The sequence below is a fragment of the Arachis hypogaea genome, chromosome 11 (assembly GCF_003086295.3).
Source record: "Arachis hypogaea cultivar Tifrunner chromosome 11, arahy.Tifrunner.gnm2.J5K5, whole genome shotgun sequence".
NCBI classification, from domain to species: Eukaryota; Viridiplantae; Streptophyta; class Magnoliopsida; order Fabales; family Fabaceae; genus Arachis; species Arachis hypogaea.
The window spans coordinates 78,439,788-78,511,876 of NC_092046.1; the positions used below are offsets into that span (position 1 = coordinate 78,439,788).

At 38.1% G+C, this 72,089-nt stretch overlaps 2 non-coding genes across 2 annotated transcripts; one reads left to right on the forward strand and one right to left on the reverse strand.

Moving 5' to 3' along the window:
- The first annotated feature begins 11,504 nt into the window (after window positions 1-11,504).
- LOC112726013 (small nucleolar RNA R71) lies at window positions 11,505-11,612 on the forward strand. The gene has a single exon (XR_003165086.1). It is a non-coding gene; the product is annotated as a small nucleolar RNA R71 (small nucleolar RNA).
- A 31,240-nt stretch (window positions 11,613-42,852) lies between these two features.
- Window positions 42,853-42,960, reverse strand: LOC112724613 (small nucleolar RNA R71). Its single transcript, XR_003163768.1, has one exon. It is a non-coding gene; the product is annotated as a small nucleolar RNA R71 (small nucleolar RNA).
- Window positions 42,961-72,089: the final 29,129 nt, after the last annotated feature.

The following is a 72,089-nucleotide window of genomic DNA, read 5'->3' on the forward strand; positions in this document are numbered from 1 at the left end:
TTCAAGATGTTAAGAACGGCATTTCGGAGATGCAGTCCTTGCAATCTAACCATGCTAGAGAGTTGAAGATGCGTGAATCACTCGAAGCTACTTGCATCACTCTCAGAAGAGGTTCTTAATAATAATAATAATAAAAAATAATTTTTCAGAATCGAGAATTTTGTTCGCCTCTGCGCGTTTTGTATTGCTAAAATTGAGTTCGTAAGTTTCGTTGCAGAGAATGAAAATATGGCAAAACGGTACATGGAGTCTTTAAAGAATCTGGCTAATTAGGTGCTTGAAGTTATGCCCTGGACTCAATTTTCTTGTTTGAGTAGAGAAGGTGGTACTATAAGGATGAAATAAACATGCTTTGGATCTACGATTGAAAGTTGGTTTTAAATTCTGGTACGTAATTGTAGTGTCATGATTGAAGCTACAATAAATTCATCAACATTGTGACTTTTATGATTATTTATAACCACTATCCAATTGCAATTTCAGCTAAATTAACCAATTTTATTCAAAGTTAGCTGCAAATTTTTATAACTGTGGGTTTGGTACGAGGCCTGAGAGTTGAAATAAGGGGAAAGAAATTTTCATGGACTTAATTTATGTAAATTTTTTCTCTTACACTTAATACTATTTGTTCCTTTGTAAATAATGTTTAATCCTTTCGTCCCTCCGCCTTCGTCCCTGCTGGTAATGTATTAAATATCAGTTCTATTAGTTAAAAAATAATGTTAAATAATATTGTTGAAGTAAAACAGACCTAGAAGAAAGTCACATTGAATAAGATGTTAAGTCAAATGCAAGGTGTTTGGTTTTGGTTTTGGTTGATTTCCCTGTATATGAAATTAAAGCAACATTTTGTGCTATGTATGTTGGTTTTGGTTGACTGCACTGTTATGAAATTAGTGTAGCGAGTGGTATGTGACTTGAGGGAATAGAGGTCATTTAAATGTGTATTGCATTTGGAGGCAGGTTGAGAAAAAAAAGGACATGGCGTTCCTAAGAGCAGTTTTTATTCTTCCTGTAGGCACTCTTTTCATTCTCTCAGACCTTATTGTTAACGCAATGCAGGTAATTAATTAAGATCCAATATGTAAATCGCGTTTGATGGGTTGGAAATGATCTAACACAAAACTCACTGACAAGTGTACCGGGTCGTATCAAGTAATAATTACTCACATGAGTGAGGTCGATCCCACAGGGATTGATGGATTGAGCAATTTTAGTTAGGTGATGAATTTAGTTAAGCAAATAGTTGATGATTTGAGTGAAACTTGGATAGCAGAAGCTAAATTGCATGAAAATAAAAGGGAGAGGGGAAATTGACAGAAAAATAAAGAGCAGAAGAGTAAATTGCATGAAACTTAAAGTGCAAGAAAGTAAAAGAGCTAAATCTTAAAGTGCAAGTAATGTAAATGACTGAAGCTTAGAGTGCTAGAAATGTAAATTGCTTGAATAGTAAAGGGATGTGGGAGCTGGGATTCAGAATTCAACAAGAGAATGTAAAGAGAAATAAATTAGAGAAGTAGAAGATGAACTAATGTTGCAGAAAATCTAAACAGAAAGGTAAAATTGCTTGAAGAACAAAACAAAAAGTAAACTTAGCTCAATTGAGAAATCTAAAAGAGAAATTGAAGATCTCAGGGGATCAATGAGACTAGAAAGTAGATCTAGATCTCAATTCCTTCCTTGATCAAACAGAAAACAATTGCAAAGGAAAATGAAATTTAAAACAGTAGAGAAAATTAAAACCCAATCCTTAGATCAATTGAGAGGAGGAGTGGAAGATGATTCTCAGAATTTGAATCAATGAAGCTCTTCAATCTCAATTTAAGATCCAAAACAGAAAAGCAAAAATTGCAGAAGAAGAGAAATAAAAACAGTAAATGAAATTAGAATTATGCAGAAGAAGAACAAAGATGAATTTCAGATCAAGAATTGAAACAGAACTTCTTCAATCTCAATCCAAAATTTCAGAAATAGAAAGTAAGAAATGCAGAAGTAAAAACAAAGAGAAAGAGAACTCAGATCTCAATACCAATTCCCAAATTCAAAAATGAAAGCTAAAGTAAAAACTAAAATTGAGCTAAAAGGTAAAACTAAAAAAATGAAGGAAGGTCCTCTCTAAATCAAACTAAGTCCTATTTATACACTTTCTATTTTTTATCTTTGGAATTTGGAGTGGGCTTTTCAAATTGGTGAAGAATTGGATCCAAAATGGCTATTGAAGTTGGAAATGGACCAAGGCACCTCCAGGGGAGCACTTAGTGATGTAACTTAACATAGCGCTCCCTTTGCTTTGTGTTTTGGGCTTGTTTTGTTGTGTCCAAGCCTTGCTCATAGCGCTCAGTGAACTAATTTCACGCAGTGCTTACATGCTTGAGTGGGACTCCAATTCGAGTCATGGTGGCTCCCAATTGTGCCCATTTCTTGTGCAAGGTAGCGCTCAGTTAACTCACTAAACACAGCGCCCCTTTTGATTTGGAGGGAGCCCCCACCTTCGAGCCTTGCTTACTTCATTTTGAAGCCAATTTCCCTTGTGCCAAGCAATGCAAAGTAGCGCTCAGTGAAGAGACTTCATGCAGCGTTCTTTGTTTTGAATGGAAGCTTCCCCTTCGAGCCTTGGTGAATGCATTTTGTGTGCTGCGCCATGATTTTCCTTGCTTGTAGCACTTTCTTGTATGCCTCATATGCACGGTTCGAACCTTGGTTGGCTCTATTTTGGAGTTGTGCCTTGCATTTTATTCTAAATGGAACCTGATAAAGTTAACTTAGTTAACTGAGCGCTATTAATTTTCTTGGGTTCCTTGGGCACTCAGTTAAGAGAGTTCACTTAGCGCCATGCCTTTGCTCCCTTAGCCTTTGCTCTAGCGCTCAAATAGAGAGAGCTACGCTTAATTAATGAGCGCTATGCCTTGGCCTCTTGATACGCAACGCTTTTTCCTTCCTTGGGCCACGCTTAAATAGGCACGCTTTCCTTGTTTCTTTCTTTTCTTCACCTACAAGTAATTAAAACAACCAATCAAAGTATCTCCAAATTTACAAGGTTTATAATTCATTCAAAAACCAACTAATTCTAGCTTAAACCTCATGATTTATTGTCAAATAAAGGATGGTTGATTGATTCAATAAAACTATGCAAATCCACTCCAAATCACTTACTTACAATGCAAGAAAGTGCATAAAACCTAATGAAACAAGTGAAAAATGCTTGAAAAGCTAGCATAAGATGATTTGTCATCAGCGTTGTTATATATCCAAATATGTGTTGACTTTATTTAACTATTATCTCAGCTGACTTCTTTAACTATAGCTTCATCTGTAAAATATGTATCTAAGCTTCTTCTTTGATGGATTTATGTCATGTTGATTCATATTCTGTTTTGGTGCATGTCCTTTATCAGATTCAAGAATCTGACAAAGCAAGAAAGAAGTTCTCAAATGCTAAATCTCTTTCTTCCTCCCAATGTTTTGGAGATCAGAACAAAGCTGTAGATGTGGCTGCTCAAGCTACTTTGTCAAAGTTTTCAGTATGTATCTTTTCCATTAATGAATTACTCGTAATTTTCTGAATATACACATTCAGGTAGATAATAATAAGACATGCACATTGAAGACACAATTGTGTTCTAGGGAGCACAGTTTTCTTTTCAATTTCTTTCTGGCTATTGCAAATATAGTTCTCCATTCTGTGTTTGTAGGCATGAAAATCATTAGTCAGATAAAAATAAGGCAGGACAAAAAATAATTTCTCAACAACCTCTTGCTAAAACTTTCCATTGTTTATGTTGAAATCCACCGTCCCAGTGTAAATTGAATAAGTTGGAATCCATTTGTTTGTGTTTTATGTTCAATTAGTTAAGCCATTTGCTATCAATACTGAGAAGCAAGCCATAAAGTTAATACATGGAAATGATGGATTTTGACATATAGTACCAGAAACCCTTAATCATGTCATAAAAAGGACAACAATGGCTAACTAAGAGGCCTGAATAGCTTTTATGCTTTATCAAAGCACATTACTGTTTAATATAGTTAAGATGAGGTTTTACTTGTCCCATGGATTATCAAATTCCTAACCTGATATTTTTTAGGAGATATTTACTTTTGCTTTTTGGATTTTGGTACACTAATAATATAAAAGGGTGTAACACTATTATCCAATCATATATTAACATTAGCAAATTCAATATCTTATATTATCCCTTCAAAACAGGGGCCTTTAAAAGTTGATGTTTGACAGAGTTCATCGTCTTCTATTTTCAGGGTTCATCTGCCATCTCCATGCTGTTCATACCCTCGTTTGTATTTTTCTTCTACTTCTTATTATTATCCTTTATAAAATGTTTGCATTGCATTCATATATATATATATATATATATATATATATATACATATATATATATATATATATATATATATATATATATATATATATATAATTTCATGATTTCCTGAGAGTTCTGAGGCTGGCGAAGCTGAGCAACAATGGTGCTGTGCTCTTATGCAAGAACACGGATTTTTCTTTCTCTTCCCTCAAATGGAGGAACATTCTAGGAGGACATGGTTCAAGCAGTGGTGTTTTTCTTTGTGTTAGTTTCTTAATCTACATCTGCTATTGTGCTTTTAGATATTCTCTCTTGTCAAAGTTGGGTTGTCCCAGAATTGATGAAAAATGAGTAATTGCTTACAATTAGCCTTTTTAGATTGTCTTACAATTCCTGTGCTTTTGATTGCAGGCATATGTGGAAAAGGTTCACAAGGCCTAGTGAATGCAGTTTAGAAAATTTAGCCACCTAATTTGTGGATTCTATTTTAGGAATTGTTATTTATTGTCTTAGATGTGTATTATGTTTCCTTACACCCAGATTTTTGTTTTAGGATGAGGACATTTTCCTTTGGGATAAGGACCTTGGAGTTTAAGAGTTCCACCCAAATAAGAATGTTGAAAACCATCTCTGATTTCTGAAAATTAGAAAAAATATAGTTTAGTTCTCTTAGATTGTTTAATTAAAAACAAAATTGGTGAAGATTACTTCTATTTTATTTTTTTTTAAATGGGCACTACTATAATGTTACAAAATCTTAATGATTCTCAAATGATTTTTCAGTTATATATCTATCATTAAAAGTGAAGGGCTGGAGATTTCACAACCAACACTTGATCCTCAACTTTCTAAAAGGTCTTGCTGTGGAGATTTCACAACCAGCTCTGGAGATTTTTCAGTTACTTACTGTGCTTAGAATTGGGCTTTGGTGCACGAAATTGTGATCATCAACAATGGCGCCAAAGACTTAGAGCTCTCAAACGTGAATCACACTTTGTCACAATTCCGTACAACTAACCAGCAAGTGCACTGGGTCGTCCAAGTAATACCTTACGTGAGTAAGGGTCGATCCCACGGAGACTGTCGGCTTGAAGCAAGCTATGGTCATCTTGGAGGATTCAAATGGTTATGGAGGATTGATAATTAAAAGATAAATAAAACATAAAGTAAAGATAGAGATACTTATGTAATTCATTGGTAGGAATTTCAGATAAGCGTATGAAGATGCTTTGTTCCTCTTGAACCTCTGCTTTCCTATTGCCTTCTTCCAATCATTTATACTCCTTTCCATGGCAAGCTTTATGTTGGGCATCACTGTTGTCAATGGCTACTTCCTGTCTTCTCAGTGAAAATGTTCTACGCACGCTGTCACCGCACAACTAATCATCTGTCGGTTCTCGATCATGTTGGAATAGGATCCATTGATCCTTTTGCGTCTGTCACACGCCCAACACTCGCGAGTTTGAAGCTCGTCACAGTCATCCCTTCCCAGATCCTACTCAGAATACCACAGACAAGGTTTAGACGTTCTGGATCTCAGGAATGGCCGCCAATAATTCTAGCCTATACCACGAAGGTTCTAATCTTAGATTAGAAACCCAAGAGATACACATTCAAGCTTGTTTGCATGTAGAACGGAAGTGGTTGTCAGGCACGCGTTCATAGGTGAGAATGGTAATGAGTGTCACATAATCATCACATTCATCATGTTCTTGGGTGCGAATGAATATCTTAGAGAAGAAATAGACTTGAGTTGAATAGAAAAACAATAGTACTTGTATTAATTCATGAAGAACAGCAGAGCTCCACACCTTAATCTATGGTGTGTATAAACTCCACCGTTGAAAATACATAAGAACAAGGTCTAGGCATGGCCGAGAGGCCAGCCACCAAAACATGATCAAAGGATCAAAAGATAATCCAAAGATGAAAATACAATAGCAAAAGGTCCTATTTATAGATAACTAGTAGCCTAGGGTTACAAAAATGAGTAATTAATGCATAAATCTTCTTCCGGGCCCACTTGGTGTGTTCTTGGGCTGAGCATTGAAGCTCCCATGTGTAGAGACTTTTCATGGAGTTAAACGCCAGCTTTTGTGCCAGTTTGGGCGTTTAACTCTAGCTTTTGTGCCAGTTCTGGCGTTAAACGCCAGAATTCTTGAGCTGACTTGGAATGCCTGTTTGGGCCATCAAATCTCGGGCAAAGTATAAACTATTATATATTTCTGAAAAGTCCAGGATGTCTACTTTCCAACGCAATTGAGAGGGCACCAATTGGGGTTTTGTAGCTCCAGAAAATCCACTTCGAGTGCAGGGAGGTCAGAATCCAACAGCATCTGCAGTCCTTTTTCAGCCTCTAAATCAGAGTTTTGCTCAGGTCCCTCAATTTCAGCCAGAAAATACCTGAAATCACAGAAAAACACACAAACCTATAGTAAAGTCCAGAAGAGTGATTTTTATTTAAAAACTAATAAAAACATAATAAAAACTAACTAAAATATACTAAAAACATACTAAAAACAATGCCAAAAAGCGTATAAATTATCCGCTCATCACAACACCAAACTTAAATTGTTGCTTGTCCCCAAGCAACTAAAAATCAAATAGGATAAAAAGAAGAGAATATAGAATGAATTCCAAAAACATATATGAAGATCAGTATTAATTAGATGAGCGGGGCTATTAGCTTTTTGCTTCTGAACAGTTTTGGCATCTCACTTTATCCTTTGAAGTTCAGAATGATTGGCTTCTATAGGAAACTCAGAATCCAGATAGTGTTATTGATTCTCCTAGTTAAGTATGTTGATTTTTGAACACAGCTACTTTATGAGTCTTGGCCGTGACCCTAAGCATTTTATTTTCCAGTATTACCACCGGATACATAAATGCCACAGACATATAACTGGGTGAACCTTTTCAGATTGTGACTCAGCTTTGCTAGAGTCCCCAATTAGAGGTGTCCAGAGCTCTTAAGCACACTCTTTTTGCTTTGGACCACGACTTTAACCGCTCAGTCTCAAGTTTTCACTTGACACCTTCACGCCACAAGCACATGGTTAGGGACAGCTTGGTTTAGCCGCTTAGGCCAGGATTTTATTCCTGTGGACCCTCCTATCCACTGATGCTCAAAGCCTTGGATCCTTTTTATCACCCTTGCCTTTTGGTTTAAAGGGGTATTGGCTTTTTCTTCTTGCTTTTCTTTTTCTTTCTCTTTCTTTTATTATTATTTTTTTTGCTTCTTTTTTTCTTCTTTTTTTTTTCTGCAAGCTTTTCACTGCTTTTTCTTGCTTCAAGAATTAATTTTATGATTTTTCAGATTATCAAATAACATTTCTCCTTTTTCTATCATTCTTTCAAGGGCCAACAATTTTAACATTCATAAACAATCAAATTCAAAAATATGCACTGTTCAAGCATTCATTCAGAAAACAAGAGTATTGCCACCACATCAAAATAATTAAATTGTTTTAAAATCCGAAATTCATGTACTTCTTTTTCTTTTTCAATTAAAACACTCTTTATTTAAGAAAGGTGATGGATTCATAGGACATTCATAACTTTAAGGCATAGACTCTAAGACACTAATGATCATGTAATAAAGACACAAACATAGATAAACATAAGCATAAAAATTCAAAAAACAGGAAAATAAAGAACAAGGAAATTAAAGAAGGGGTCCACCTTAGTGATGGCGGCTTGTTCTTCCTCTTGAAGATCTTATGGAGTGCTTGAGCTCCTCAATGTCTCTTCCTTGCCTTTGTTGCTCCTCTCTCATGGTTCTTTGGTCTTCTCTAACTTCATGGAGGAGGATGGAATGCTCTTGGTGCTCCACCCTTAGTTGTCCCATGTTGGAACTTAATTCTCCCAAGGATGTGTTGATTTGCTCCCAATAGTTTTGTGGAGGAAATTGCATCCCTTGAGGCATCTCAGGGATTTCATGATGAGGAAATTCCTCATGCTCTTGGTGAGGTTCTCTTATTTGCTCTATCCTTTTCTTAGTGATGGGCTTGTCCTCATCAATGAGAATGTCTCCCTCTATGTCAATTCCAACCGAATTGCAGAGGTGACAAATGAGATGAGGGAAGGCTAACCTTGCCGAAGTAGAGGACTTGTCCGCCACCTTGTAGAGTTCTTGGGATATAACCTCATGAACTTCTACTTCCTCTCTAATCATGATGCTATGAATCATGATAGCCCGATCTATAGTAACTTCAGACCGGTTGCTAGTGGGAATGATCGAGCGTTGGATGAACTCCAACATCCCCTAGCCACTGACTTGAGGTCATGCCTTCTTAGTTGAACCGGCTTTCCTCTTGAATCTCTCTTCCATTGGGCGCCCTCTTCACAGATGTCCATGAGGACTTGGTCCAACCTTTGATCAAAGTTGATGCCAACCTTACATTTTCCGGATTAAAATCTAAGTATTTCCCCCGAACCATTGTAAGCCAATTCTTAGGGCCCGAGTTCACACTTTGATCATGGTTCTTGGTGATCCATGCATTGGCATAGAACTCTTGAACCATTAAGATCCCGACTTGTTGAATGGGGTTGGTGAGAACTTCCCAACCTCTTCTTCGGATCTCATGTCGGATCTCCGGATATTCGCCCTTTTTGAGCTTAAAAGGGACCTCGAGGATCACCTTCTTCTCGGCCACAACTTTATAGAAGTGGTCTTGATGCACCCTTGAGAGGAATCTCTCCATCTCCCATGACTCGGAGGTGGAAGCTTTTGCCTTCCCTTTCCTCTTTCTAGAGGTTTCTCTGGCCTTTGGTGCCATAAATGGTTATGGAAAAACAAAAAGCAATGCTTTTACCACACCAAACTTAGAAGATTTGCTCGTCCTCGAGCAAAAGAAGAAAGAAGAGAGTAGAATAAGAAGAAATGGAGGAGATGGAGGTGGGTTGGTGTTTCGGCCAAGGGGGAAAAGTAGTGTTTATGTTGTGTGAAAATGAAAGAGTGAAGATGGGTTTATATAGGGGTGGAGAGAGGGTTTGGGTTCAGCCATATAGGGTGGGTTTGGGAGGGAAAGCGTTTTGAATTTGAATGGTGAGGTAGGTGGGGTTTTATGATGGATGGATGTGGATTGATGAAGAGATTATAGAGAAGAGGGTAGGATTTGATAGGCGAGGGGTTTTTGGGGAAGAGGTATATAGGTGATTGGTGAATGGGTGAAGAATAGAGAGAGAGGTGGGGTAGGTGGGGATCCTGTGGGGTCCACAGATCCTGAGGTGTCAAGGATATATCATCCCTGCACCAAATGGCGTGCAAAAATGCCCCTTTCTGCCAATCCTGGCGTTAAATGCTAGGCTGCTGCCCATTTCTGGCGTTTAGCACCAGCTTCTTGCCCTTTTCTGGCGTTAAATGCCAGTCTGGTGCCCATTTCTGGCGTTTAAATGCCAATAAGTTTCTCCTCTAGGGTGTTTTGTTTTTAATACTGTTTTTCCTTCTGTTTTTGCTTTTTCAATTGTTTTTGTGACTTCACATGATCATCAACCTACAGAAAACATAAAATAACAAAAGAAAATAGAAATTTAACATAGATAATTAAAGATTGGGTTGCCTCCCAACAAGCGCTTCTTTAATGTCAATAGCTTGACAGTGGGCTCTCATGGAGCCTTACAAATGTTCAGAGCAATGTTGGAACCTCCCAACATCAAACTTAGAGTTTGAATATGGGGGTTCAACACCAAACTTAAAGTTTGGTTGTGGCCTCCCAACACCAAACTTAGAGTTTGACTGTGGGGGCTCTGTTTGTCTCTGTATTGAGAGAAGCTCTTCATGCTTCCTCTCCATGGTTACAGAGGGATATTCTTGAGCTTTAAACACAAGGGAGTCTTCATTCACTTGAATGATCAATTATCCTCTGTCAACATCAATCACAGCTTTTGCTGTGGCTAGGAAGGGTCTGCTATCTCTAGTGAGATTCTAGCAGCTTGTACCTCAATGATCCCTAGCTTCTCCATTACAGAGAGAGGCATAAGGTTTATACTTGACCCTAGGTCACACAGAGCCTTCTCAAAGGTCATGGTGCCTATGGTACAAAGGATTGAGAATTTTCCAGGGTCTTGTCTCTTCAGAGGTAATTTCTGCCTAGTCAAGTCATCCAGTTCTTTGATGAGCAACGGAGGTTCATCCTCCCAAGTCTCATTACCAAACAACTTGGCATTTAGCTTCATGATTGCTCCAAGGTACTTAGCAACTTGCTCTTCAGTAACATCTTCATCCTCTTCAGAGGAAGAATACTCATCAGAGCTCATGAATGGCAGAAGTAAATTCAATGGAATCTCTATGGTCTCTGTGTGAGCCTCAGATTCCCATGGTTCCTCATCAGGGAACTCCATGGAGGCCAGTGGACGTCCATTGAGGTCTTCCTCAGTGGAGATCACTGCCTCTTCCTCCTCTCCAGGTTCGGCCGTGTGGGTTGTGGTTATGGCCTTGTACTCTCTTTTTGGATTCTCTTCTGTATTGCTTGGGAGAGTACTAGGAGGGAGTTCAGTAATTTTCTTACTCAGCTGACCCACTTGTGCCTCCAAATTTCTAATGGAGGACTTTGTTTCAATCATGAAACTTTGAGTGGTTTTGATTAGATCAGAGACAATGGTTGCTAAGTCAGAGTGGCTCTGCTTAGAATTCTCTGTCTGTTGCTGAGAAGATGATGGAAAAGGCTTGCTATTGCTAAACCTGTTTCTTCCACCATTATTGTTGTTGAAACCTTGTTGAGGTCTCTGTTGATCCTTCCATGAGAGATTTGGATGATTTCTCCATGAAGGATTGTAGGTGTTTCCATAGGGTTCTCCCATGTAATTCACCTCTTCCATTGCTGGGTTCTCAAGATCATAAGCTTCTTCTTCAGAGGAAGCTTCCTTAGTACTGCCTGTTGCTGCTTGCATTCCAGACAGACTCTGAGAAATCATATTGACTTGTTGGGTCAATATTTTATTCTGAGCCAATATGGCATTCAGAGTATCAATCTCAAGAACTCCTTTCTTCTGAGTTGTCCCATTATTCAAAGGATTCCTTTCAGAAGTGTACATGAATTGGTTATTTGCAACCATTTCAATGAGTTCCTGAGCTTCTGCAGGCGTCTTCTTCAGATGAAGAGATCCTCCAGCAAAGCTGTCCAATGACATCTTGGACAGTTCAGATAGACCATCATAGAAGATTCCTATGATACTCCATTCTAAAAGCATGTCAGAAGGGCATCTTCTGATCAATTTCTTGTATCTTTCCCAAGCTTCATAGAGGGATTCACCTTCCTTCTGTCTGAAGGTTTGGACTTCCACTCTAAGCTTACTCAATTTTTGAGGTGGAAAGAACTTTGCCAAGAAGGCATTGACTAGCTTTTCCCAAGAGTTCAGGCTTTCTTTAGGTTGTGAGTCCAACCATGTCCTAGCTCTGTCTCTTACAACAAAAGGAAAGAGCATAAGTCTGTAGACTTCAGGGTCAACCCCATTGGTCTTGACAGTGTCACAGATTTGTAAGAATTCAGCTAAGAACTTATGAGGATCTTCCAATGGAAGTCCATGAAACTTGCAATTCTGTTGCATTAGAGAAACTAATTGAGGCTTAAGTTCAAAGTTCTTTGCTCCAATGGCAGGGATTGAAATGCTTCTCCCATAGAAGCCGGGAGTAGGTGCAGTAAAGTCACCAAGCACCTTCCTTGCATTGTTGGCATTGTTGTTTTCAGCTGCCATTGTTTCTTCTTCTTTGAAAAGCTCTGTTAGGCCTCTAGAGAGAATTATGCTTTAGCTTCTCTTAGCTTTCTCTTCAAGGTCCTTTCAGGTTCAGGATCAGCTTGAATAAGTATGCCTTTATCTTTGCTGCTGCTCATATGAAAGAGAAGAGAACAAGAAAGTAGGAAATCCTCTATGTCACAGTATAGAGATTCCTTGAGGTGCCAGAGGAAAAGAAGAATAGAAGGAGGAGGTAGATAGAAGAGAATTCAAACTTATCAAGAGGGATAGAGTTCGAATTACACCTTGAAGAGGAGTGTTAGTCCCTTAAATAGAAGGATGTGAGAAGAAGGAAAGAATTTTCGAAAATAAATTAAAAAGATTTTGAAATAATAAAAAGAAATTTGAAAATTTGATTGAGATTTTTGAAAATTAAGATTGGGAAAGAAATTAAGTGATTTTTGAAAAAGATTTTGAAATTAGAAATCAAAAAGATATGATTGAGAGTAAATTTTGAAAAAGATGTGGTTGAAAAGATATGATTGATAAGATATGATTGAAAATCAATTTAAAAAAAAGAAAGTTTTTAAAATTAAAGTTGATTACTTGACTAACAAGAAATTAAAAGATATGATTTTAAAATTTAAAATTTGATCCTTTCTTAATAGGCAAGTAACAACTTGAAAATTTTGAAGTAAATCATTAATTATAGCAAGGATTTTCAAAAATAATAATAATAAAAAAAATGGAAAGAAATTGATTTTGAAGAGATATGATTGAAAAGATATGATTTGAAAAAGATTTGATTTTGAAAAATTATGAAAATTTGAAAAAGATTTGAATTAAACACAAAATCTTCCCTCTAGTGTCCTTCTGGCGTTAAACGCCCAGAATGGTATCCATTCTGGCATTTAACGCCCAAAATGCTACCCTTTTGGGCGTTAAACGCCAGCCAGGATGTCAGTTTTACTTCTTTACTGGGCGTTTTGAATGCCCAGCTTTTTCTGTTTGATTCCTCTGCTGAAGTTCTGAATCTTCAATTCTCTGTATTATTGACTTGAAAAGACATAGTTTTGAAAATTTTTTTTGAATTTTTCAATGATGAGAAACAATCAAAATACAACTAATCTTAGGAAACTCAAATCAAACAAACAATGCATGCAGGACATCAAACTTAAAAATTTTCATATAAGAGACACTAACAAATTGAGAATGCATATGAGAAACAACAAAACACACAAAACAAGAGAATTTAAAGATCAGAGCAATGAAATCATCAAGAACAACTTGAAGATCAATGAAGAACAATATGTATATATTCGAAAAATGCAAGAAGAAGAAATCATGCAATTGACACCAAACTTAAAAATTGACACTAGACTCAAACAAGAAACATAAAATATTTTTTATTTTTATGATTTTATAAATTTTTTTGTGGTTTTTTGAAAATTGAGTGGAAAAGAAAATAAAGGGATTCAAAATTTTTAATAAGAATTCCAGGAATCATTGCAATGTTAGTCTAAGACTCCGGTCCAGGAATTAGACATGGCTTACTAGCCAGCCAAGCTTTCAGTGAAAGCTCCAGTCCAAAACACTAGACATGGCCAATGGCCAGCCAAGCTTTAGCACATCATTGCTCACAACAGCAAAATTGATAGAAATCAACAAGCTCTTGTGATGATAAGTTGAAACCTCGGTCCAAAAGATTAGACATGGCTTCACAGCCAGCCAGACTTCAACAAATCATCATGAAACTCTAGAATTCATTTTTAAAAACTCTGAAGAACAAAATAGAGAAATTTTTTTTTGTATTTTTTTTAAAAAAAAAAATTTTCGAAAATAAAAAGTAAAATTACCTAATCTAAGCAACAAGATGTACCGTCAGTTGTCCAAACTCGAACAATTCCCGGCAACGGCGCCAAAAACTTGGTGCACAAAATTGTGATCATCAACAATGGCGCCAAAGACTTGGAGCTCTCAAACGTGAATCACACTTTGTCACAATTCCTCACAACTAACCAGCAAGTACACTGGGTCGTCCAAGTAATACCTTACGTGAGTAAAGGTCGATCCCACGGAGACTGTCGGCTTGAAGTAGGCTATGGTCATCTTGTAAATCTCAGTCAGGCGGATTCAAATGGTTATGGAGGATTGATAATTAAAAGATAAATAAAACATAAAGTAAAGATAGAGATACTTATGTAATTCATTGGTAGGAATTTCAGATAAGCATATGAAGACGCTTTGTTCCTCTTGAACCTCTGCTTTCCTATTGCCTTCTTCTAATCATTCATACTCTTTTCTATGGCAAGCTTTATGTTGGGCATCACCGTTGTCAATGGCTACTTCCCGTCCTCTCAGTGAAAATGTTCTACGCACGCTGTCACCGCATGGCTAATCATCTGTCGATTCTCGATCATGTTGGAATAGGATCCATTGATCCTTTTGTGTCTGTCACACGCCCAACACTTGCGAGTTTGAAGCTCGTCACAATCATCCCTTCCCAGATCCTACTCAGAATACCACAGACAAGGTTTAGACATTTTGGATCTCAGGAATGGCCGCCAATAATTCTAGCCTATACCACGAAGGTTCTAATCTTAGATTAGAAACCCAAGAGATACACATTCAAGCTTGTTTGCATGTATAACGGAAGTGGTTGTCAGGCACGCATTCATAGGTGAGAATAGTGATGAGTGTCACATAATCATCACATTCATCATGTTCTTGGGTGCGAATGAATATCTTGGAGAAGAAATAGACTTGAGTTGAATAGAAAAACAATAGTACTTGTATTAATTCATGAAGAACAGTAGAGCTCCACACCTTAATCTATGGTGTGTAGAAACTCCACCGTTGAAAATACATAAGAACAAGGTCTAGGCATGGCCGAGAGGCCAGCCTCTAAATCGTGATCAAAGGATCAAAAGATAATCCAAAGATGAAAATACAATAGCAAAAGGTCCTATTTATAGAAAACTAGTAGCCTAGGGTTACAGAAATGAGTAATTAATGCATAAATCTTCTTCCGGACCCACTTGGTGTGTGCTTGGGCTGAGCATTGAAGCTCCCATGTGTAGAGACTTTTCTTGGAGTTAAACGCCAGCTTTTGTGCCAGTTTGGGCGTTTAACTCCAGCTTTTGTGCCAGTTCTGGCGTTAAACGCTAGAATTCTTTAGCTGACTTGGAACGCCTGTTTGGGCCATCAAATCTCAGGCAAACTATGGACTATTATATATTGCTGGAAAGCCCAGGATGTCTACTTTCCAACGCAATTAAGAGCGTGCCAATTGAGCTTCTTTATCTCTAGAAAATTTACTTTGAGTGCAGGGAGGTCAGAATCCAACAGCATCTGCAGTCCTTTTTCAGCCTCTGAATCAGATTTTTGCTCAGGTCCCTCAATTTCAGCCAGAAAATACCTGAAATCATAGAAAAACACACAAACTTATAGTAAAGTCCAGAAGAGTGATTTTTATTTAAAAACTAATAAAAACATAATAAAAACTAACTAAAATATACTAAAAACATACTAAAAACAATGCCAAAAAGCATATAAATTATCCGCTCATCAGGCTTCGACTTCCTTGGTATCCAAATTGAAAGGTCTTTCTGAGAGAAAAAAGCTAGAGGACTTGACAATTGGTCCAGTTCTCACTGTAAATACATGTCTTTTTTTTTCTTAAATTTAAAATTAAAATAAGTGTTGGCAGCTTCATACATTTGTGTATTAAGTTCCCTAAGATATGATTTGTGGAGAGAGAACTACTCTTCAGTGTAGTAAGTGAAAAGATATGAACGAATTCTAGAGTTAATTGAAATAAGTTATACATAACTATTCTAGTTTCATATCCATGCTTTTGATTGATGATTAAAAAGGGGTTTATCTGGTGGGGGTGGGAGCTACGAACAATTTGCTGCTTTCAGGTTAAACACACATTTCCAAGTTTGTGCCCTAGTTGATATAGGTGTGCATTATTTATTTGTTTGACATGATTGGTAATGGTAAACTGCAGACTGTGGAGTCATATATCCAATAGTATATTAGTTGTTTGATAAATAATTACTCAGAGGTTTTTTTTAATTTTCTTACTTTATTTCACTTCTTTTTTTATTTTTTTTATTTTTTTATGTGTAGTTTACAACGGAATCAATGTTGTAAATAGAGAAAATTAAATAGAAAAAAAGCATAGCTTAACGGCAAGCTTTTGAAGATGCATATACTTACAATCATGTTCTTACATACTTTTGGTTGTTGTGCTTGCAAGAAGGACATACAAAATTGGAGGTTGTGATTTGAGCAGCACTGCTCCTCCTTGTACCAGGTAAAGTTTCGATAATAAGTAATTCAATTGGCTTTCTCTTTACTTTCCTAGACTTGAAGGAAGATTATCTATTTTCTTCAGGTGGATTGAAATGATGGCTCTTATTTTCTCAAGAGCTGCATGGCATTGCGTTTGGTATATGATCCAGGTGGATTGAAATGATGGCTCCTGGATTAGTAATATGTAATTCAAGGATGGTAGCTTGCTTAGAATCTTCGTTAGCTTGGGTAAAAACTAGTGGTCTCTTTTGTAACTTCTTATTGATTCTAAAATTTTTTCTCTTATGTAATAATATGTAAAGGAAGTAGATAATGTAATAGTTGTTGTAATGATTTTGATTTTTGGTATTTTGTTAGAGCATGTCATGTGATCAATCACACTATATTTGGTGACAAGTTTAGAAAGATTGGATTAGTTGATTTAAAATTAATGGTCATTGTATAAATTTTACAATTATCTATGAATTTTATAAGATTTTATTACAAAGATTAGAAAAAGAACAATAGAACCTGAACAAAGTTATAGCTACGCTTTAAAAGCGTAGTGATATTGTACAACAGTCATTAACAGCTATACTTTAAAAGCGTAGCCATATCTCTTGCTACTGGCACGCTTTTAAAGCGTAGCCATATCTCTTGCTACTGGCACGCTTTAAAAGCGTAGCCATATCTTTTGCTTCTGGCACGCTTTAAAGCGTAGCGATATCTCTCGCTGTTGGCATGCTTTAAAAGTGTAGCCGTATCTCCAGCCATTGGTACGCTTTAAAATCGTACCGATATCTTTCACATACAGCCACGCTTAAAAGCGTGGCAATAGATAAAAGCATGGTGATAGAAAAAGCGTGGCCATAGGTCAACAAAAGCGTGGCGATAGAGCAACCGGCACGCTAGCAGTTGTGACCCTTTCAAAAGCATGCCGGTAGCTCAAAAAGCGTGGCGAAAAGCTATCGCTACGCTTTTTTCAACTTTTTTCCACGCTTTAAAAGCGTAGCAAAATCCTGGTTTTCTTGTAGTGTTAGTTTCACTCACCCACCTCCAGAGGAACCCGACACTTCGGACTCTACTTCCAGTGATGGCAATGCAAGCGATCAAGCTATGAACACGGAGCACCCCTATCCCCCCATCATTTGGCCATTGGAAGTGGCGATCCCGGACACACCTTGCGGATCACTAACGGCACGGAGAACCGTGCCAAGCATTAAGTGTGGGGAGGTCGGTAACTGACTCCCGAAGGTAACAACCCTCTCTCAACACCAATATTTTAATTCTCTTTTGATAGATAGGATAACTTGCATGAGTAGTTAATTGCTTGCATTTAGGTACTACTTGGTTGAAGTGATAAATTCTTTTTCAAGACACTATTTTATAGCATTTCACTAATTTGAATTAAAATTTTTTGTTGAACTTGCCTGAAGAAATTTATTTTGGAACATGGTTTTAGAGCTCGAACACACAAAACCAGTGAGAATTTGAACCTATTTGATTGGTTGCATCTGTTAACCTTTGTTTTATTTTGGTGTGTGTTGTTCTCTCTAAAATTGTGATCTTTGTCTTGCTTGATTCTATATTTCCATTGTTTGATGTATGCATACACTTATGTGATTAAGGCCTTGTTTCACTTAGCTCACATACCCATATGGCCTTATCCTATCATTCCCGTTGCAACCCAATGTTGAGCCGTTTTACCCCATTTATTCGTTATTTTAGCACATTACTAACTCTAAGCGGAAAACAAAAAAAAGTCCCTAATTTGAATCCTTGATTAGCCTAGACTAGTGAGGTGTACATGAATTAAGTGTGGAGAAATTAAATTGGAGAATACATGTTTAGGAAATTGGGTATTTTATATTCCTATGTGAAAATGTGAATATAGTTAGGCACTTGTTCATGCATCTATCACTTTAATTATATGCACTACCTCCTTTATGCATATTGGTGCACGGAATTGCAATCACACCTTTACAACTCCGCACAACTAACCAGCAAGTGCACAGGGTCGTCCAAGTAATATCTTACGTGAGTAAGGGTCGATCCCACGGAGATTGCCGGCTTAAAGCAAGCTATGGTTATCTTGTAAGTCTTAGTCAGGAGATTAACGATAAAAATGATTTTGTTAATGAAAAGTAAATAACATGAAATGAATGATACTTGTGATTCAGTAATGAGGAACAGGTTGAGGTTCCGGAGATGCTCTGTCGTTTGAATCTCTGCTTTCCTACTGTCTTCTTCTCCAAACATGCATGGCTTCCTTCCATGGCAAGCTGTATGTTGGTGGATCACCATTGTCAATGGCTACCATCCATCCTCTCAGTGAAAATGGTCCAGGTACGGTTTCTGTACGGCTAATCAACTGTCGGATCTCTTGTCTCGGATGAAAAATACCAGGCACAGCTACCGCACGGCTAATAATCTGTCGGTTCTTACTTGTGTCGGAATAGGATCTCTTTATCCTTTTGCACACTGTCACTACGCCCAACATTTATGAGTTTGAAGCTCGTCATAGTCATCCCATCCCAGATCCTACTCGGAATATCACAGACAAGGTTTAGACTTTTCGGATATCAGAAATGCTGCCAATTGGTTCTAGCCTCTACCACGAAGGTTATAATCTCACAGATTCGAATGCTCTATTGTCAGGAGAGGCAAGTCAAATCCGTGGATCAGAGACCCAAGAGATACGCACTCAAGCTGTCGCCCAATGACTATGTTGAGCTTAGATAGAACGGGAGTGGTTGTCAAGCACGCGTTCATAAAGTTAAGAATGATGATGAGTGTCACAGATCATCATATTCTTTATATTGAAGTACGAGTGAGTATCTTAGAATAGAATCAAGCCGGATCGAAAAGAAAACAATAGTAATTGCAATAATCCATTGAAACACAGCAGAGCTCCTCACCCCCACCTATGGGGTTTAGAAACTCATGCTGTAGAAGATACAATATGAGATGTAAAAAATGTCATAAGTTACCAAATGAATCTCTAAAAGTAGTTTTTATACTTAACTAGTAACTTAGGTTTACAGAAAATGAGTAACTACTTGCAGAGAGTGCAGAAATCCACTTCCGAGGCCCACTTGGTGTGTGCTTGGGGTGAGCATTGAGCTTTACACGTGCATAGGTCTTTTCTGGAGCTAAATGCCAGCTTGGATGCCAGTTTGGGCGTTTAACTCCAGTTCTAGTGCCAGTTCTGGCGTTTTACGCCAAAAAAGGGTCTTTGGCTGGCGTTGAACGCCAGTTTGGACCATCAAATCTTGGGGAAAGTATGAACTATTATATATTGCTGGAAAGCCCAAGAAGTCTAATTTCTAACACAATTAAGAGCGGGCCAACTGGGCTTCTGTAGCTCCAGAAAATCCACTTCGAGTGCAGGAGGGTCAGAATCCAACAACATCTGCAGTCCTTTCTCAGCCTCTGAATCAGATTTTTGCTCAGGTCCATTAATTTCAGCCAGAAAATACCTGAAATTACAAAAAAAAAATACACAAACTCATTGTAAAGTCTAGAAATGTGATTTTTGCATAAAAACTAATAAAAATATAATAAAAAGTAACTAAAACATACTAAAAACTATGTAAAAACAATGCCAAAAAGCGTATAAATTATCCGCTCATCACAACACCAAACTTAAATTGTTGCTTGTCCCCAAGAAACCAAAAACAAAATAGGATAAAAAGAAGAGAAAATACAATAAATTTCAAAATATCAATAAAGCTTAGTTCTAAATAGATGAGCGGGACTAGTAGCTTTTTGCTTCTGAACAGTTTTGGCATCTCACTTTATCCTTTGAAGTTCAGAATGATTGGTATCCATAGGAACTCAGAATTCAGATAGTGTTATTGATTCTCCTAGTTTAGTATGTTGATTCTTGAAGACAGCTACTTTATGAGTCTTGGCCGTGACCCTAAGCATTTTGTTTTCCAGTATTACCACCGGATACATAAATGCCACAGACACATAACTGGGTGAACCTTTTTAGATTGTGACTCAGCTTTGCTAGAGTTCCCAGTTAGAGGTGCCCAGAGTTCTTAAGCACACTCTTTTTTATTTGGATCACGACTTTAACCACTCAGTCTCAAGATTTTCACTTGGACCTTCATGACACAAGCACATGGTTAGGGACAGCTTGATTTAGCAGCTTAGGCCAGGATTTTATTCTTTTGGGCCCTCCTATCCATTAATGCTCAAAGCCTTGGATCTTTTTTACCCTTGCCTTTTAGTTTAAAGGGTTATTGGCTTTTTGCTCTTGCCTTTTGGTTTAAAGAGCTATTGGCTTTTTCTGCTTGCTCTTTCTTTTTCTTTCTCTTTTTTTTTTGTTCTCTCTGTGTTCTCTTCTTTTTTTTTTTTCGCAAGCTTTGTGTTTTTCACTGCTTTTTCTTGATTCAAGAATCAATTTTATGATTTTTTAGATTATCAATAACATTTCTCTTTTTCATTATTCTTTCAAGAGCCAATAATTTTAACATTCATAAACTTCACTATCAAAAATATGCACTGTTCAAGCATTCATTCAGAAAACAAAAAGTATTGCCACCACATCAAAATAATTAAACTATTTTCAAGATAGAATTCGAAATTTATGTACTTTTTTTTCTTTTTCAGAAAACATTTTTCATTTAAGAAAGGTGAAGGATTCATAGAACATTCATAGCTTTAAGACATAGACACTAAACACTAATGATCATGTAATGAAGACACACACATAGTTAAAACATAAAGCATAAAAACCGAAAATAGAAAAATAAGAACAAGGAAATTAAAGAACGGGTCCACCTTAGTGACGGCGGCTAGTTCTTCCTCTTGAAGATCCAATGGAGTTCTTGAGCTCCTCTATGTCTCTTCCTTGCCTTTGTTGCTCCTCTCTCATGGCCTTTTGGTCCTCTCTAATTCCATGGAGGATGATGGAGTGCTCTTGGTGCTCCAATCTTAGTTTCTCCATGTTGGGACTCAATTCTCCTAAAGAGGTGTTGAGTTGCTCCCAATAGTTGTGTGGAGGGAAATGCATCCCTTGAGGCATCTCAGGGATTTCTTGATGAGGGACTTCCTCATGCTCTTGTTGAGGTCCATGAGTGGGCTCTCTTGTTTGCTCCATCCTCTTTCTAGTGACGGGCTTTCGAGATGAATCTCTCTATCTCCCATGACTCGAGTTGGAAGCAACTGCCTTCCCTTTCCTCTTCCTAGAGGTTTCTCCAGCCTTAGGTGCCATTAGTGATTATGGAAAGTAAAAAGCTGAGTTTTTCCACACCAAACTTAAAAGCTTTGCTCGTCCTCGAGCAAAATAAGATAGAAGGGAGTAGAAGAAGAATGATGCAATTAATTTTGAAAACTTATTACTGTATACAAGAAAAATTAAAAAGAGTTGAAAAGAATTTGAAAAGATATGTAAGTTTTGAAAACATTTTGGAAGGAATTGAAAAGAATTGAAAAAGAATTAAAAAGAATTGGAAAGATTATTAATTTTTGGAAATAGAAATTGAAAGATGAACATTTAAAATATGTTTGATGCAAAAAATTATGAATTAAAACATGAAAAATTAAAAAAAATCGAATTGGAAACAAAATTACCTCCCTTGTGTCATCCTGGCATTAAACGCCCAAAATGCTATCCATTCTGGCGTTTAACGCCCATTTGTCTGCCTCTTTGGGCGTTTAACGCCCAGCCAGATACTCTGGCTGGCGTTAATCGTCAGGAATCCTTCTTTACTGGGCATTTTTCTGAACGCTCAGAATGCTGCCATTTCTAGCGTTTAACGCCCAGAATGCTGCCTGCATGGGCGTTAAATGCCCATTCCGTTATCCTTACTGGCCTTTAAACGCCAGTAAGCTTGTCCTCCAGGGTGTGCTATTTTTAATGCTGTTTTTGATTCCGCTTTAATTCTGCAGCTATTTTTATGACTCCACATGATCATCAACCTAAAGAAATATAAAATAACAATGGAAAATGAAATAAAAAATTAATTAGCATAGATAAATAAGATTGGGTTGCCTCCCAATAAGCACTTCTTTACTGTCAATAGCTTGACATTACTGAGCTTTAATCTAGTCTCAGTCTTGAACATTCTTGCTCAACATTGCCTTCAAGATAATGCTTGACTCTCTGTCCATTAACAATGAACTTTTTGTCAGAGTCAATATCCTGAAGCTACACATATCCATATGGTGACACACTTGTAATCACATATGGTCCCTTCCACTGGGATTTCAATTTCCCAAGGAACAATCTGAGCTTAGAGTTAAACAGCAGAACCTTCTGTCCTGGCTCAAAGACTCTAGATGACAGCTTTCTATCATGCCACCTTTTTGCTTTCTCCTTGTAAATTTTATCATTTTCGAAAGCATTGAGTCTGAACTCCTCCAGCTCATTCAACTGGAGTAATATTTTCTCTCCAGCTACCTTAGCATCAAGGTTTAGGAATCTGGTTGCCCAGTAGGCCTTGTGTTCCAGTTCCACTGGCAGATGACAGGCTTTTCCATACACAAGCTGGTATGGAGGGGTCCCTATGGGAGTTTTGAATGCGGTTCTGTATGCCCACAGAGCATCATCCAGACTTCTTGCCCATTCCCTTCTACGGGTACTTACAGTCCGTTCCAGGATTTATTTTAGTTCTCTATTTGAGACTTCAGCCTGCCCATTTGTCTGTGGATGATATGGAGTTGCCACTTTATGGTTAATTCCATATCGGATCAGAGCAGAGTCAAGTGTTTATTACAGAAATGAGTGCCTCCATCACTGATCAATACCCTAGGAATACCGAACCTGCTGAAGATATGCTTCTGGAGGAACTTCATCACTATCTTAGTATCTTTAGTAGGTGTTGCAATTCCCTCTACCCATTTAGATACATAGTCTACTGCCACCAGAATATAAGTGTTTGAATATGATAGTGGGAAAGGCCCCATGAAGTCAATACCCCATACATCAAACAACTCAATCTCTAAGATCCCTTGCTGAGGCATGGCATAACTGTGAGGTAGATTACCAGCTCTCTGGCAACTGTCACAGTTACGTACAAATTCTCGGGAGTCTCTATAGAGAGTAGGCCAGTAGACGCCACATTGGAGAACCTTTGTGGCTGTTTGCTCACCTCCGAAATGTCCTCTATATTGTGATCTATGGCAATGCCATAGGATCTTCTGTGCCTCTTCTCTAGGCACACATCTATGGATTATTCCGTCTGCACATCTCTTAAAGAGATATGGTTCATCCCACAAGTAGTACTTTGCATCAGAAACCAATTTTTTTGTTTGCTGCCTACTGTACTCTTTGGGTATGAATCTCACATCTTTATAGTTTGCAATGTCTGCAAACCACGGTACTTTTTGAATGGCAAAGAGTTGCTCATCCGGAAAGGTTTTAGAGATCTTAGTAGGAGGGAGAGATGCTCCTGCTACTGGTTCTATTCGGGATAGGTGATCAGCTACTTGGTTCTCTGTCCCTTTTCTGTCTCTTATTTCTATATCAAACTCTTGCAGAATCAACACCCATCTTATGAGTCTGGGTTTTGAATCCTGCTTTGTGAGGAGATATTTTAGAGCAGCATGGTCAGTGTACACAATCACTTTTGATCCTACTAGATAAGATCTGAACTTGTCAATGGCATAAACCACTGCAAGCAACTCCTTTTCTGTGGTTGTGTAATTCTTCTGCACGTCATTTAAAACACGGCTAGCATAATAAATGACATGCAGAAGCTTGTCATGCTTTTGTCCCAATACTGCACCAATGGCATGGTCACTAGCATCACACATTAGTTCGAATGGTAATGTCCAGTCTGGTGTAGAAATGACTGGTACTGTGACCAGCTTAGCTTTCAAAGTATCAAAGGCCTGCAAACACTCTGTGTCAAAGATAAATGGTGTATCAGCAGCTAGCAGATTGCTCAGAGGTTTTGCAATTTTTGAAAAATCATTTATAAACCTCCTATAGAATCCTGCATGCCCCAGAAAGCTTCTGATTGCCTTAACATTGGCAGGTGGTGGTAATTTTTCAATTACCTCTACCTTAGCTTGATCCACCTCTATTCCCTTGTTCGAAATTCTATGTCCAAGGACAATTCCTTCAGTCACCATAAAGTGACATTTCTCCCAGTTTAAAACCAGGTTAGTCTCTTGGCACCTTTTTAGAACAAGTGCTAGATGGTCAAGACAGGAGCTGAATGAGTCTCCAAATACTGAAAAGTCATCCATGAAGACTTCCAAAAATTTCTCTACCATATCAGAGAAGATAGAGAGCATGCACCTCTGAAAGGTTGCAGGTGCATTGCACAGACCAAATGGCATCCTTTTGTAGGCAAATACTCAAGATGGACATGCGAATGCTGTTTTCTCTTGGTCCTGAGGATCTTGTAAATCATGTTGCTTGTATGCGAAGTTTGTATTCGTAGGTTTTGATGAATGACAAACCAACAAACGACATGAAAGACAAACCAACAAACAACTTGAATGAACAAGCATATTGAAAGATCAACCAACATTCAACGTTGAGGAATGAAAAGTTGAAAGCAACACAACAACAACAAGAAACTCAAGTCCACAACATTTGAAGACAAGTATAGTGTCTTAGGACTTAGGTAACTTCTTGTTAAGAACCAATTGCTAAATCTCTCAACACACACTCACAAAATGTTTTGATGCACATCTTGCAATTCGATGCTAGCCAAATGATTTAAAAACTTGTTTTCAAAGGTACAAAAGCATAGGAATTGACTCCAACAAGTTTGAGATCAATCCTAAGTATTTTGAAGTGATTTTAAGCCATTCTTTAAGGTTTGCATCGATGCACACTCATCTTGCATCGATGCAAAGCATGCAACGACTTGTTGCATCGATGCAAAGATGTTTGCATCGATGCAACCTAGCTGAAAATTCAAATTTCAGCTTCAAAGACACATTTGCATCGATGCAAAGTGTTATGCATCGATGCAAATGATTCAAAAACATAAAAAACGGCTAGTTTTAACAAAACGGCTCCATCCCATTAACTCCCCAACGTTTCTAAGGTTTGGGAAGTCTATAAGTAGATGGATTGAAGCCTTATTTCATATACGTGAGTATTTGCAACCTATCTTGTTCATATTCTTTCATTCTACACATTTTTAAGGTGTTATAATACACAATTTGAGAGAGCAATATCAATTGGTTCAATAGTGCTAAACTTGTAATCATACATTCTTCTAGAGAGTACTCATTTCATCTCAACAATTCTTTGAGAATTGTTTTCTTGTAACACTTTGTAAATTGGAGTGTGATCTCCAAGGTTGAGTCAAGAGTTATAAACACTATAGTCGGTGAGGATACCAAAGAAGTATACTAAGTACTCAAGGCAAATCTTAGAGAAGGTATATCTAAGTGGAGTGGGTTAGTATACGAGTGGTGATCATATACCGTGAGGTGTTAGAAACTAAGGACTCGGATTGTAAAAGGTTTTGCGCGAGCACCTTGAAGCTTGGCAATAGTGGAACTTCTCAATAGCGATTGAGAAAGAAAGTGGACGTAGGACAAGGATTGTGCCGAACCACTCTAAATAGCGTTTGCATCTCTCCAAACTCATCTCTTCAATATTATTGTCTTTTACCTTTGAGCAAATAAATTGTGATCGAAAAGTAGCTTCGTAAGTACTTAAGGAATGGCTTAAGTCCGATTGGTGAAAATCTTGATCAATTTATTTGAGTTGGTGTCTATTGGAAAGTAAAAGCTCCTTATAAATGCTTAGCAATTGAGTTAAGCTCTTGGAAAAATACTAGTACAATAACACTTTTGTATATTGTCTTTAACTTTCGCAAAAAGATTCATTGTTGTTGCAATACTCAATTCACCCCCCCCCCTCTTGAGTAATTGTGCATAGGTTCTACAAGTGGCATCAGAGCTTAACCCTTTGAAAGACTTAACCGTTTAAGGGAAAAGATCATGGCAAGCACAAGCTTTAACAACAACAACACTAGTAAAGGTAACTCAACCGCTAGACCTCCTCTTTTTAGCGGAACAAATTACTCTTATTGGAAAAATAAGATGAGAATTTGGATCCGTTCTCAAGATGTGAGAATTTGGAAAGTGATTGAGAATGGAAATCACATTCCAACAAAGACAACAAGCGCTAAAGAAGGAGAAGTCTCCGTCTTAAAGCAAGTACCGAAAGGAGAAAATGAATATAGTGACGATGATTGGAAGAAAGTGGCAATGAATGATAAAGCCATCAACTTCATTCATTGTGCACTTAACGAGCATGATTATATGAAGATCTCTACATGTGAAACCGCTAAAGAGATTTGGGATAAACTCCAAATCACTTACGAAGGAACCGACCACGTTAAAGAATCAAAGGTATTTATGTTGGTTCATGAATGGGAAAATTTTAAAATGAAAGATGAAGAGAGCATTGAAGAAGCTCTTGAAAGACTCTCCAAGATCTTCAACAACCTAAGCATGCATGGCACAAAATACAATGATAAACAAATTGTGACCAAGGTGCTTACAAGCCTTACACCAAAATGGAACTCCAAAGTGAACGCCATTGTGGAAGGAAGGCTCTATGATCAACTTACATTTGATCAACTACGAGGTAATCTTCTCACCTATGAAATGACTATGCTAAATAGACAAAAAGGTGAAGAAAGCAAGAAGAAAAGTCTCGCCCTTAAAACAACATCACTACAAGAAGAGAGTGATGATAATGAAGAAGAAAGAGATGAAGAATTTGCACTCTTATTAAAAAGATTCAATAAGTTTGCAATGAAGAAAAACTTCAAGAGCAAAACAAAGGTACCAAAATGCTATGAGTGTGGAGAAGTTGGACACATTAAACCCAATTGTCCAAAACTTCAAAAGGAGGACAAAAACAAGAAATTTAAGAAGAAGGAGAAAGCATACATATCATGGGAGAACGAGGATGAATCCGACTCCGATGACGACGAGGTTGCAAATCTTTGCTTAATGGCAAGCGAAGAAAAGGTTAGTAATGACAACTCCACTTCTTTTAATTTACAAGATGAATATGATGCCTTACTTGAGGTGTACACAAAACTTACCCAAGATTATTCTCTCCTAAAGAAAAAGAATATGGATCTTTTAAAACAAAATGAGATGTTGAAAAACGAGAATATCAATCTTGGAAAAGATAAGTGTAGCACAAGTAGTGATCCATACAAATCTTGTAAAATGCATGAAAATGAAATTACAAATCTTAAGAACACTTTAGCTAAGTTCAATGAATCTTCAAAGAACTTAGATAAAATGTTGAAAAACCAAAAGCATGTTCATAATAAGGAAGGTTTAGGTTTTGAAAAAGGAAAATTTAAAAATACTAAAACTCCTATTAGGCAACCGCAAGCCCAAAAGGAAAGCATGCCTAAAAGGAATGAAGCCTTTAAACATCTTCCTCAACATGCTTCATTTAGAAATTATAATCACAATGCATATAGATCAAAAGATGTTGCATTTAGGAAACAACCTAGGCAACCATTTAGAAACATGCATAGGATGCATAATCCAAATGTCATATGTCATTATTGTAATAAAGTAGGTCATATAGCACCCGTATGCTTTACTAGAATTAAACATATAAACTTTCGTAGTCAAGATACGAGATGGGCACCTTATGGGCATTATGCTCATACTAATCATCAAGGACCCAAATTCACTTGGGTACCTAAATCCCAATTTTAATTGTTTTGTAGGTACGTGTTGGAGCTAAGGATACAAATTGGTATGTTGATAGTGGATGCTCCAAACACATGACTGGCGATGAATCAAAGTTCACCGCAATAGAACCTACAAACGGAGGAAACGTGATCTATGGAGACAACAACACCGGCAAAGTAATCGGCGTTGGAAAAGTTGGTAAAAATTCTTCTACCTCCATAGATAATGTTATACTTGTCAAAGGTCTGAAACATAATCTCATTAGTGTTAGCCAACTTTGTGACAAAGGAAACTTAGTCACCTTTGATTCAAAATGTTGTTTGATAAAAAGGCAAGACACTAATGAAATTGTGCTAATTGGGCACCGTGTTGACAATGTATACATGATTAATCTAGATGAAGTTTCCTCAAATGATGTGAAATGCCTTGTTAGTAAAAATGATAAAACTTGGTTATGGCATCGTAGAGTAGCTCATGCTAACATGGACCATCTTGGCAAGTTGGTCTCTAAAGAGTTAGTAATTGGCTTACCAAAGCTACGTTTTGAAAAAGACGTCCTTTGCGACGCATGTCAAAAGGGAAAACAAGTAAAGGCCTCTTTTAAATCCAAAAACATTGTTTCAACAACAAGGCCATTACAACTTTTGCACATGGATTTATTTGGTCCTTCTAGGACTATGAGCTTTGGTGGCAATTACTATGCTTTAGTTATTGTTGATGATTACTCTCGATTTACATGGACCTTGTTCCTAGCAAACAAGAGTGATGCATTTCGAGCATTCAAAAGATTAGCCAATGTTATTCAAAATGAAAAGAATTTGCATATATCATCTATTAGAAGTGATCATGGTGGAGAATTTGAAAACAATCTTTTTGAAACTTTTTGTGAAGAAAATGGCATTGAGCATAATTTTTCCTCTCCTAGAACACCACAACAAAATGGTGTGGTTGAAAGGAAAAATCGTCATTTAGAAGAAATGGCGAGAACTATGCTCAATGAGGCTAATATTCCTAAGTACTTTTGGGCGGATGCGGTTAGTACCGCGTGTTATGTTATGAATAGGATTATCATTCGACCTATTCTTAAGAAAACACCGTACGAATTGTACAAAGGAAGAAAGCCAAATATTTCCCACCTTCACGTCTTTGGCTGTAAATGCTTTATTCTAAATAATGGAAAAGATAACTTAGGCAAATTTGATGCTAAGGCTAATGAAGGAATCTTCTTAGGCTACTCTTTAACTAGCAAAGCTTTTAGAGTATATAATAAACGCATCATGACTATGGAAGAAAGTATTCATGTCACTTTTGATGAAACTAACCGTTTTTGTGCTAGAAAAGATTTTGATGAAAATGTAGAAAACTTTGATTCACTAAATTTGAATGGTGAAGACAAAGAAAAAGATTTAAATGAAGCCTCTACAAGCTCAACAAAGGATAGTGTTCAAGTTGAAGAAATTGAACCATCACAAGCACAAATAAATGCACTTCCAAAGGACTGGCGTACTTCAAAGGATCATCCTCTAGACAACGTCATTGGTAATGTTTCGAAAGGGGTAACAACTCGATCTACTTTTAGAAATTTATTTACATATAGTGCTTTTGTTTCTCAAATTGAACCATCTACCATTGAGTCCGCAATTGATGATGAACATTGGGCTATGGCAATGCAAGAGGAGCTTAACCAATTCAAACGAAATGACGTTTGGGAATTGGTGCCTAAACCAAGTAATCAAACAATTGTAGGAACAAAATGGGTTTTTAGAAATAAACTCGATGAAAATGGTACAATTGTTAGAAACAAAGCTAGATTGGTAGCTAAAGGTTATAATCAAGAGGAAGGCATTGATTATGACGAAACTTATGCTCCCGTAGCTAGATTAGAAGCTATTAGGATGTTACTTGCTTTTGCATCCTCTTATAACTTCAAACTTTATCAAATGGATGTTAAGAGTGCCTTTCTTAATGGTTTCATTCAAGAAGAAGTATATGTTGAACAACCTCCCGGTTTTGAGGATTATGAAAATCCTAATCATGTTTTTAAACTCAAGAAAGCTCTTTATGGTCTTAAACAAGCTCCAAGAGCTTGGTATGAACGTTTGAGCAAGTTTTTAATAGAAAAGGGTTTTAGAAGAGGGAAGGTTGATACAACTTTATTTATCATGATTGAAAACAAAAATATCCTTTTGGTACAAGTTTACGTTGATGACATAATATTTGGTTCAACTAACGAATCACTTTGCAAGTTTTTCTCAAACCTCATGCAAAGTGAATTTGAAATGTCCATGATGGGCGAACTCAACTTCTTCCTTGGTCTTCAAATCAAACAAGGAAAAGAAGGAACTTTCGTTGGCCAAACCAAATATTGCAAGGAATTGCTCAAAAGATTTGGAATGGACAATGCTAAGGCAATGGACACACCAATGAGCACTACTTGCTACCTTGACAAAGATGAACAAGGTAAAAACATAGATGTAAAGAAGTATAGAGGCATGATAGGATCATTACTTTATCTAACGGCAAGTAGGCCAGATATCATGTTTAGTGTATGCATGTGTGCAAGATACCAAGCTAATCCTAAGGAATCTCACTTAAGTGCGGTGAAAAGGATTATGAAGTATCTCATAGGAACATTAAATGTTGGATTGTGGTATCCGAAAGGATCCACTTGTGATTTGATTGGTTATTCCGATTCCGATTTTGCCGGTTGCAAATTGGATAGGAAAAGCACTAGCGGCACTTGTCACTTGCTAGGAAACTCTCTTGTTTCATGGCATAGTAAGAAACAAGTAAGTGTAGCCTTATCTACCGCCGAAGCCGAGTATGTAGCCGCCGGTAGTTGTTGCGCCCAAATTTTATGGATGAAACAACAACTTGTGGACTATGGACTCATGCTTGATCACATTCCTATCAAATGTGATAATACTAGTGCAATAAATTTAACCAAGAATCCGGTTCAACATTCAAGAACCAAGCATATTGAGATTAGACATCACTTCATAAGAGACCATGTTGAAAAGGGTGATGTGGTTATTGAATTTGTCGAAACTAGTAAACAACTAGCGGACATCTTCACTAAACCTTTATGTAAAGAAAGTTTTTTTAACATCCGAAATGAACTTGGTATCTTGGATTCTAATCTAATATGATTTGTTTGAATTCATTGTATTTATATTGCTATTTTTGTATCTCTTACTAACTTAAGCATTGGAGATATCCAATTAGCCATTGTTTTGTAGGTTTATGAGTTGATGAATGAGTGATTAATCTTGAGGTAGATTGAAGAATTTGAAGATTATAAACAATGGAGGATCAACAAATTGAAGTTTATATTATGTTTATTTGATTATATGAATTGTTAAACTAACTCCTAGTAAGCTAAGGATTTCTATTATGGTTTAAATACTTTGATATTTCCTTCATAATTTTGTTTAATGATTAATGCTTGTATGCTTATTTGGTGAATAACTCAAAATAGGCTTGGTACCCCTATTTTAAGTTAATGTGCATGTCTTGATATATTTCACTTCTTTAGGGGGAATTATGCATGCTTGTTATATATAAAAAGAGGAAATCAAATTCTTTTTGAAAGGGGGAATATCTCATCCTTGAGATTAATAGAGATATTGAACTTAAAAAAATTCATTGTTTTATGCATGCTTCTATGACACATTTCAAACTCCTTTCTTTTTGATAATGTCAAAAGGGGGAAGAAAAGTTTGAGGATATTTGAAGTTTTGAACTTTTGAAAAAGAAGAAGTTTGAGGATTTGAAAAGAAGAAATAAGTTTGCGAAACAATGATTTCAAAAAGACTTCCGCTAAGCAAAAACTTTTGATATCTAAATCGTTTTCTTTGATAAACGCCCTTTAAGGGAACAAATGCACATATTTAGGGGGAACTCCTGCAAAATTTTTTTTTGAAGTCTTCTCCAAAGCTTTCTATAAAACAAAGTGCATTATTGTTGCTTTCAAAATCATTTATAAATGCATATCCTCAAAATTGGTTTGTCATTATCAAAAAAGGGGAAATTGTAAATCATGTTGCTTGTATGCGAAGTTTGTATTCGTAGGTTTTGATGAATGACAAACCAACAAACGACATGAAAGACAAACCAACAAACAACTTGAATGAACAAGCATATTGAAAGATCAACCAACATTCAACGTTGAGGAATGAAAAGTTGAAAGCAACACAACAACAACAAGAAACTTAAGTCCACAACATTTGAAGACAAGTATAGTGTCTTAGGACTTAGGTAACTTCTTGTTAAGAACCAATTGCTAAATCTCTCAACACACACTCACAAAATGTTTTGATGCACATCTTGCAATTCGATGCTAGCCAAATGATTTAAAAACTTGTTTTCAAAGGTACAAAAGCATAGGAATTGACTCCAACAAGTTTGAGATCAATCCTAAGTATTTTGAAGTGATTTTAAGCCATTCTTTAAGGTTTGCATCGATGCACACTCATCTTGCATCGATGCAAAGCATGCAACGACTTGTTGCATCGATGCAAAGATGTTTGCATCGATGCAACCTAGATGAAAATTCAAATTTCAGCTTCAAAGACACATTTGCATCGATGCAAAGTGTTATGCATCGATGCAAATGATTCAAAAACATAAAAAATGGCTAGTTTTAACAAAACGGCTCCATCCCATTAACTCCCCAACGTTTCTAAGGTTTGGGAAGTCTATAAGTAGATGGATTGAAGCCTTATTTCATATACGTGAGTATTTGCAAACTATCTTGTTCATATTCTTTCATTCTACACATTTTTAAGGTGTTATAATACACAATTTGAGAGAGCAATATCAATTGGTTCAATAGTGCTAAACTTGTAATCATACACTCTTCTAGAGAGTACTCATTTCATCTCAACAATTCTTTGAGAATTGTTTTCTTGTAACACTTTGTAAATTGGAGTGTGATCTCCAAGGTTGAGTCAAGAGTTATAAACACTATAGTCGGTGAGGATACCAAAGAAGTATACTAAGTACTCAAGGCAAATCTTAGAGAAGGTATATCTAAGTGGAGTGGGTTAGTATACGAGTGGTGATCATATACCGTGAGGTGTTAGAAACTAAGGACTCGGATTGTAAAAGGTTTTGCGCGAGCACCTTGAAGCTTGGCAATAGTGGAACTTCTCAATAGCGATTGAGAAAGAAAGTGGACGTAGGACAAGGATTGTGCCGAACCACTCTAAATAGCGTTTGCATCTCTCCAAACTCATCTCTTCAATATTATTGTCTTTTACCTTTGAGCAAATAAATTGTGATCGAAAAGTAGCTTCGTAAGTACTTAAGGAATGGCTTAAGTCCGATTGGTGAAAAGCTTGATCAATTTATTTGAGTTGGTGTCTATTGGAAAGTAAAAGCTCCTTATAAATGCTTAGCAATTGAGTTAAGCTCTTGGAAAAATACTAGTACAATAACACTTTTGTATATTGTCTTTAACTTTCGCAAAAAGATTCATTGTTATTGCAATACTCAATTCACCCCCCCCCTCTTGAGTAATTGTGCATAGGTTCTACAGATCTACTGCAATTTATTTGTAACCTAAATAGCCATCCAAAAAGTAGTAGTATTCATGACCTGCTAGTCTCTCTAGCATCTGGCCTATGAATGGTAAAGGAAAATGATCCTTTCTGGTGGCTGTATTGAGCCTTCTGTAGTTAATACACATATGCCACCCTGTAATTATTCTTGTGGGAACCAGTTCATTCCTTTCATTATGAACCACTGTCATACCTCCTTTCTTGGGGACAACTTGGACAGGGCTCACCCAGGGGCTATCAGAAATAGGATAAATAATCCCATCCTCTAGAACTTAGTGACCTTTTTCTGCACCACCTCCTTCATGGCTGGATTCAGCCGCCTCTGTGGTTGAACCACTGGCTTAGCATTGTCCTCCAATAGGATCTTATGCATACATCTGGCTGGGCTAATGCCCTTGAGATCACTTATGGACCACCTAAGAGCTGTCTTGTGTGTCCTCAGCACCTGAATTAGTGCTTTCTCTTCCTGTGGCTCTAAAGCAGAGCTTATGATTACCGGAAAAGTGTCATCTTCTCCCAAAAATGCATATTTCAGGGATGGTGGTAGTGGTTTGAGCTCGGGTTTAAGAGGCTTCTCCTCTTTCTGGGGAGTTTTCAGAGGTTTTTCTATTTTCTCTGGTTCCTCCAGATCAGGCTGAACATCTTTAAAAATGTCCTCTAGCTCTGATTCAAGACTCTCAGTCATATTGACCTCTTCCACCAGGGAGTCAATAATATCAGCGCTCATGCAGTCTTTTGATATGTCTGGATGCTGCATAGCTTTGACAGCATTCAACTTAAACTCATTCTCATTGACTCTCAGGGTTATCTCCCCTTTTTGGACGTCAATGAGGGTTCGTCCAGTTGCTAGGAAAGGTCTTCCTAGAATGAGAGTTGCACTTTTGTGCTCCTCCATTTTCAGTACTACAAAGTCAGTGGGAAAGGAAAATGGCCCAACCTTAACAATCATGTCCTCAATTACGCCTGATGGAATTTTAATGGAGCCATCAGCAAGTTGGAGACATATTTGGGTTGGTTTGACTTCTTTAGTCAAACCAAAGCTTTCTGATAGTGGATGCAGGTATCAGGTTGATACTTGCCCCAAGATCACATAGAGCTGTCTTGGTACAAGCATCCTCTAATGTGCATGGTATCATAAAGCTTCCGGGATCTTTAAGCTTCTTTGGTAAGCTTTTTAGAATGACTGCACTGCATTCTTCAGTGAGGAAAACTTTTTCAGTTTCTCTCCAATCATTTTTATGACTTAAGATCTCTTTTATGAACTTAGCATAAGAGGGTATTTGCTCAAGTGCCTCTGCAAACAAAATCTTTATTTTAAGAGTCCTGAGATAGTCTGCAAAGCAGGCAAATTGTTTATCCTGTTTCACTTGGCGGAGTTTATGAGGATAAGGCATCTTGGCTTTATATTCATCAACCTTAGTTGCTGCAGGTTTATTTCCTACATAAGTGGCTGGAGAAACCTGCTTAATGGGGTTGTTATCAGCACTTGCAGGTGTCTGATCCCTTATTGGCGTTTGAACGCCAGAACTGGGTGCTTTTTGGGCGTTCAACACTAGATTGCCACCCTTTTCTGGTATTTGAACGCCAGAATTGGCCATCCACTGGGCGTTTAACGCCAACTTCTTACCCTTTTCTGGCATTTGAACGCCAGAATCATTTCTCTCTGGGCTCCTGCTGTCCTTAGAGGGATTTTGGGCAGTGGTTTGGTCATCCTCTGTCAGATGTTCCTTTCTTGGCTTCTTGCTGCTTTGAGTTCAAAAAGGCAGAAAGGGCAAAGTGTTTGGCAACAACTTGGGCTGGCAACGCCCAAGCACCAAGTTCCCAGCCCAGGAAATTCTTGGGCACGTTGCCAACGTGCATAAAGTTGGCGTGTTTGCCAGTAACACCAGACCATTGGGCCAGAAGCGAGAAGAATGAGCTCTGTTTCCTCTGTTTGGCAACACTTCCTCCATTGAGCCAATATTCAACAAGGATAAAGCCCACACTGCTAACCCAATTGAAGATATCCAAATGAGTTTTAGGAGTAGTATAAATAGAGTAGAGTTTTGTACTTTAAGAGAGGACTGCTGGAGGCTTTTTACTTCCTACACTTTTGCATTTTTTACTTTTTTAGAAATTTATTAGATACTTTTACACAGAGATCATTAGGAGAGACTTTTGGAAGCAATTTTGAATTTCAGTTTTTCTAAGAACTTCTTCTTCACTCTTCATTTCTTCACTACTCAATTTTAATTCTACTTTTACATTTATTGTTGAATTTAGAGCTATGATTCACTAAACCCCACCTTCATTAGGGGGAGGAACTCTATTTTTTGAATGGGTTGACAACTATTCTTTTCCTTCTCAATTCAAGTGGTTCATCCAAGGAGAAACTCTTGTTCTTCACAGATTCAGTTACATTCGAGAGAAGGGTTGAGTCTAGATGAATTATATGGTGAACTTGAGAAAGAATCTATATAATTCAGTTTAGAGTTATCCTTTCATGATTTCTTTGATCAATACATTTTGGGTTGGTATGTGAGATGTAACCTCCCTTAGTTGAGATTCTGGAAGTTGTGTGGCTTTGGATTAGAAATTGAACTTCACCTCTTCTCATGACCAATTAGATCACGAGAGTGGCAATTGATTGTGTTGAGAGAAATTGAATTGCCAATAGATTGGGATTCAATTATTCACAATCCGCCATGGATCTATACCCATGATTGAGAAGGAGATGAGCAAAGTCAATTCATGACAATTCACATCTCTGATCCCTAATGATCCTTCCATCATTAATTCTCATCTCTTTTGTTCTTTAGTTCTTTGAATACTCACTACCCAGTTCCCCTCTACATTCTTGCAATTTATTATTCTTGCCATTTACATTCTGTTTCTCTATTTCTTGCAATTTACTCTTTTGCTCTTTAAAATTCTGCAATCTTTACTTTCTTGCAATTTATTTTCCATGTCATTTAAGTTTCTTACACTTTAAGTTTCAATTATTCACTTTCATTTTCTTTCTCTATTCTAGTTTTTTAAATTCCTTTCCATTTAAATTTTTGCAATTATGTTTAAAAATCACAAATCTCATGAAATCAAAACCATGTCTGCTTGACTAAATATACCATTTAACTAAAGTTGCTTAATCCACCAATCTCCGTGGGATCGACCTCACTCTTAGTGAGTTTTATTACTTGATACGACCCGGTATACTTGTTGGTTGCGCGTTAATACTCTAATTTTTGCGTATCAAGTTTTTGGCGCCGTTGCCGGGGATTGGCAAAGATTAACAATGATTAAGTGGGTGAGAAGTCTAGATCAAGCATTTTCTTTATTTTTGTTCTCTGTTTTAGATTGAAACCAAGGTGTTTGAGTTTTTGCCTCACTAAGAAATTCTCATCTCTGATATGAGTAATTTCAATTTTCCTTGGTGTTGTGTTTCCCAAAATTCAAATGGAGTTCAACTCATCTTATGATCAAACAAAATTTATGGGATATTACCCACCATCACCAATCTCTAATGATGGCTGGGAATATCACCAAGAAAATACAAATTCTGAGCACTCCAATCCATGGAGATTTGCTTCAGAGACACAAGATGAGCAAGAGAATCATATGGGATACTTTCCACCACCACAAAATGATTCAAGTCATTATTCTAATGGTGGCTGGGAGTATCACCAAGGAATGAAAGAGCATCCACCCTCACGTCCCAGTTTCTCATTTGAAAGTTCTTCATCACTTGATTATGCCTCAACACAAAGTTTCCTCCAAAATCCATACAAGTCATCCCATCAATCACACAACTCATTCCACACCCCTCAACACAACTTCACCGCAACACATCCATGTCACCAAAATTATTCTCAACCTTCATCTCTTGAACCAGCAGATGTGGATTACCTTCAAGCCATTGAAATACATAGAAAACTCATGAAAAGATACACACAACCCCAATCCTGGAAAAAAATCATCCTCAAGAAGATGAATGGGCCCTTAGAGCAAACAAGGGGGAACTTAGAACCATCAAATAGTGAGAATGAAGACCAATTTGTGGGTGAAGAAGTGGAAAAACAAGAACAAAAGGTCCCTGTGTCAAGTGAAATTGCAATGAAGGATGAGGAATATGAGCCAAGGATTCTACATTCACAAAAGCTACTTGAGGTGACAATGGAACATAAAGATTCCCTCCCAAAGGAATTAATGGAAAATCATGAAGAAGAAATGGAGGAAGACACTCAAGAGAAATCACACTCAATGGAAGCAGAGAAATGCATAGAGGAAGGGCTCATTGAACCACCATTGCAAGGAACTCTTGATGAAGACAAAACTCCAACAATCACACAACCACCAAGACTTAGATTCAAGGAAGTGAAGGCAATTAACAAAAGCACCGAGAAGAGGATTGTGACCAAGCTACAAAGGACAATATTCATGAAGAGGAAAAGGTCAACTACAAGCAATCCTCCCCCTGATCCAGCAAGCAAGCTCAATCAAGCTATTAACAAAAGAAAGCTTGCTGAGGATAGACCAAGACAGGGGGCAATAGCTGAATCCTCTCCTCCCTTGAGGTCATTCCTCTTAACAAATTGGAAGAAGAGGAAGAAAGTGAAGAACATGTCAACCGTAGGTAATATTTCTTTTATTCGCTTCGTTTAATTTCTTTGTCTGCTTTGTTAAATTTTAATAAATTAGCATATGGTTACATTCTAAGTTTGGTGTTGCCTTGCAACAAATTGTTTTCAATCTTTTTGGATGATTACATCAAATCAAAAATGAAAGTGACACACCAAGATTCTAAGTTTGGTGTGCCACTTATTTTTTATGCAATTCATTCAAGCAACACTACTTATCTGCATAATCATAATGCCTCTGCAGTTTTATTTTTCTTTTTTAATTTGACACTTTTTCATTCCACTTTCTTTAGTCATTTTTCTGTTTGTAAATGCTTTCATTTTAGTTTTCTTATTTACTGTGTTTGTTAATACATCACCAAGAGAGCTTTATTCATGAAAGATTCTTGACTTGGTGATTGTACTTAACAAATAACAGTTTCACTTGCTTAGTTTTAATTCAAATAAATTGACATATGATTGCATTTTAAGTTTGGTGTTTGATGAGCGGATAATTTATACGCTTTTTGACATTGTTTTTAGCATGTTTTTAGTAGAATCTAGTTACTTTTAGGGATGTTTTCATTAGTTTTTATGTTAAATTCACATTTCTGGACTTTACTATGAGTTTGTGTATTTTTCTGTGATTTCAGGTATTTTCTGGCTGAAATTGAGGGACTTGAGCAGAAATCAGATTCAGAGGTTGAAGAAGGACTACTGATGTTGTTGGATTCTGACCTCCCTGCACTCAAAGTGGATTTTCTGGAGCTACAGAACTTGAAATGGCGCGCTTTCAATTGCGTTGGAAAGTAGACATCCAGGGCTTTCCAGCAATATATAATAGTCCATACTTTGGCCAAGAATAGACGACGTAAACTGGCGTTCAACGCCAGCTTTCTACCCAAATCTGGCGTCCAGCGCCAGAAAAGGAGCCAAAACCAGAGTTGAACGCCCAAACTGGCACAAAAGCTGGCGTTCAACTCCAAGAAGGACCTCTACACGTGCAACACTCAAGCCCAGCCCAAGCACACACCAAGTGGGCCCCGGAAGTGGATTTATGCATCAATTACTTACTCATGTAAACACTAGTGACTAGTTTATTATAAATAGGACCTTTTACTATTGTATTAGACATTTTTGGTCTCAGTTTTAATCCATTGTTCATCTTAGGAGACTATTGATCACGTTTTAGAGGGGCTGGCCATTCGGCCATGCCTGGACATTTCACTTATGTATTTTCAACGGCAGAGTTTCTGCACTCCATAGATTAAGGTGTGGAGCTCTGCTGTTCCTCAAAGATTAATGCAAAGTACTACTGTTTTCTATTCAATTCATCTTGTTTCGCTTCCAAGATATTCATTCGTACTTCAATCTGAATGTGATGAACGTGACAATCATCATCATTCCCTATGAACGCGTGCCTGACAACCACTTCCGTTCTACCTTCGACTGAATGAGTATCTCTTAGATCTCCTAACCAGAATCTTCGTGGTGTAAGCTAGAATGATGGCGGCATTCAAGAGAATCAGGAAAGTCTAAACCTTGTCTGTGGTATTCCGAGTAGGATTCAATGAATGAATGACTGTGACGAGCTCCTAACTCGCGATTGCAGGGCGTTAGTGACAGACGCAAAAGGATAGTAAATCCTATTCCAGCATGATCGAGAACCGACAGATGAATAGCCGTGCCGTGACAGGGTGCGTTGACCATTTTCACTGAGAGGATAAGATGAAGCCATTGACAAGGGTGATGCCTCCAGACGATTAGCCGTGCCGTGACAGGGCATTGGATCATTTTCCCGAGAGATGACCGAAAGTAGCCATTGACAGTGGTGATGTATCACATAAAGCCAGCCATGGAAAGGAGTAAGACTGATTGGATGAAGATAGCAGGAAAGTAGAGGTTCAAAGGAACGAAAGCATCTCTATTCGCTTATCTGAAACTCTCACCAATGATTTACATAAGTATTTCTATCCCTTCTTTTATTTATTTATTTTCGAAAACCCATTACTGTTTTATATCCGCCTGACTGAGATTTACAAGGTGACCATAGCTTGCTTCATACCGACAATCTCCGTGGGATTCGACCCTTACTCACGTAAGGTATTACTTGGACGACCTAGTGCACTTGCTGGTTAGTTATGCAAAGTTGTGAAGATATGTTTAGACCATGGTTCTGTGCATCCGTTTTTGGTGCCATTGCCAGGGAATCAATTTCGAACAACAATTCACAACCTGAGTAGCAATTTCGCATACCAAGTTTTTGGCGCCGTTGCCGGGGATTGTTTGAGTTTGGACAACTGACGGTTCATCTTGTTGCTCAGATTAGGTAATTTTCTTTTTGTTTTCTTTTCAAAAAAAATATTTTCAAAAATATTTCTAAAATTTTCTCATCTGTTTTCGAAAAAAATAAAAATGTTTTTAAAAAAATATTTTTCTTCAAAATTTTTAAGAATGAATTCTAGTGTTTCATGAAGCATGTGAAGCCTGGCTGGCTGTAAAGCCAAGTCTAAACTCTTTTGGACTGAGGCTTCCTGACCATCATCACAAGAGCAAGCTAGTTGTTGCCAATAAAATTTGCTGTTGTATACATGAGAGGTATCTGCTGAAGCTTGGCTGGCCATTGGCCATGTCTAGTGTTTTGGACCGGAGCTTTCATTGAAAGCTTAGCTGGCTAGTGAGCCATGTCTAATTCCTGGACTGAAGCTATAGACTAAGAATGCAAGATTCCTGGAATTCATGTTAAAAATTTTGGAATCCTTATTTTTCCTTTTTCATATAATTTTCGAAAAAAATCCAAAAAAAATTAGAAAATCATAAAAATCAAAAATATTTTTTTGTTTCTTGTTTGAGTCATGTGTCATGTTATAAGTTTGGTGTTATTTGCATGTGCATCTTGCATTTTTCGAAAATTCTCATGCATTCATAGTGTTCTTCATGATCTTCAAGTTGTTCTTGGTAAGTCTTCTTGTTTGATCTTGATGATTTTTTGTTTTGTGTCTTTTGGTGTTTTTCATATGCATTCTTGAATTCTTAGTGCGTAAGCATTAAAGAATTCTATGTTTGGTGTCTTGCATGTTTTCTTTGCATTAAAAATTTTTCAAAATTGTGTCTATGATGTTCATCTTGACATTCAAAGTGTTCTTGGTGTTCATCTTGACATTCATAGCATTCTTGCATGCATCACATGTTTTGATCTAAAAATTTCATGCATTGCATCTTTTTAGTGTTTTTCTCTCTTGCATCATAAAAATTCAAAAATCAAAAAATATCTTTCCTTTTTTCTCTCATCAAATTCGAAAATTTGGGTTGACTTTTTTAAAAATTTTTAAAATCAAGTTGTTTCTTATGAGTCAAATCAAATTTTCAATTTGAAAATCTTATCTTTTTCAAAATCTTTTTCAAAAATCAAATCTTTTTCAAAATTCTTAGTTATTTTCGAAAATTCCAAAAATATTTTTCAAAAATCTTTTTCTTATTTTTATACCAAATTTTCGAAAATAACATAATCAATTAATGTTTTGATTCAAAAATTTCAAGTTTGTTACTTACTAGTTAAGAAAGATTCAAACTTTAAGTTCTAGAATCATATCTTGTGATTTCTTATGAATCAAGTCATTAATTGAGATTTTAAAAATCAAATCTTTTTCAAAAACTAATTCCTATCATATCTTTTCAAAAATATCTTCTTATCTTATCTTTTTCAAAAATATCTTTTCAAAATATCTTTTCTAACTTCCTAACTTCTTATCTTTTCAAAATTGGTTTTCAAAATTTGTTTCAACTAACTAACTAACTTTTTGTTTGTTTCTTAACTTTTTCAAAACTACCTAACTAATCTCTCTCTCTCTCATTTTCGAAAATATCTTCCCCCTTTTCAAAATTTCTTTTTAATTTATTAATTATTTTAATTTTTAATTTTTAAATCTTAATTTTCGAAAATTACTAACATTTTTCAAAAACTATTTTCAAAAATCACTAACTCTTTTTCAAAAAAATCATTTTCGAAAATTCCTTCTCTCCCATCTTATTCTATTTATTTATTCATTTACTAACATCTCATCTCACATCTCAACCCTCCTCACAGTTGTGTTTCTTCCATTACATTACATTCTTTGTCTCCCCCTCTTTTCTTCCACTCACAAAGGGATCCCTATACTGTGGTATAAAGGATCCATATTATTATTATTATTTTTTGTGCGCCCTCTTCTTTGTCATATGAGCAGGAGCAAGGACAAGAACATTCTTGTTGAAGCAAATCCAGAACCTGAAAGGACTCTGAAGAAAAAATTAAGAGAAGCTAAAATACAACAATCCAGAGATAACCTTTCAGAAATTTTCGAACAGGAAGAGGAGATGGCAGCTGAAAATAACAATAATGCAAGGAGGATGCTTGGTGACTTTACTGCACCTAATTCCAATTTACATGGAAGAAGCATCTCCATTCCTGCCATTGGAGCAAACAACTTTGAGCTGAAACCTCAATTAGTTTCTCTGATGCAGCAGAACTGCAAGTTTCATGGACTTCCATCTGAAGATCCTTTTCAGTTCTTAACTGAATTCTTGCAGATATGTGATACTGTTAAGACTAATGGAGTAGATCCTGAAGTCTACAGGCTCATGCTTTTCCCTTTTGCTGTAAGAGACAGAGCTAGATTATGGTTGGATTCTCAACCCAAAGATAGCCTGAACTCTTGGGATAAGCTGGTCACGACTTTCTTAGCCAAGTAATTTCCTCCTCAAAAGCTGAGCAAGCTTAGAGCTGATGTTCAAACCTTCAGACAGAAAGAAGGTGAATCCCTCTATGAAGCTTGGGAAAGATACAAACAGTTGACCAAAAAGTGTCCTTCTGACATGCTTTCAGAATGGACCATCCTGGATATATTCTATGATGGTTTATCTGAGCTATCAAAGATGTCACTGAACACTTCTGCAGGTGGATCCATTCACCTAAAGAAAACACCTGCAGAAGCTCAAGAACTCATTGACATGGTTGCTAATAACCAGTTCATGTACACTTCTGAAAGGAATCCTGTGAACAATGGGACGCCTATGAAGAAGGGAGTTCTTGAAGTTGATACTATGAATGCCATATTGGCTCAGAATAAAATATTGACTCAGCAAGTCAATATGATCTCTCAGAGTCTGCATGGAATGCAAGCTGCATCCAACAGTACTCAAGAGGCTTCTTATGAAGAAGAAGCTTATGATCCTGAGAACCCTGCAATAGCAGAGGTGAATTACTTAGGTGAACCTTATGGAAACACCTATAACTCATCATGGAGAAATCATCCAAATTTCTCATGGAATGATCAAAAGCCTCAACAAGGCTTTAATAATGGTGGAAGAAACAGGTTTAGCAATAGCAAGCCTTTTCCATCATCCACTCAGCAACAGACAGAGAACTCTGAACAAAATGCTTCTAATTTAGCAAATCTAGTCTCTGATCTATCCAAGGCCACTGTGAGCTTCATGAATGAAACAAGGTCTTCTATTAGAAATTTGGAAGCACAAGTGGGCCAGCTGAGTAAAAGGATCACTGAAATCCCTCCCAGTACTCTCCCAAGCAATACAGAAGAGAATCCAAAAGGAGAGTGCAAGGTCATTGACATAAGCAAAATGGCCGAACCCAATGAGGGAGAGGAGGACGTGAATCCCAAGGAGGAAGACCTCCTGGGACGTCCAGTGACCAATAAGGAGCTTCCCTCTGAGGAACCAAAGGAATCTGAGACTCATCTAGAGACCATAGAGATTCCATTGAACCTCCTTATGCCCTTCATAAGCTCTGATGAGTATTCCTCTTCTGAAGAGAATGAGGATGTTACTGAAGAGCAAACTGCCAAGTTTCTTGGTGCAATCATGAAGCTGAATGCTAAATTATTTGGCATTGATGCTTGGGAAGTTGAACCTCCCTTGTTCATCAATGAACTAAGTGATCTGGATCAACTGACATTGCCTCAGAAGAGACAGGATCCTGGAAAGTTCATAATACCCTGTACCATAGGCACCATGATCTTTAAGGCTCTGTGTGACCTTGGGTCAGGAATAAACCTCATGCCCCTCTCTGTAATAGAGAAACTGGGAATCTATGGGGTGCAAGCTGCTAAAATCTCATTAGAGATGGCAGACAGTTCAAGAAAACAGGCTTATGGACAAGTAGAGGACGTGTTAGTAAAGGTTGAAGGCCTTTACATCCCTGCTGATTTCATAGTCCTAGATATTGGAAAGGAAGAGGATGAATCCATCATCCTAGGAAGACCTTTCCTGGCCACAGCAAGAGCTGTGATTGATGTTGACAGAGGTGAAATAGTCCTTCAATGGAATAAGGACTCCCTTGTGTTTAAAACTCAAGGATCTCCCTCTGCAACCATGGAGAGGAAGCAGAAAAAGCTTCTCTCAAAGCAGAGTCAACCAGAGCCCCCACAGTCAAACTCTAAGTTTGGTGTTGGGAGGCCACAACCAAACTCTAAGTTTGGTGTTGAACTCCCATATCCAAACTCTAAGTTTGGTGTTGGAGAGTCTCAACAAAGCTCTGCACATCTGTGAGGCTCCATGAGAGCCCACTGTCAAGCTATTGACATTAAGAAAGCGCTTGTTGGGAGGCAACCCAATGTTTATTTATCTAACTATATTTTTCTTAGTTATATGTCTTTATAGGTTCATAATCATGTGGAGTCACAAAACAAACAAAACAATCAAAAACGGAATCAAAAACAGCAGAAGAAAAATCACACCGTGGAGGAGCATCTGTCTGGCATTCAAACGCCAGAACAGAGCATGGTTCTGGCGCTGAACGCCCAGAATGGGCAGCATCCTGGCGCTGAACGCCCAGAACAAGCATGGTTCTGGCGTTCAACACCAGAAATGGCAGCAAATGGGCATTGAACGCCCAAAATGGGCACCAACCTGGCGTTGAACGCCCAGAGTTGTGTGCAAGGGCATTTTACATGCCTAAATTGGTGCATGGATGTAAATGCCTTGACACCTCAGGATCTGTGGACCCCACAGGATCATCTCAGGATCTGTGGACCCCACAAGATCCCCACCTACCTCATCATCTCTCTTTCCATTCATGATCATCCCTTTTGTTTTCCATTTACCACTCACATCCATACACCCACTACCTTCAAAATTCAAAATCTCTCTCCCACCCAATCCCACCCATATGGCCGAATACACACTCCCATCCATCTCCTCCATATCTTCTTCTTATTCTTCTATTCTTTCTTCTTTTGCTCGAGGGCGAGCAACATTCTAAGTTTGGTGTGGTAAAAGCATAGCTTTTTTGTTTTTTCCATAACCATTGATGGCACCTAAGGCCAAAGAAACCTTTAGAAAGAGGAAAGGGAAGACAAAAGCTTCCATCAAAGGTCTATAGCTCAGTGGTAGAACATTTGACTGCAAATCAAGAGATCCCTGAGATACCTCAGGGGATACATTTTCTTCCACACAATTATTGGAAGCAACTAAGGGTGGAACATCAAGAGCACTCCATCATCCTTCATGAAATCAGAGAAGATCTAAAAGCAATGAAGGAGGAGCAACAAAGGCAAGGAAGAGACATAGAAGAGCTCAAGGACATCATTTGTTCCTCAAGAAGGAAACGCCACCATCACTAAGGTGGATTCATTCCTTGTTCTTATTTCTTCTGTTTTTCGTTTTCTATGTTATGTGCTTATCTATGTTTGTGTCTTCATTACATGATCATTAGTAGTAGTAACTATGCTTTAATGTTATGAATGTCCTATGAATCCATCACCTCTCTTAAATAAAAACTGCTTTAATTCAAAAGAACAAGAAGTACATGAGTTTCGGATTTATCCTTGAACTTAGTTTAATTATATTGATGTGGTGACAATGCTTCTTGTTTTTTGAATGTATGCTTGAACAGTGCATATGTCTTTTGAAGTTGTTGTTTAAGAATGTTAAATATGTTGGCTCTTGAAAGAATGATGACTAGGAGACATGTTATTTGATAATCTGAAAAATCATAAAAATGATTCTTGAAGCAAGAAAAAGCAGCAAAGAACAAAGCTTGCAGAAAAAAAAAGAAAAAAAAATAGGCGAAAAAAAAATAGAAAGAAAAAGGAAAAGCAAGCAAAAAAAGCCAATAACCCTTAAAACCAAAAGGCAAGGGAAAATAAAAAAGATCCCAAGGCTTTGAGCATCAGTGGATAGGAGGGCCTAAAGGAATAAAATCCTGGTCTAAGCGGCTAAACCAAGCTGTCCCTAACCATGTGCTTGTGGCGTGTAGGTGTCAAGTGAAAACTTGAGACTAAGCGGTTAAAGTCAGGGTCCAAAGCAAAAAAAAAAAGAGTGTGCTTAAGAACCCTGGACACCTCTAATTGGGGACTTTAGCAAAGCTGAGTCACAATCTGAAAAGGTTCACCCAATTATGTGTCTGTGGCATTTATGTATCCGGTGGTAATACTGGAAAACAAAGTGCTTAGGGCCACGGCCAAGACTCATAAAGAAGCTGTGTTCAAGAATCATCATACTGAACTAGGAGAATCAATAACACTATCTGAAATCTGAAGTTCCTATAGATGCCAATCATTCTAAACTTCAACGGATAGAGTGAGATGCCAAAACTATTCAAGAGGCAAAAAGCTATAAGTCCCGCTCATATGATTGAAGCTATGCTTCATTGATAGTTTGGAATTTGTAGTATATTCTCTTCTTTTTATCCTATTTGATTTTCAGTTGCTTGGGGACAAGCAACAATTTAAGTTTGGTGTTGTGATGAGCGGATAATTTATACGCTTTTTGACATTGTTTTTAGCATGTTTTTAGTAGAATCTAGTTACTTTTAGGGATGTTTTCATTAGTTTTTATGTTAAATTCACATTTCTGGACTTTACTATGAGTTTGTGTATTTTTCTGTGATTTCAGGTATTTTCTGGCTGAAATTGAGGGACTTGAGCAGAAATCAGATTCAGAGGTTGAAGAAGGACTACTGATGCTGTTGGATTCTGACCTCCCTGCACTCAAAGTGGATTTTCTGGAGTTACAGAACTCGAAATGGCGCGCTTCCAATTGCGTTGGAAAGTAGACATCCAGGGCTTTCCAGAAATATATAATAGTCCATACTTTGGCCAAGAATAGACGACGTAAACTGGCATTCAACGCCAGCTTTCTACCCAAATCTGGCATCCAGCGCCAGAAAAGGAGCCAAAACCAGAGTTGAACGCCCAAACTGGCACAAAAGCTGGCGTTCAACTCCAAGAAGGACCTCTACATGTGCAACACTCAAGCCCAGCCCAAGCACACACCAAGTGGGCCCCGGAAGTGGATTTATGCATCAATTACTTACTCATGTAAACCCTAGTGACTAGTTTATTATAAATAGGACCTTTTACTATTGTATTAGACATCTTTGGTCTCAGTTTTAATCCATTGTTCATCTTAGGAGACTATTGATCACGTTTTAGAGGGGCTGGCTATTCGGCCATGCCTGGACATTTCACTTATGTATTTTCAACGGCAGAGTTTCTGCACTCCATAGATTAAGGTGTGGAGCTCTGCTGTTCCTCAAAGATTAATGCAAAGTACTACTATTTTCTATTCAATTCATCTTGTTTCGCTTCCAAGATATTCATTCGTACTTCAATCTGAATGTGATGAACGTGACAATCATCATCATTCCCTATGAACGCGTGCCTGACAACCACTTCCGTTCTACCTTCGGCTGAATGAGTATCTCTTAGATCTCCTAACCAGAATCTTCGTGGTGTAAGCTAGAATGATGGCGGCATTCAAGAGAATCCGGAAAGTCTAAACCTTGTCTGTGGTATTCTGAGTAGGATTCAATGAATGAATGACTGTGACGAGATCCTAACTCGCGATTGCAGGGCGTTAATGACAGACGCAAAAGGATAGTAAATCCTATTCCAGCATGATCGAGAACCGACAGATGAATAGCCGTGCCGTGACAGGGTGCGTTGACCATTTTCACTGAGAGGATAAGATGAAGCCATTGACAAGGGTGATGCCTCCAGGCGATTAGCCGTGCCGTGACAGGGCATTAGATCATTTTCCCGAGAGATGACCGAAAGTAGCCATTGACAGTGGTGATGTATCACATAAAGCCAGCCATGGAAAGGAGTAAGACTGATTGGATGAAGATAGCAGGAAAGCAAAGGTTCAGAGAAACGAAAGCATCTCTATTCGCTTATCTGAAACTCTCACCAATGATTTACATAAGTATTTCTATCCCTTCTTTTATTTATTTATTTTCGAAAACCCATTACTGTTTTATATCTGCCTGACTGAGATTTACAAGGTGACCATAGCTTGCTTCATACCGACAATCTCCGTGGGATTCGACCCTTACTCACGTAAGGTATTACTTGGACGACCCAGTGCACTTGCTGGTTAGTTATGCGAAGTTGTGAAGATATGTTTAGACCATGGTTCTGTGCATCCATTTTTGGTGCCATTGACAGGGAATCAATTTCGAACAACAATTCACAACCTGAGTAGCAATTTCGCATACCAGTGTTGCTATGCAACAAAATTTGGTTCTATTCCTTACAAGATACTTGCATCAATTCCAAGTGAAAGTATCACACTAAGTTTGGTGTGCCACTTATCTTTTATGCAATGTATTATGCTCACCTTCTTATTTTTACAATCACAATGTCTCTGTTTCTTGTGCCTTGATATCTTTAATTTTGCTTGCTTAGAACACATGTACTACTAACATTTCATTGTGTAAGACATTCATGATCCATCTTAGCCCCATAGCCGTTATTCTAATTATTGCTTGAGGATGAGCAAGCATTCTGAGTTTGGCAAGGGAAGAGGAAGAATAGACGAAAAAGGACAACAATGATGAAGATGAACTACAAGGTTGTAAAGTCCCTTTTCCTCTCATTTGTTTCCAGTACTCTAAATTGCATGATTGTCTTTATCTCTCTGTATGCATGTGTGGTATGAATAAGCATAGCTTGAATTTTGATTTGCAACATGTTGCTGTAATATTATGACTACCAAATTGAGTTTTGTGAATTCAAAAGCAAAAAAACGCATCATGATCATAAACAAACAAGGAATTAAAGAAGAACTTAGCATGTGCATACAAGTATTGAAAGGCTAGTCTGGTTAATTGTTGCTCAATTGCATTAGATTTTATTTAATTGAAGTTTTCATCTAGGACATTTTGTGAAATCTTTTGAAATCATGAAAACCTTGAAAAAGCAATTACAAATTAAGGCAAGAAAGAAAAAGGGAAAGAATGAGAAAGCTGAAGGCTCTGAGTACCAATGACAATTTCATTGTTAAGTACTTGTGGTGTTTATGTATCAAGTAAAATTCTTGAAAACAAAACACTTAGAATCCTTTTTGGAGGGAAATATTAATTCAGGAATTTGTCTGATAACTGTTTCCATGTTCTTATGCTTGCTGTGGGTTGGTTATTTAGCCACCTCTTAGTTTGATCTTTTACAGCAAATGGAAACAGTAATAATCTGTAGACACATCCTGATCTACTTTCTTATCATGTACTATGTCAGCAATTTGTAAGAACTGTGCCAGAAACTCAGTAGGTTCTTCCTGTGGAAGACCAGAATACTGGCAATTTTGCTGCACCATGATAATGAGCTAAGGGTTTAGCTCAAAACTGCTGGCTCTAATGGGGAGTGACGTGGCGGAAATTGGCGAGTTAAGATTTGTTATAAGATATGCGTTGCAAGTATAGTCCTCAACCAACCAGAAATCCGCTTATCAATTTAAAAAGGGTGTCACAGAAATTAAAATTAAAATACTGGGAGTATGAATCCCAGGTCGTCTCCCAACGAGTTGCAGGAAAGTGTGCTATTTTATTAATCAGATGGTTTTCAAAAAGATTTGAGTTGAATGACAGGAAATTAAATCAGAGAATTAATGTAATTTAAATAAAAGCCTTGACTGGGAGTAGATTAGTTGGAAGCCCTATTCTTGTTGTAATACTTTCAAGATTAATTGATAATTGGGGGTTGTTCTGTTTAGTTATCCCTTACTAGGTAAGGGAAAGTCAAACAAGTTGGAATGTTATTTCTATTCACAAGTCCCAATCCGCTTACTTGGAAGGACTGGCGTTAGTGACTAGAGAGCAATCCAACAATAAACCCAATTACAATTTCTCCTTTGAGCATTCCAACTCAAGGGTTCCTTTCAATCAACTCCCCATCAAGTTAGGAAACTACTCACTCATTATGAATGTGGAATTCATAACATAGGAAAGGGAATTAAAGAAAGACATGATAACTAAAACTCGAGGAATCAATTAAAGATAAAAGTAACTCTTGTATTGATAAATTCTAAAATAATCCAATAGTAAAATTAAGTAAATTAAAGGACATGGAAGAGTAAAGCCAAGTAAAGAAAACAAACTAGAATGACGAAGTCTTGATGAGGTGATAACTCTTCTCAAAATCCCAATGCAAAAAGCAATAGAAAATAAGAATCCTAAGAACTATGAATGTGTAGAGATGAAAGAAAACCTAGAGGAGAGGAAAACTAGATCTGAAAAACTAAAACTATGTGGAATGAATGATGTTGTTGGTTTCTGCATGTTCTCTGGCTCTAGTCTGCTTTTCTGGGCCGAAAACTGGGTCAAAATAGGGCCCAAAATCGCCCCCAGCGATTCTGCAGATTATGCAGATCGCGCATGTCATGCGATCGCGTCATTCATGCGGACGCGTCATTCGGCGTTTTGCTTCTCCACGCGGGCGCGTCGTCCACGCCTCCGTGTCGCTTGTGCTATTCCATCTGCACGGTCGCGTGAGACATGCGGCCGCGTCACTTCTCGTTGGTCATCTCCTTAATTTCTTGTGTTCCTTCCATTTTTGCAAGCTTCCTTTCCAATCTCCAACTCATTCGTGCCCTATAAAGCCTGAAACACTTAACACACAGATCACAGCATCGAATGGAATAAAGGAGAATTAAAATACATAATTAAAAGTCTCTAGGAAGCAAGTTTTCAATCATGTAATAATTTTAGGAAGGAAATATAAATGCATGCTAATTATATGAATAAGTGGGTAAAGATCACGATAAAACCACACAATTAAACACATTATAAACCATAAAATAGTGGTTTATCAACCTCCCCACACTTAAACATTAGCATGTCCTCATGCTTAGTTGAAGGAGATAATATGAATGAGTAGGAACATGTAGAACTCATGCAATGCAATGCAACCTATATATGTGAATGCAACTATACGATTCTTGTCTACTTGATCAAAAGTAAATAAGCTCTTCAAAATAATTACAAACCAAATTCCACTAACTCAATTCTTATACAGTAAGAACAGATAAAAATGCAAGAAGATAGCTCATGAAAGCAGAGAACATAGAAATTCAAGCATGGAACCCTCACTGATGATGTATGTACACTCTAGTCTCTCTAGTGTATAGGGTAATTACTCTATTCTTCTCTAATCATGTTTTCTAATTTTTGTTCTTCTCCTAACTAATCAACAACATTTAATATACCAATGCAAACATCATGAGGTCTTTTCAAGGTTGTAATGGGGCCAAGGTAAGGGTAAGGATGTATATATGGCTAAGTAAGCTTATAAATTGAATCTTTATTTAACCCAAGCTTTCACCTAACCTCTATGTATATTCTATATAACTTTAGAATTCATACCTAGATACCCAGAAATCTCTTTCACATTCCATACTCATGTTTCAACTTTTCATTTTAATTTTATCATACATGCATTGATCCTTGAATTCTTAACTTAACATTGGGGTAATTTTGTCCCCTTATTTATTTATTGAAAAATTTTATTTTATTTTTTTATTTTTTTTTATAAACATAAAAATAAACATAGCTTATCAGTGCACATAGATTTTTAATTCTTATAGTTTCACATGAGTAGGTATCCAAATTCCCATTATATTATCATGACACATTCCCTTATTATCTTTTGTTCCCACAATTTCCCATACTTGATTGACACACATAATTCTATCTTAAGCTAACCAAAGATTCAATTTGGGATATATAATTATTTTTCCGCTTAAGGCTAGTAATGTGGTAAAATATAAAACAAATGGGATTTAAAGGCTCAAAGTGGCTAACAAAGGAAATTGAAAGGGGTAGGCTTAATTTGGATAAGTGGGCTAAACAAATAATAGCCTCAATTATATGCAAACATAAAAATATAATAAACATTAGACATATAGGATGAAACAAAATATAGATTACAATCATAGAGAAGTAAACACACAAGAATAAAATAGTTATGGTTAAATAATGTAACCATTCATAAAGGCTCAAATCTCACAGGTTGTGTGTTCTTTAGCTCAAAAATCATGTTCCAAATACAACTTCAAGAAAATTTAACATAAAAGTTTTAATTAAAATTAGTGAAATTTTGTTCCAAAGATAGGGTCTTAGAAGAAACTTATTGCCTTTTCAATCAAGCAGAACATGCATGCAACTAACCTATTACTATGTAATTTATCCTATTCTACAAAAGAAAATCTAGCTAAATATCCTAATTTATTGGTGTTTAGGGAAGAAAAATTACCTCCGGAAGTAAGGTACTGACCGACCTCCCCACACTTAAGGCTTTGCACCGTCCTCGGTGCCATCTGTCAGGAACAAAGGTGGGTTGGTAGCAGTATCTCCATCGTCGGGGCCATCATGGCTCCCTGTGCTAGTAAAGGAAGTGGAGTCTGGGGTGTCTGAGTCCTTGAATTTTCCCAAAATCAGCTCCTTGAGGTATGTGAATTGGCGCTTGTTACGACGCTCTCTCATCTTAGCTTTCTGTTCCTGTCGATCCAACCTTGCAAGTATCTGCTGGAGCAGTTGGTCTGTAGTAGGTGCTTGTGGTGTTGAAGAAGGAATATCTTCAACTGGTTCAGTAGGCTGGCTGATAGTGGCGGCTGGAGGTCTGATATATTTCCCATTAGGGACGTATTGATCATCCCGCAGAAGTATGGCTTTGGTGTCCCCAGCTCTGTAGGAGACTCCGGCGGCTGAGATAAGATCTGAGACCAGGGCGGGGAAAGGTAAGTTGCCCGTAATTTGTACGTGTCCCATGGCATTCCTGATATGTCTAGGTAGATTCAGAGGTTGTCTGTAAGGATGCACCATAGAAGAATGGCCATGTCCGTAGTGAAGGATGATTCGTGAGTGCTCGGAAAGACGTAATGGGACATGATCTGTGCCCATACGCGAGCCTCCATGGTAAGTGCTGAAGCCGATATTCCCTTAGAGCGGGTGCGATGGTATCTGTAGATCCAACGGCTGCCAGGTAGTACCATAACTCTGAGAACGGCGTCCCAGTCAAAGTGGTACATCTGGCGCTTGAGTGCGGCTTCTTAAAAGGCGTCCAATCCTTCTGGAACAGGGGGAAGACCTAGAGCTTTTTGAATGGCCTCTTCTGTAATGGAGACTTGCTTCTAGCAGACGTAGACAGACTGCAGGGTTGGTAGGTGGAAGTTGGAGCAGAACTCGACTACCCAAGAAAAATTGACCTACCTTGGCTGTCTCTGTAGGAAATCCCATTGTCTTCGTGCAATCTGCGGCTCAACAAATGTAGCAATGTGGTTTGGGAGGAGAAGAAGGTTTTCGTTGTTGTAACTCCTTTCTGCCAGGATGGGGAACATCTGCTCACAGTAGCGATTGGGGAATCGCGCAGTGTCCTTTGCTGGGAAGGCTCTTTCTTTATCATCAACCTTTATAATCCTTTTAGATTTCTTTGTTGAGGGCTTAACTGCAGTTGAAGAGGGTTCTACCACTAATGCTCTTTTTGTTCCTCTTCTTGCGGGTTGTTTGGGAGTAGCTTTCTCCTTTCCTTTCTTGGTGGCCATCCTGAAAAAGGAAAGAGAAAGTAAATTAAATTTAAAGGGGCAGAGCAAGGAAGAGAACGGGGAAGGTGGTAATCAATGCACAATAAAGAAGAATGACGTTAACACATGGTCATGACTACATATGAAAAGTTCAGAGGTAAGCATCAAAGTGGTCCCTGAACTTATCCTCGAGGATCAAAGTAATCTCTGAACTTAAAAATTTGTCTAGATCGTCCCTAAAGTTGATCTCCGGTACTCATAGTGGTCCTTCCGGTGAATTTTGTCCAGCTGGCGCAATCGGAAAGCTGACCTGGCGTCGTTGGTGACACGTTAGCAGCCCAACGGCTAGCTGACGTGGCCTAGTAAACGTTTTGGAGTCAATTTGTTCCCTAATTTTAGTTTAAAAACCCTAACCCCCAAATTGACTCTGTTCTCCTTTCTTCTCCATCGCACATGCTGTTCTCGTCTTCTCTCCGTTCTTCTCCATCGCACCAGAGGTGAGTCTTCAGTGTTGTCTTCATCTTCAAGCACCAGACGTTATGGCTAGCGCAAGCAACACAGCTGGGAGCTCCAACAACCCAAGATCATTTGGAAGCATCATGAGGAGGATGAATAGAAACAGAGATGCGCATCTGCCAGAATGGTGTGCATGTGGGTCGAGACCAGTGCTGCGATGGTCAGCGACAGATTCTAATCCAGGGAGACCGTTCGTGGGTTGCCCAAACTACAATGTAAGTGCTTGATGATGTTCCTTGTGGTAAATGTAGAGGTTGGTTGATTCACTTTCCTGGGTTTAGACTGCAGGTAAGAGGTGGTGTGGGTTGTTTCTCTGGGTGGACAAAATTCTGGAAGAAGATGCGGTGACATGTAATGGTAGAACAAGCCCTTCAAACAAAAACGAAGAATGGAAGATGAGGATTATTTGGAAACTTGGAAGACTAGAGTCTGAAGTTAGAGTTCTGAAAATGGGGGGGATTTTCTTGTTTACATGTATGCTGCTGCTGCTAGTTACAGTTGTTGTGCTTGTCTTAAGATTGGATAGGCAGCAGAGTCAATTGTGTTTAGCCAAAAACTAAGTAAAATGTGACATGCATATGTTGTTCTGTTCATGTAATTGCACTTGTCATTTTGGTTGAAAGGAATGCAGATTAAACTGTTTCACATGACTGTTCAAGTGTAATTTAGAATCTGAATAAAGTAGAGGTTATATGTAAATAATTTTTCCTGCAGTACTAATGGAATCCTCTAATTTTTTTAATCGTAATGGCATATCAGAGAACAACCAAAAGAAAATATGGCACAGCTCAAGTTCAGTGAGGTCATAATCCATAATCATATATTAATGCAGAAAACATATTCAAAATAGGCAAGGAAGAGCCAGGGCAATATTCTGCAAGTATGTCAGAAGTTCTCAACATATTGAGAACACAAGTTTTGAACAAAAAAATTCCCAACACTTGGGTTCTAAATGCAGAAAGCACACTGCTTCATCAAAATAGTTAAACAAAATAATGTTCTCCTAAACATAATAAAGCTAGTCTTCATTTTTTGTTTCTTGGTGGTCTGAATCCAGGATTCGGAACAAACTTCATGAAGTTAAAAAGTCTTGTTACGGTCCCCTGTGATGCACCTTGCATAGGATGAGACGGAGGAAGAGTTGTGGGCTGACTGGTTGCTGGTGGAGTGGGAGCAGGTGGGGTGGTTGCTGCTTGAGAGCTGCTTCCTGGAGTTGTCTTTTCTTGTTTGGATGACTTTTTTTTTGGGAGGCAGTTTTGGTGGCCTCACAGGAGGAGGCAAGACCTATTAGTGAAGACATGTATAATAGTTAGTAAAAGTGGAGAAGAACATGCACATAATAAGATTAAATGTGATTTAATTTTGTGAACCTCTTGAGAGTCATCGGTTTGTGACAATGGTGGTTGACTGACATCAAGTTGAATTTCGGTGGGGGGTTCTGGGACAAGGGTGGCTTCACTACCATTAGCAGCTGGAGGTTGGACAGCAGTAGCCCCTGCAGCAGTAGCCTTAGCTGCAGCAGCAGCCTTAGCAGCAGCAGCAGCCACCTCATCAGCAGCTCTCTTTCCACAGTTTCTCTTCGTGTGTCCCGATTCACCACAATAACGACAGTGACCTTTTTGATAGATTCTTTTCATCTTCTTCCTCTGCTTTTTACCACCACTTGGCTCCTCATCTGCATCATTTCTTCGTTTTTTCGTAAGTGGACCTGATTTCTTTCTAAATTTAGGTGCTTGTGGTCTGTTATGTGGTGACTTTTCCCATAGGGCTTGACCTGGAATTGGGTTGATATGGAAGGCGTATGTGTTATTATATGCTTCCATTGTCAACCATTGGTGACAAAACTTATCTGGTCTTCTACCAACCCTTGCCAATGCAGCACAAGCATGCACACACGGCATCCCTAAATAACATTATCACAAGTCCAAAGATTACAAATATTAAGCCAACAGTCAAGAAAAAAATAAACAAAGCAAGAAACAAGTAAAAGTATATCACCACTCAATTGCCAAAAACCACATGTGCAGAGCCTCTTTCCTAGATCAACAACCATGTTAGTCGGCCACCCGTGAACCTCGAATTTCTCATACTCAGAGTCACCAGACCAGATCGGGACCCAACTCTTTGACTCCTTCCTTATTTTTTCCAATCTGCTGCGCTGTATAGGAGGTAGAATACCAGTGTTCGAATTAAGCTTCACTTTGTTCCTAGCAATTGACCTCATTGTATACAGTCTGACTTCCTCTAACAATGTAATGATAGGTTTGGCTCTAGCTTTTTTGATCCTTGAGTTGAAGACTTCATAAGCATTGTTGCAGATATTGTCTATTTTAGGTGCGTTGCTGAAGAAAGCCCGGCTCCAAGAGTCTCTAGGCCACTTGTTCAAATACTCCCAAGCTTCCTTGTTAACCCTCTCAATCTTTTTTATACTCTCTAGGAACCCATCTTGGCTGGTGCACCTTGCACACTCCCATAGCAACCCTCTCAGGTGGAGATCTTTCCACTGCTTGTTGAAGTTCTTCCATAAGTGCCACACACAGAATCTGTGATGGACACCTGGAAAAACCTCCTTAACAGCATGGATTAGGCCCTGAATTTAAAAAAAGAAAACAGTCACATACAAGTTATCGAGCATCAAACTGATCCCTTAAGTTATATAAGTGACATCAATTTAGTCCCTTAAGTTTTATAAGTGACATCAAATTAGTCCCTTCAGTTTTATAAGTGACATAAATTTAGTCCCTGTTCGTTGCATTACATATCAATTCAATATATATATACCAGTTCATCGAGCAGTAGTCCATCTATTTAAGCAAAGCAGTTGTTCATTACAAACACAGCAGTTCAGCAGTTCAGAATATATAAAACGAAATTATACAACAACAAAACAACAAAAACATAGAGCAGCCTATACAAATTATACAAATTATGCAATTACTCATGCTAATATCAGAGCAGCCTATACAACAACTACAACAACAAAACAACAAAAACATGGATAAAACGTACCTTCTGCATATCTGAAATGAAACAGAGCTTGTTTTGCTTATAATCTCCCAAGTCTTGATGAAGTAATTTCAAGAACCACCTCCAGTTTTCAGTATTTTCAACAGGAACAATTGCATATGCAATCACATATATGTGATTGTTTGCATCTTGTCCAATTGCAGACAAGATCTGGCCACCATGCTGGGTCTTCAGAAAAGCTCCATCCAAGCCTATGAGCGGTCTGCAGCCAGCCGGAAATCCCTTCTTACAAGCATCCAAGCAGATGTACATCTTTTCAAATATTGGTTCATCATCAGGGTTGGGCTAAGGGATAACTCCAACTGTGACAGTAAAGCCTGGGTTACTCCTAAGCAGTGTCAACCCATAATCCCTTACCATCCCATACTGGGCAGCAGCATCACCATACACAACAGCCCTTGCATCTCCTAAGGCCCTAGTCAGTGAACACTTGCTTAGTTCCAAGTCACATTTTGTCTTAAAATACTGAGCAGCCTCACAGTGTCTTAAGTTAGGATATTTTCATAGCTTCTTCACCAATTTTCCGGCCAGCCACTTCCTATTAGCCAATCTATTTTTGGTTTCCCTTGCACAACTATGATCATCATTGAACGTCTTGATCTGCCAGTAATTATTCTCAGTGTTGTTAGCAGCATAGACAAGCCATCCACAGCTGTCATCCTTATACACTGCTCTCATCCTTACATTATCATTCTTTTTAAACCAAATCCTCCGACCCTCCTATATACAATACTCACGCACAGCCTCTTTGAACTCTATCTTTGTAGTAAATGTCATTCGAACAGCAAGCCTAAGCTCCCCAAACCTACCTCTATCTCTGAACATAGGAAAAACCTCATCCGAATCAACCTCCTCCAATTCATCCTCAGAGTTTGGAGGAGTCTTTAGTTCTTCTGAGTGCCATGAGTCTCCACCATCAGATTCCTCATAACCTTCATCTTGGGCATCATCATATGTTCCCATGGACCCGAACCTAGGAATTTGTCCAAAAAAACGTGCATCATCCTCAAAGCCTGAGTCAACACACACGGGACCATCATCCTCAACCATTACAGCCCTCTTTTGTTTAGAAGTTTTCTTAGCTATCCTGGTTCTCTCCTTCACATTTGTCTTTTTCTTTCCAGCTAATTTCTCCACACCCACATCTTCCTCACTAGACACTAAATCACCATCAGGCCGATATGGTTCATCCTCCTCACAACCATCACTCGCTTCACTCTCTGAGGAATCCTCTGAGCTAGACAATGCCACATGTTCTGTTTGGGGCTGTTTTCCTTTACCGCTACCTCTTACACTAGTTCCACTAGCAGCTGCTCTTGTTAATGGCCTCCTTCCATATGGTTTTGGTGCTGCAGATTTTACATTCCTAGTCCCTCTCCTTGGTACAGCAGACTTCTTGGTCTCTTTTGATTTCGACCATGGTTTAGGCATTTCAGTGGGTAGCGACATTTTTTTGGGTGGGATTTTCGGCTTGGTTTTACTGGGTTGAGTCACTGTTTTTGGGGGTGGATTGGGGTTTGACATAGGAGTTGCAGTGGGGTAGGGGTGTATTTTTTTGTTGGTTTAGTAACAGTAATTGAAATAGGTGGGAGCTTTGTAGTTGAGTCTAGTTTTTGGGTGGGAATAGTGCTGTCATTTGGTGCAGAGGTTGGAGTAGATGCTGTTGTGGTGGGAATTGGCTCAGCATTATCATTGATGGTGGGGTTTGGGGTGGGATTCAAATCCTGTATCACCAAGAGCTCCTTCCCTTTAGATGAAACTGCCTCTGCTTCCTCAATGTACAGAGGTTCTGAGACTCCATGTTCATAGTAGACATGAACAACCCCCTTGTTCTGCTGACCAAGGTAGCACATCTCCAACAGCTCCTTGTCATTTGTTAAAGCCCTTAGACCATTTTGCAACGGCCTATTAGGAACCAGCCACTATGTTTGAGTGACCTTGTCATATCCAAGTTCCTTGTGGTAGTCTCGGACAAAGAAGACATCCAGTTTGTCTGTATCAACTCCTGGCAACTCAGAGACATCTCCACCATTGTAAGTCACACCTCCATCAACATCTATGATGAATGATCCTCCATGGTGAAATAGGATGGTAATCAAATCATCACCCATCTGCAATTTAAAAAATTTTAATCTTATATCAGCCTCCCAAAACTTCAACCATATTACCAACTTACTAACTCCATAACTAAAACTGTAACTGCAGTAAACCCTTGGACAAAAAAAAATAAGTTTCCGTCTTAACAAAAACCCCCATAGTTAGCCTAACCACTAAGAAACCTCCTCCTGATCAAACCCCTAGCCAATACCCCAAAACACAAGCATGCATTCCGATATAAAATACTCCAAGAAAAAGTTTTTTCCCCTTGTGAAGAATAGATTAACAACAAAATTCAAAAAACAGAGCTTCACCACACATTTAAAGCTTTTTTTGCGTACCTTTATCAGAGAAACCCATCTTCACAACTCTCTGTCTGATGCAGATGATGAAAGTGATCCTCTGGAGTTTAGGTTCTCCACCGAAATACGCTTCGGTGACTGCAATAGCACTGGCACCAGTGAAGAGGGTAACGGAGAAGAAGAGGGCTCTGCTTTGTGTTGTGTTTGTGTGTTTGAGTGTGGGAGACGAGACGTTAGTGTAACGTTGAGGGAGGGGGATTTTTTCGCATAAAACAATGACATTTTATGTTTTTTTGGTGCCACCCCACAAATGATGTCGTTTTTGGCTGCTAACGTGTCACCAACGACGCCATGTCAGCTTTCCGGTTGCGCCAGCTGGACAAAATTCACCGGAAGGACCACTATGAGTACCAGAGATCAACTTCAAGGACGATCTAGATAAATTTTTAAGTTCAGGAATTACTTTGATCCTCGAGGATAAGTTCAGCGACCACTTTAATGCTTACCTCGAAAAGTTCATCAATGAAAATATAGCAAGTGCATGTGGGGACAATTAAATGCAAGGGGTTTATTGGCATGCAGGCAAATGCATGAGTAGCATAGATCAAGCATTCAATGTTGAAGTTAGATTACCAAGTCTTTCAAACTAACAATTTGTTTGTAATAACAATTATATTAAATTAATAAAATAGAAAAAGGGTTTTGTGAAAAGCAAGCATTGAAAAGTAGAATAAAGTAGAAAAAATGCTTAATGCCATATGGGCCTTTTCACAAACACATAGCATGCATGATAGTTAAGTTATTGAAAGCATGAATTTGAACATGCAAGCATCCCTTGAAAAAAGTAATATATAATTGTCAAACAAATTTATAACAATCCACAAGCATATAATGACTCACATAAATTTATAACACCAAATAAAAAGGAAAAAGAAAGGAAAAAGAAAATATGAATAGTGAAGGTAAAATGAAAAGAAAAGAAGATAACATATAAAAATAAGAGGAATAATAGAAAAGTAAGGGGGAAGGAGAGAAAGAAAAACCTTGTTAATAGGGGTGAGAGAGAGAGAGAGAAAGTGTAAAAAGTGAGAAAGAAGGAAGAAGGAAGAAGGGAAGAAAAAGAAATAAGGAGGGAAAAGAGAAAATAGAATTTGGGGAGAAAAATATAAGATAATTGGCAAATCAGGAAAACTGTGTGGCGCAAGCGACGCGGTCGCGTGAGGCAAATGGTCGCGCGACTTGCGCTTAAACTGATTGACGCGGTCGCGTCGGTCATGCGGTCATGTGGGACGATTTGTGCCATTGCCCCGTCTTTCCCACGCTCCTGCGTGACTCACTGTTCGTTTATTATTTTCTCACATCCCCTTGCGACGCGGACGCGTCAATGATGCGGTCGCGTCACGTAACTTTTTTTTTTTAATTTAAAGGTATGTAAATGCAGATGCATGAAATGTACTAATAAAGAGAAGAGTTATTGAATAGGAAAACTAAAAATAAAGAAGAGAACGATCATACCATGGTGGGTTGTCTCCCACCTAGCACTTTGCTTTAACATCCGTAAGTTGGACGCTCCACTAGCTCAGTCTTCGGCTATGTGGGGATCTTCTAAGAGGAAGATCTCGAGCTCCTTGTTTTTCTTCAGCTGCTCGCTATGGTACAGCTTTAAACGATGTCCATTAACTTTGATAAGTTCAGAGTTTGAAGGATGGCTTAGGTGATAAACTCCGTACGGTTCGGCCTTATCTACTCTGTATGGACCTTCCCATCTTGATCTCAACTTGCCTAGCATGAGCCTCAGTCGAGATTTGTAAAGGAGGACTAAATCCCCAGGTTGGAACTCTTTCCTCCTGATGTGCTGATCATGTACAGCCTTCATCTTCTCCATGTATAGTCTTGAGTTCTCATAAGCTTCCAGGCAAAGGCTTTCCAATTCCTGCAGTTGCAATTTCCTTTCAGCTCCGACTTTCTCAATTCCCATGTTGCACTCCTTTACTGCCCAGAAGGCTTTATGCTCTACTTCAACAGGGAGATGACAAGCTTCTCCATAAACTAAGCGGAAAGGAATCATCCCAATGGGTGTTTTGTATGCGGTTCTGTACGCCCAAAGTGCATCTTGTAGCCTGGTGCTCCAGTTTCTTCTATGAGGTTTGACTATCTTCTGCAAGATACGCTTTATTTCTCTGTTTGACACCTCGGCTTGCCCATTAGTCTGAGGGTGGTATGCTGTTGCAACCTTATGAATTATCCCATGCTTCTTCATTAATCCGGTTAGTCTCCTGTTACAAAAATGGGTGCCTTGATCGCTCACGATTGCTCGTGGTGATCCAAAGCGACAAATAATATGGTTTCTCATAAAGGAAACAACAGTGTTAGCATCATCAGTGCGGGTAGGAATTACTTCTACCCATTTGGAAACGTAATCTACAGATAACAATATATAAAAATAACCATTAGAATTTGGAAATGGACCCATGAAGTCAATGCCCCAAACATCAAAAATTTCATAGAAAAGCATAATTTTTTGAGGCATCTCATCCCTCCTGGATATATTACCAAATTTCTGGCATGGGAAACAAGATCTACAAAATTCAGCAGCGTCTCTAAAAAGAGTAGGCCACCAGAATCCACAGTCTAAGATTTTTCTGGTAGTTCTTTGAGGGCCAAAATGTCCTCCACTCTCAGATGAGTGACAGGCCTCTAAGATGGACTGGAATTCTGATTGAGGCACACACCATCTAATTACCTGGTCAGCGCCACATCTCCATAAATATGGGTCATCCCATATATAAAATTTAAACTCGCTTTTCAGCTTGTCTCTTTGATGCTTAGAAAAGTTTGGAGGAAAGGTGCGGCTAACTAGATAATTAGCTACAGGTGCATACCAAGGGACTATCTCAGATACTGCTTGCAGGTTATCAAATGGGAAATTATCAGCTATAGGAGTGGAGTCATCTGTAATATGTTCAAGGCGACTCAAGTGGTCTGCCACTAAATTCTGGTTACCACTCCTGTCTCTAATTTCCAAATCAAATTCTTGTAATAGCAGTATCCAACGTATAAGTCTTGGTTTGGACTCCTTTTTAGCTAATAAATACTTTAGAACTGCGTGGTTTGAATACACTACTACTTTAGTACCAAGTAAATAGGCTCGGAATTTATCCAGAGCAAAAATAATAGCAAGAAGCTCTTTCTCAGTAGTAGTGTAATTGGACTGAGCGGCATCTAAAGTTTTAGAAGCATAAGCAATAACAAAAGGATCCTTACCTTCACGCTGAGCCAGTACTGCTCCTACGGCATGGTTGGAAGCATCACACATTATTTCAAATGGTTGGCTCCAGTCTGGTCTTCTAACAATTGGAGCTTGAGTTAGGGCGGTTTTCAGCTTATCAAACGCTTATTTGCAATTTTCACTGAACTCGAACTCAATATCTTTCTTCAGTAGCCTGGATAAGGGAAGTGCTACCTTACTGAAGTCCTTAATGAATCTCCTGTAAAAACCTGCATGGCCAAGGAACGAACGGACTTCCCTCACAGAAGAGGGGTAAGGTAAACTAGAAATAACATCCACCTTTGCTGGATCTACAGAAATGCCAGTATTAGACACAACATGTCCTAGTACAATACCTTGTTTTACCATAAAGTGACATTTCTCAAAATTTAATACAAGGTTTGTACTGACACATCTATCTAATACTCTAGATAATCCATCTAAGCAAAGGCTAAAGGAATCGCCGTATACAATAAAATCATCCATAAAAACCTCCATACAGTCCTCAATAAGATCAGAGAAAAGACTCATCATGCACCTCTGAAAGGTAGCTGGTGCATTGCACAAGCCAAAGGGCATTCTCTTGTAAGCATAAGTCCCAAAAGGACATGTAAAAGTGGTCTTTTCCTGATCCTCAGGAGCTATATGAATCTGGAAATAACCTGTATACCCATCTAAAAAACAATAATGTGATCTACGTGACAGGCGATCCAGCATTTGATCAATGAATGGAAGAGGATAGTGATCCTTGCGGGTTGCTTGGTTGAGGCGTTTGTAGTCAATACAGACCCTCCAGGCGTTCTGAACTCTGGTTGTCAGGAGCTCTCCATGCTCATTCTTCATTGCAGTGACTCCAGACTTCTTTGGCACCACTTGTACTGGGCTTACCCATTCACTGACTGAGATGGGATAGATGATATTTGCCTCTAGTAGTCTGGTCACTTCCTTTTTGACAACCTCTAGGATAGTGGGGTTCAGTCTTCTCTGGGGTTGACGGACAGGTCTTGCTCCCTCTTCTAAAAATATTCTATGCTCACAGACTTGAGGGTTTATGCCTACTATGTCTGCCAAACTCCAACCAATTGCCTTCTTGTGCCTCCTCAGCACACTAAGTAACTACTCTTCTTGTTGAGAAGTAAGTTCCCTTGCAATGATAACTGGAAACCTCTGCCCATCTTTAAGGTAAGCATATTTGAGGTGTGGAGGAAGGGGTTTTAATTCTTACTTTTGATCATGGTCAGGCTCTGGGTTGTCTGGAGCTGGTAACAGTGGTAGAGCACTGTCATTGTCCTCTGAGAATGTCCCCACACTTGGACCTTGTCCTGCGTGCTTCTCTTCAAATTCCTCCTGATGGACTTCAGCCACGGTTTCATCTTTAATGTCACACTTGAGGATAGTGTGATCTTCCGGAGGATGCTTCATAACTCCATTCAGATTGAAGATCACTACTCGGCCATCTATTTCAAAAGAGTATTTTTCTGAAAAAGCATCTAATTTAAACTTTGAGGTCTTCAGGAATGGCCTTCCGAGTAGGATTGATGATGGCTTGTCTGAGTCATTTTGGGGCATTTCCAGGGTATAAAAATCAGTGGGGAACGTGAGTCCCTTAATGCCCACTAATACATCTTCAGCAACTCCAGCCACTGTAATAATGCTTTTATCTGCTAACACAAAACGAGCTGCCGACCTTTTTAAGGGGGGAAGCCTCAAAATATCATATATAGACAAAGGCATTATACTCACACATGCTCCTAAATCACACATGCAATCAGAAAATACTACACCACCAATAGTATAATTAACCATACAAGGACCTGGGTCACTACACTTTTCAGGTAAACCACCCATTAAAGCAGATATGGAACTTCCTAAAGGAATAGTTTCTAATTCATTAATTTTGTCCTTATGTATACATAAATCTTTTAGAAACTTTGCATACTTAGGTACCTGTTGAATAACATCAAATAGAGGAACAGTTACCTCAACCTTTTTGAATATCTCTACCATTTTTGGATCAGGTTCCAGCTGCTTCCTGGGCTTCCTTGCAAGTTGTGGAAATGGAATAGGAGTGATATCTTCTGCAGTGTCTGCGCCTTTTGATGCTTCCTTCTGTGGTTGAACTTCTTCTTTTTTAGTTATGTCCTATATGTCTTCTTCCTCTTCAACATCTTCTATTTCCACTACCTCTTCAGCTGAGGTGTGTTCTGGTGGGCTTGGATCCTCCTAGTTCCTCTCCTGCAGTGTGGTTTCGGACCTTAGGGTGATGGCATTAATACCACCCTTGGGATTGGGTAATGGTTGAGAGGGAATTTCACTGGAGCTCAAAGGTTGGTTATTGGAGTTATTCATTGATCCAATCTGGGAGACAAGAGCTTGCAAAGTAGCGTTCAGACCATTCAGAGTGGCATTAATGTTATTTTCTATGGTCTGTTGTCTCTGATCAATAGATTGTAGTAAGTCATCATTAGCAGAAGAAGAAGGATAAGTAATTTGAGAGGTCTGCTGTTGGGTATTCTGTGGTCCTTAGGATTGCCTCAGGTGAGGTGCTCTGTAAGGCTGGTACTGGTTCTGCTGCCTGTTGTTATTATTCTACCTCTGATTTCCCTAATTATCTCTGCCTCCTCTGTTATTGTTGTCCCTTCAATTCTGGTTAGAATTGTCCTGCCATCCATGGTTGTAATTGCCACTTTGATTATACCCTTGGTTGGGGCGGTCATAGAAGTTATGAGTGGCTGCCACGGTGTTGTCTTCCTGCTGGAGCTGCGGACATTCATCAATATAGTGGCTATAATCAGTACAGATTCTGCAAACTCTCTGTGGGACTAACTGTTGGTTTTGCTGTGTTGGAGACGGTTGAGCTTGCTGAACTTGTTGTTGGTTCAATTGCATCTGCTTCAACAAGTTGGTCATTTCACAAATACTCTAAGTTAAAGCAGCAGTCTCTCTGCTAGAGGATACTTCTGCAACGGCTTTTGCACGGCCTTGTTTCTGCCTGAGATTCCTAGTAGATTCAGCTAAGTCGCTGATCAATTGCCATGCCTCATCAGTGGTCTTGTACTTTTTTATAGACCCATTGCTAGCACTTTCCAATGTGGTCTTATCTTGGGGCCTCATGCCCTGTGTGACATAGCCGAGTAACACTATCTTGTCAATCATATGGTGGGGGCAAGCTTCCAGAAGATTATTGAAGCACTTCCAGTACTCATAGAGAGTTTCAGATTCATCTTGAACAATCATGGAAATATCTTTCCTCAGTTTATCAGTAACTTCAGCTGGAAAGAACTTTTCCAAAAATTCTCTTCTAAGTGTATCCCAGTTGGATACAGTTGCAGCGGGTTGAGTGTAGTACCACTCTCTTGCCTTTCCCTCAAGAGAAAACGGGAAGGCTTTCATCAAAATTGAAGTTTCATCTGCACCATCACGCCTGACAGTAGAACAGGCTGCTTGAAAATCTCTCAGGTGCTTGATAGGCTCTTGAGCAGGTAAGCCATGAAACTTGGGCATCAAATTGAGCAGTGCGGTCTTTATTTCAAAGTCTGTAGCCACCGCTGGATGATGCGCTTGAAACGGTTGCATTGTAAAATCAGGGGCTCCAGCCTCCTGGATAGTCACTCTCCTAGGTGTTGCCATGTCACCTATACGTAAATCAACCGAATCAGTAGAACGGGGTCTGGTTTTTTCCTCAAATGACGTTTCAGATCCGCCCTCAGAGAGGACTAACCGACGCCGAGCTTGCCTTATTCGTGAAATAGTTCTTTCAATCTCAGGATCGAATACTGGCAAGCTTGGATCAGGAAGTGAACGCGTCATCTAGTGAAAGAAACAAGCAGCTCATAGTAACAAAATAAAATAAAATGCAAATAAATAAATTCCAATTAATAACTTTAGCACTCTATTGCAACTCCCCGACAACGGCGCCAAAAATTGACGTGGCGGAAATTGGAGAGTTAAGAATTGTTATAAGATATGCGTTGCAAGTATAGTCCTCAACCAACCAGAAATCCGCTTATCAATTTAAAAAGGGTGTCACGGAAATTAAAATTAAAATACTGGGAGTATGAATCCCAGGTCGTCTCCCAACGAGTTGCAGGAAAGTGTGCTATTTTATTAATCAGATGGTTTTCAAAAATATTTGAGTTGAATGACAGGAAATTAAATCGGAGAATTAATGTAATTTAAATAAAAGCCTTGACTGGGAGTAGATTAGTTGGAAGCCCTATTCTTGTTGCAATACTTTCAAGATTAATTGATAATTGGGGGTTGTTCTGTTTAGTTATCCCTTACTAGGTAAGGGAAAGTCAAACAAGTTGGAATGCTATTTCTATTCACAAGTCCCAATCCGCTTACTTGGAAGGACTGGCGTTAGTGACTAGAGAGCAATCCAACAATAAACACAATTACAATTTCTCCTTTGAGCATTCCAACTCAAAGGTTCCTTTCAATCAACTCCCCATCAAGTTAGGGAACTACTCACTCATTGTGAATGTGGAATTCATAACATAGGAAAGGGAATTAAAGAAAGACATGATAAATAAAACTCGAGGAATCAATTAAAGATAAAAGTAACTCTTGTATTGATAAATTCTAAAATAATCCAATAGTAAAATTAAGTAAATTAAAGGACATGGAAGAGTAAAGCCAAGTAAAGAAAACGAACTAGAATGACGAAGTCTTGATGAGGTGATAACTCTTCTCAAAATCCCATTGCAAAAAGCAATAGAAAATAAGAATCCTAAGATTTATGAATGTGTAGAGATAAAAGAAAACCTAGAGGAGAGGAAAACTAGATTTGAAAAACTAAAACTATGTGGAATGAATGATGTTGTTGGTTTCTGCATGTTCTCTGGCTCTAGTCTGCTTTTCTGGGCCGAAAACTGGGTCAAAATAGGGCCCAAAATTGCCCCCAGCGATTCTGCAGATTATGCAGATCGCGCACGTCACGCGATCGCGTCATTCATGCAGACGCGTCATTCGGCATTTTGCTTCTCCACGCGGGCGCATCGTCCACGCCTCCGCGTCGCTTGTGCTATTCCATCTGCGCGGTCGCGTGAGCCATGCGGCCGCGTCACTTCTCGCTGGTCATCTCCTTAATTTCTTGTGTTCCTTCCATTTTTGCAAGCTTTCTTTCCAATCTCCAACTCATTCGTGCCCTATAAAGCCTGAAACACTTAACACACAGATCACGGCATCAAATGGAATAAAGGAGAATTAAAATACATAATTAAAAGTCTCTAGGAAGCAAGTTTTCAATCATCTAATAATTTTAGGAAGGAAATATAAATGCATGCTGATTATATGAATAAGTGGGCAAAGATCATGATAAAACCACACAATTAAACACATTATAAACCATAAAATAGTGGTTTATCAGGGGGTATACAGATACTACTCTCATAAGAAGCAGTAATGGGGTTAGCATATGACCCCAGAGTCCTTCTGGACTGTTCATTTCTACTTGAGTCCATAATGAACCTCTCTTGTTTTTGTATACACGGTTAACAAGGAAATCAAAAGATGTGTGTCTCTATGTCAGGATATAGAGCATTGGTATTGGAAGATGGGATAGAAAAAAAAAGGGATGTGAAAGAAGGATTATGTTTTGAAAAATAAAAATAGAATAAAAGAAAAATTAAAATATTTTTTTATTTTATTTATTTAATACTAATTTGAAATTAAAGAAATTAAAATAAAGTAAATGGGAAAAATGGTATAAGTTTCAAAAATTAAAAGAAAAGAAATAAAAGAAATTAGAAAACTAAATTAATTGATTAATTAAAAAGATTTGAAAAATTATGGGTAAGGATTTTCGAAAAATGAAGAGAGAGAAAGTGGTTAGGAAGTTTTGAAAAAGATATGTCTTAAAATTAAACATACTTGTAAGAAAATAAATAAAAGAAAAGATTTGAAAAAGATATGATTTTAAAATTTTTAAAGATTGAAACTTTCTTAACAAGAAAACACCAAACTTAAAATTTTTCAATCAAAATAATAAGATAGGACAAGTAATTCAAAAATTATATAAAAAAAAAGAAAAAAATTTTGAAAAATTTTATAAAAGATTTTCGAAAAATATAAAAAGAAAATTGAAAAAAAAATTGTTTTGAAAAAGATTTAAAAAGATAAATTTTTTAAATTGAAATTTTGACTTGACTAACAAGAAACTACCAAAATTTAAAAATTTTGACTAAATCAACCTAAGGAATTCGAAAATGATGAGTAAATAAAGGAAAAGATATTTTTTTTTGAATTTAATGAGGAAAGAGAAAAACAATAAAATGACACCAAACCTAGAATTTTTAGATCAAAACAAAGAAAACAAAGAAGAAAATTTTGAATGTCAAGATGAACACCAAGAACACTTTGAAGATCAAGATGAACACTAAGAACAAATTTTGGAAATCTTTAAGAAAATAAAAACACAAAGGACACCAAACTTAAAAATTTTTATACTTTGGACACTAATAATTCAAAAATGCACAAGAAAAATAAGGAAAGACACAAAATAAGAAAAATTAAAGATCAAACAAGGAAAATAAATAAGAACAACTTGAAGATTAAGGAAGAACAAGGAACATAAAATTCGAAAATATGAAGAACAAAAAGAACATACAATTCGAAAAATTTGAAGGAAAATAAAAACATGCAATTGACACCAAATTTAAAGAATGAAACTAAACTCAAACAGAAGACTCAAAGGAAAACTAAAGATTAATAAAGAAAAATAAGATTTTTGAAAAGAAAATAAAAGACTCAAATTTAGTTACTCTAAACCAAAAAGATAAAATTTTCCTAATCTAAGCAACAAAATGAACCGTCAATTGTCCAAACTCGAACAATCCCCGGCAACGGCGCCAAAAACTTGGTGCACGGAATTGCAATCACACCTTTGCAACTCCGCACAACTAACAGCAAGTGCATTGGGTCATCCAAGTAATACCTTACGTGAGTAAGGGTCGATCCCACGGAGATTGTCGGCTTGAAGCAAGCTATGGTTATCTTGTAAATCTTAGTCAGGAGATTAACGATAAAAATGATTTTGTTTATGAAAATTAAATAACATGAAATGAATGATACTTGTGATTCAGTAATGAGGAACAGGTTGAGGTTCCGGAGATGCTCTGTCATCTGAATCTCTGCTTTTCTACTGTCTTCTTCTCCAAACACGCATGGCTTCCTTCCATGGCAAGCTGTATGTTGGTGGATCATCATTGTCAATGGCTACCATCCGTCCTCTCAGTGAAAATGGTCCAGGTATGGTTTCTGTACGGCTAATCAACTGTCGGATCTCTCGTCTCGGATGAAAAATACTAGGCACAGCTACCGCACGGCTAATCATCTGTTGGTTCTTACTTGTGTCAGAATAGGCTCTCTCTATCCTTTTGCACACTGTCACTGCGCCCAACATTCGTGAGTCTGAAGCTCGTCACAGTCATCCCATCCCAGATCCTACTCGGAATACCACAGACAAGATTTATACTTTCCGAATCTCAGGAATGCTGCCAATTGGTTCTAGCCTCTACCACGAAGGTTCTAATCTCACAGATTCGAATGCTCTGTTGTCAGGAGAGGCAAGGCAAATCCGTGGATCAAAGACCCAAGAGATATGCACTCAAGCTGTCGCCCAATGACTACGTTGAGCTCAAATAGAACGGGAGTGGTTGTCAAGCACGCGTTCATAATGTTGAGAATAATGATGAGTGTCATGGATCATCATATTCTTTATATTGAAGTACGAGTGAGTATCTTAGAACAGAATTAAGCGTGATCGAAAAGAAAACAATAGTAATTGCATTAATCCATTGAAACACAACAGAGCTCCTCACCCCCACCTATGGGTTTTAGAAACTCATGCTGTAGAAGATACAATATGAGATGTATAAATGTCATAAGTTACCAAATGAATCTCTAAAAGTAGTTTTTATACTAAACTAGTAACTTAGGTTTACAGAAAATGAGTAACTACTTGCAAAGAGTGCAGAAATCCACTTCCGGGGCCTACTTGGTGTGTGCTTGGGCTGAGCATTGAGCTTTACATGTGCATAGGCCTTTTCTGGAGTTAAACGCCAGCTTGGATGCCATTTTGGACGTTTAACTCCAGTTCTGGTACCAGTTCTAGCGTTTTACGCCAAAAAAGGGTCTCTATCTGGCGTTGAACGCCAGTTTGGACCATCAAATCTCGGGTAAAGTATGGACTATTATATATTGCTGGAAAGCCCAAGAAGTCTACTTTCCAAAGCAATTGAAAGCGCGCCAATTGGGCTTTTGTATCTCCAGAAAATCTACTTTGAGTGCAGGAGGGCTAAAATCTAACAGTATCTGCAGTCCTTTCTCAGCCTCTGAATCAGATTTTTGCTTAGGTCCATTAATTTCAGCCAGAAAATACCTGAAATTACAAAAAAACACACAAACTCATAGTAAAGTCCAGAAATGTGATTTTTGCATAAAAACTAATAAAATATAATAAAAAGTAACTAAAACATACTAAAAACTATGTAAAAACAATGCCAAAAAGCGTATAAATTATCCGCTCATCACATATCAAAAAAAAAGAGAAAAAAAAAGAAAAAAAAGAGAGGAAGCAATAAAAAGGGGACAGAATGCCCCAAGTGAAATAATTAAATTAATGCATATGATTTGTATTCAAAAGACATCAAGGTACATGGATTTGCGGAAAAATAGTTAATGGGTGGCAAGGCTTTGCATTGTGATAACATGGAACGTCTTAAGTTAGGTGGGAAGTTTAGGTTAATCAAGGATTCAAATTTTAGTCCACTTAACCAAATACATTCCTACCTTGACCCTAACCCCATTACAACCCTTGCAAAGACCTCTTAATATGTGTATTTGTGCATCAAATTTCTGTTGATTGGTAGAAGAAGAGCAAGCCTTAGAAAGCAAGATTAGTAGAGAACTGAGAGACTCGACCCTCAAACACTAGAGTGATTAGAGTACATACACTGCCAGTGAGGGTTCGACGCTTAATTCTT